General features: G+C 52.5%; 1 protein-coding gene and 1 pseudogene across 4 annotated transcripts; both read right to left on the reverse strand.

Annotated features, from left to right (window-relative positions):
• Positions 1 to 789: 789 nt before the first annotated feature.
• Positions 790 to 58,616, reverse strand: CERK (ceramide kinase). Of its 4 annotated transcripts, XM_054543814.2 has the most exons (14): positions 58,342 to 58,589; positions 38,220 to 38,333; positions 37,399 to 37,521; positions 29,419 to 29,544; positions 28,334 to 28,397; positions 24,112 to 24,257; positions 17,884 to 17,958; positions 15,571 to 15,723; positions 11,469 to 11,574; positions 9,680 to 9,756; positions 7,839 to 8,044; positions 6,324 to 6,532; positions 3,476 to 3,579; positions 790 to 3,012 (listed from the first exon to the last, which is right to left on the reverse strand). In XM_054543814.2, the coding sequence occupies exons 1-13, from the start codon at positions 58,481 to 58,483 to the stop codon at positions 3,507 to 3,509; spliced, it is 1,614 nt and encodes a 537-aa protein (XP_054399789.1). In that variant the 5' UTR covers positions 58,484 to 58,589; the 3' UTR covers positions 790 to 3,012; positions 3,476 to 3,506. The 4 variants fall into 4 exon arrangements, with proteins under 4 accessions (XP_054399789.1, XP_063579187.1, XP_063579188.1 ...); XM_063723117.1 differs by having other exon boundaries at positions 790 to 3,579; positions 58,342 to 58,616; XM_063723118.1 differs by lacking the exon at positions 37,399 to 37,521 and having other exon boundaries at positions 58,342 to 58,576.
• Positions 2,295 to 2,973, reverse strand: LOC103888991 (uncharacterized; annotated as a pseudogene).
• Positions 58,617 to 70,709: the final 12,093 nt, after the last annotated feature.

A 70,709-nucleotide genomic window follows, 5' to 3' on the forward strand; every position in this document is an offset into this window, starting at 1 on the left:
TTATAAAATAATTGAAAGACATGAATGAGGATCTACATAAATGGAAATAATGTCACGTTCATGGACTGGAAAAGTCAGTTTCACAATGCAAATGTCCTTTCAAAGGTCCTTAAATACAAATGCAAATGCCCTCTCAAACATGTGGAGTGGGCCGGGCGTGCTGGCTCACGCCTGTAATCCCAGCACTTTGGGAGGTTGAGGCTGGTGTATCACGAGGCCAGGAGATCGAGACCATCCTGGCTAACACGGTGAAACCCCGTCTCTAATAAATATACAAAAAATTAGCCGGGCGCGGTGGCGGGCACCTGTAGTATCAGCTACTCGGGAGGCTGAGGCAGGAGAATGGCATGAACCCGGGAGGTGAGCTTGCAGTGAGCCGAGATTGCGTCACTGCACTCCAGCCTGGGTGACAGAGCGAAACTCCGTCTCAAAATAAATAAATAAATAAAAATAAACATATGGAGTGAAAGAAGCAAGTTACAGAAAATAACACGTTTCCTTTGGATAAAGAGCAAGACGTGCAAAACTAAACTCGCTGTTGCAGACACAGCCATGGACAGAGGCAGAAAGAGATGCGCTTAGCGTGAAATGGTAGCGCCCTCCGAGGGGGAGCAGGGGGACCCCAGAGCAGGACACAGAAGGCTTTGGGGCGGCGTCCAGTTTCCTGGCATAGGTAATGGTGACACCTTGGTTCATTTTATTCTTGTTCTTTAAATTGTGTGTGTTTTCATGAAAAATATTCTGCTTTGAAAATAACAGGTATGTGTAAAGGAAAGAAAGCAAGCCAAGTCTGCCCAAGTAACTTTATTTGTGTCTTCTCAAACATTTCAGATCAAATAATGCCATTTTCTAATCTTGAAACCAGCAAGATTAGAAAGAGAATGAGGCCATCCTTTCACTCAGACTCTCCCAGTTACTCAAGATTGTATTCAGGAACAAAGTCAAGCCTGGCCTCACTTCTTAATTAGAATAAACTAGAATCAGGTCCATTGCATAACTGCTAATTGTTTTGCACCAGGGAGCCACAAAGGAAGCTAAAACTAACCTTTCTAAGTTATCCTAAGTTTTTACTATCTAACCAGCACTTCTGATTTTTTTTTTCCTTAAAACTCCAAAGTACAGGTGTTGTATGTCTGCTGCATCTGAAAGGCTGCCCCGGAAATCAGAGCCTATCAAGTGGGAATGTCTGGGCAGTCACCCCCATCTTGCACGCAGATAGCAAAGGGCTCCTGGTGGGTGTCAGACACACGGTACCGCAACAGCAGTCCCGAGGTCTGAGATTCTGAATGTCAGCAGGTGGCTGGCGAGTATTCACCAAAGCCACTCAGGAACCGGCCATGCGGAATGGCTGGGTTTCTTACTGAACAGGAAATGCTTCCTCTTTGGCCTGGACTGTTTTGCTAAAATTGTTAGTGGGTTGTGGGGCAGGCCAGTGTATGGGACTTTTTTTTTTTGAGGGGGGGATGGAGTCTCCCTCTGTTGCCCAGGCTGGAGTGCAGTGGCGCAATCTTGGCTCACCGCAACCTCCACTTCTTGGGTTCAAGCGATTCTCCTGCCTCAGCGTCCCTAGTAGCTGAGATTACAGGCATGCGCCAACAAGACTGGCTAAGTTTTGTATTTTTAGTAGAGACGAGGTTTCACCATGTTGGGCAGGCTGGTCTCAAACTCCTGACCTTAGGTGATCCACCTGCCTCGGCCTCCCAAAGTGCTGGGATTACAGGCGTGAGCCACCGTGCCCGGCCGGGAAACATTTACCAGGGACAATAAAGGCTCAGAAGAACCTTTTGGGGAAACTTTGTGAGGAGCACAATTCCAGAGGGCCCACAGCAGCCACAGCCTCCTGGCGTGACACCAGGCACACTGCCAGCTTCAGAGGCTGCTGGGCACAGGCAGGCACAGCCAGTCTGGAAGAGCAGCCCGTCTTAAATCTTTGGTTTCTTTCCAACCAGGAGCAAACATTGGTAGAAAGAGCCAGGGCATATTTACTCTTTACACCCAGAATTTTCATCCATTATTAAACCATTTGGCTTGCACAGTGCTCTCTGATAATGTGGTCCATAAAAACCACCATTAAAGCTGCCCTTTCACCTGATCTGGGTGGGGCTAAACGAGGAAATGAGAAGTTTCCTGTATGCTTCAAAATATAAATCAATGCCAGGAAATTCTGAAAATGGATGCTGCCTGTTAAATGTGAGATCACTAAGGGAGCTTCTGCAAAACCCACCCGGCAGCATGAGGAACGGTGTCTATAGTGTGCTCCAAACGGCCACGGCCCCGCTCCTTACAGATCAAAGTTCGAGCTGCATATTCTCATATTTCAAACAAAACTAAGTTACAGACATCATCTACATGGGCATGGATACACACTAAACAAGGACGTAGTACACAATTGAGGGGTGCCCCGGGGAGCGGGGCAGGAATGCCTTCCGGGAAGAATCCTCTGGTTGCCGGAGCCCTCACGCTTCAGAGGAAACCAGCGATCCATCGTGGCTTCGAGACAAAAGACAGACATCCGAGATGCAGTTTACACTATTCTGGCTTAAAAGGACAAGATGTTCAATAAATATAGAGAACTCAGTGTGAAGAAAAGACAAAGACAAATCTGGACCACGTGTACAGACTTCAGGGCCTGCATCAGAGGAATCCTGCCGGAGTCCAGGAACGGCCCCTCCTCCACGGATGGCCAGCTTCCTCCTGACTGTCCCCCAAGCCCGGCTGTGTTAAGCACTTCGCGTCGATATAAAGCATTGGTATTTGACATTTTAACAGTAACAAACTTGCCAGTGCTTTACACACTGCCAGCTTCCAGAGCTTATCATCTGTGCTCCCAGAACAGATGCCAAGGTCATGTTCCCAGCTGGATTGTCTTAGCCTCGCCGCCGTGATGAGGCAGGTGTGGAGGCCCCAGCAGCCTTCCCGGCGCTGTCGTGGAGGCCCCTCCCGCGGATCACCTGAAGCAGGGCCACGTTGCATTGCAGTTGCACAGTATTGTAAGGATGAAGCAGCGATGTCCTAACCGTAAACGAAGAGGAAGGTGAAATGAAGGCAAAGAGAATCAACCACTTCCCAAAACTTGGCCACAAACCGTTACAGAATAAGTCCTGCAAAGTGGATCAAAGTGACCCACTGCTACCTCAGGCCCAGATGGTGTGACCTGCGTGGAAATCATATAATGTCCCTAACATTATTGCAATAGAGCCACTAACGGGCCATTTTCTAAACTACACTGTTGACATTGTTAAAACCTAAGAGGCCAGTGCCCCCAAGTGAGCAGCTGCATCTGCTAAGAGTAAGCGGCATGGGCTGCAACCCGCAGATGCGTACAGAACTGAAAATGCCAAATATGTACACAAAATTGTTGACAAAAGGGTTTTCTTCTAAAATCAAGATTTAACTATCAAAAATAAATTTCTACATTTAAATGTATATATCAACATAATTGGTCTGTAATAATTATCTTAAATAGTTTTCACACTTTCCCAGTTCGAGAGCAAGATGCCGGCTTCTCAGCTGTGTGAGTCTGGCTTCGGATTCTCTTCAATTCCTCGTGCAAAGAGTCGAACCAGCTGGCAGTGGACTCTGCAGAGACAAGCGGCCACGTGTAAACCCCACGTGTCCCTCACTCAAAGCTGGCTCTGAGCCCCGCTCCTGGACAAGGGCTGCAGTGGGGGTCCACCCCCCATGGAACGGTCAGATGTCACCGTGGGCTGTAGGAGTCCAGCCCACAATGATGGGTCCTGGGCGTGGAATAATTCACTTAGACTCCCAGGATGCCGAGTTTGTAAAGGGGTTGCCAATGGCCAGGTGGGAAATCTGGGCATCAGTAGACCTGACTGGGACTCCAGCGCCCCCATGGAAAGCAGAGCGCCTGCTCCAGTGTGTGCCCACTCCACCCACTCCACCCACCTACCCACCTCCATTTTCTCAGCAGTACTGAGCGTGCAGGGCCTGCGAGGAGTCTGTGCGGGGCGACTCCATGTATGTAAGAGATGTGTGAGGAATGCTCAGATGAGAAAGACAGGTGGCCCAACGCCAGCAAGAGCCTTCGGGCTTGAGGAGCAAGTTGGGGGTCCCTGGAGGTCCCCTGCCCAGGGGCTCAGTGGCCACAGTGAGTCCCTGGGTGAGTGCCATCTTCCCACACAGGACAGCTCTGTTTATTTCATTTATTAATGATATCACAGCCTCCTCAGACGTATTTCAGTAACCTAAACCCCTTCATTAAGTGACAGGCTGGGGTAGGGCACGGTAACTCACGCCTGTAATCCCAGCACTTTGGGAGGTCCAGGCGGGCGGATCACCGGAGGTCAGGAGTTTGAGACCAGCCTGGCCAACATGGTGAAACCCCGTCTTTACTAAAAATATAAAAATTAGCCAGGTGTGGTGGCAGGCGCCTGCTACTTGGGAGGCTGAGGCAGGAGAATCGCTTGAACCTGGGAGGCAGAGGTTGCAGTGAGCCGAGACCTCGCCATTGCACTCCAGCCTGGGCAACAAGAGCAAAACTCTGTCTCAAAAAATAAAAAAATATAAATAAATAAGTGACAGGCTGTTTCCATGGAGCTGAGCTCACACACACACAAATTATATTTTTAAAAGTGGCGTGCTGCTCAAGGCATAGCCATATTTATCAAGATAGGACGTATTTCAAGAATGCCTGTCCTGATTTTCAAATTATTCTATTTCTTTAATAAATACATACACCAATATTAAAAATAATCCCACTTCTCAAACTTGTAAAATGAGTTGACAGAGGACAGTCCCTGTGCACGGCTGCCTGGGGTGGCGGGTGTTCCTGGGACCTTCTGACGGCCTCTTGCCATCACGGCCCTAACAGAAAGAAAGGGGACGCGCGGCCCTGGGCCTGGGGAGGGGCAGAGACCTCCTTCTCCCTTAGGCTTTTTCGGATGCGAATGGGAGAAGCTTTCTTAGAGCCGCAGCTGGCTGGCTGAGGAGTCACTGAAAGTGGGGAGCTGTCCACAGAGATGCGTGCATCCTCTTACGTGCTGTGACTTTAAAGCACCCAAGGGCCATCTGACACCCAGCTTTCGTTGCAGACAGGCGTGGGCCTGCTGACCAGCCTGCCATTGCTCTCACGCCAGCCACACTGTTACCGAGTGTCAAGCTGTAGTAGTCAAGTGTCAAGCTTCCTTGAAGTAGACCGAGCTCTTACCAACATCTGCCAAGAGTTCAGAATCCGCCTAGAGCTTTACAGTTCCCCAATCTCATGTAATTTGCATGCCCACACCTAATTCAATGGCCTTTTGAAAAAATCAGCTTGCTTGCTTGTTACTGTGTCTTTCCATGGAGGAACAATTTTCTTTGCACTCAAATTCCATCTGGTTATGTGATACATTACAGATTTCCAAATACAATGGGCCCCAGTGGGTGTGGGGAGGACACCACTTCCCACCCTCCACCCAGCCAGCCAGAGGAGGGGCGTGGCACCTGCCCCAGGGAGACCGAACATCCGTGTCTGGCCACACCTGCCTCCCCACGTCCCCTAGGCTGTGTGGCCTCCAGCACGGGGCGTCCCTCTGGGGCTCCTCCCCTCCTTCCCATCCTCGGGGTGCCCTTCCCAGCCCTGCTGCCTCCTGCCCCTCCCTGCACGGAGCACCTGCACTTGGTGATTGACCGTGGCCCTTGAGGCCAATGGTTCCCTGGTGGATTCAGTGGACAAAGGACTGCCCATAAAGGCAGTTTCCTTTGTTTGCCTTTTGAAATTTGAGACGGAGTCTCGCTCTTTCACCAAGGCTGGAGCACAGTGGCACGGTCTCGGCTCACTGCAACTTCTGCCTCCCGGGTTCAAGCGATTCTCCTGCCTCAGCCTCCGGGGTAGCTGGCATTACAGGCATGCACCATCACACCCGGCTACTTTTTTTTGTATTTTTAGTGGAGACGGGGTTTCACCATGTTGGCCAGGCTGGTCTTGAACTCCTGATCTCAAGTGATCTGCCCGCCTTGGCCTCCCACCTTTTGAATTATTTAGGAGAAGAGAGAGAGAATGCCAGGGCAAAGAGCCCAATGCCAGCCTGGAGCACAGGGTGTGGAAGAGGAAAAGAATGAAATGGAGGAGCTTCAAACACCCATGAAAATTATCTGCAAAACAAAATGCTGAGGACTCGGCACCCTGGCATCTTTCCAGAATGTGGGTAACGGCATCTCATTCGATATTTGACATAGGGAGAGAAAAGTGCATTTATAAAACATTCTTACGTTTTGTGCTTATAAAGCCCCAGGGAACCCCCCACCCTGGGTGGGGCAGCTTGTGACAGACACCTCAGGGCTCAAGGGGCTGATGCTGGTGGCTGGAGGATCCCTGCACGCACCTGACCTCGATGGCGGGGCTGTGCAGGACCTCCCCGTCGCAGTTCCAGGAGCTGTTGGAGACAGTGCAGCAGCAGGAGGGGTGGCTGCTGCAGATGTGCCCAAAGCGCTTCTTCCCCCCCTCCTTGAGGTCACTATCCTCCTCCTCCATGTGCTTCGACGTAAACTGGAATTTCTTGACGCGATAAACTTCAACAAAAGTGAAGTCAAACTACCAAGAAACAGTGAGAGGGACCATTCAGCTCTAAACGTCGTCGTCCGGGTGGAGCAGCAGAACACCCCAGGCCAACAGCGAGCTCTCTCAGGCCTTGATGCACACACGGCCCTTCTCGGAGGATGCAACTGCTTGTGCAGGTCCCTGGAGTTCCCTTTCCAGCTGAACTGACAGCTCAGAGACGAAGGGAAACCTGGCACCCACCTTCCCCGGCGCCCACCTTCCGCGGCACTTGTCAAAATGACTTCTAATGCTTTTAGAAACCACAGCTTATCTACAATGACGAACGCTTTTTACAGCATTCTGATAGATAATTAGCAGTGATTATTAGAATTTTGTATTCTCTTTTTAACAAGCACTACTTAAAAAGCCACATAAAAATAGCATTAGACTAGATCTTAAATAGAACTTAAGTAAAAAAAGAAATGTGACTAAATTTGGAGACTGTGACCAAAAGTTCCGCTTCCCGCAACATGACTAGACTCGGGTCTTCCTCTGTGTAGGCTACAGAAAGATGTGGTAGAAGGGCCCGAACAGAACCCATTTCTGGGAGCCTAAAGAGTCTATTTTCAGTGGCCTGCAAGGGCCACTTACATCTTTACTGTATCGCTTTGTTCTGTTTTTAAATAGGAAGAGAAACAACAGGTAAGAAGTTGTATTATAAAGATTCATACCTCTTAGTTTCTGTGCTCAAATATATGTGTGTGTATATGTATGTATATATATGTGTGTGTATATACACATATACACACATATATACATATATACACACATATATATACATATATACACATACACACACACACACACACATATATTTGAGATGGAGTCTCACTCTGTCACCCAGGCTGGAATGCAGTGGCGTGATCTCAGCTCACTGTAGCCTCCACCTCCTGGGTTCAAGCGATTCTCATGCTTCAGCCTCCCGAGTAGCTGGGATTACAGGCGTGCGCCACCACACCCGGCTCATTTTTGTATTTTTAGTAGAGATGAGGTTTCACCATGTTGCCCAGGCTGGTCTCAAACTCCTGACCTCAGGTGATCTGCCTGCCTCAGCCTCCCAAAGTGCTGGGATTACAGGCGTCAGCCACCACCGCACCTGGCCTCAAAAATTTATCATTTTAAATGAAATTTTACAAGGAGTAGTTGTAACCAGGAGTTTAAAGTTTGTGAAATTAAAAAAAAAAAAATTGCCCTTCCTTCCCTTGAATTAAATAATGAATTCCTACAACACATAAACCAGGGACTGCTGGAACATAAATTACTCGCCAATGGAGGTTCCATGCAAAAGCACCCCACTTACCTGGTCCTGCTGGTTGGTGTGCCTGATAAGAAATCTCAGAAAATTGAACCTGGAGCATTTCCGGATGAGGATGAGGTCAGAAGACCCATCTCCCAAGTGGGCAGCCGGGGAGAGACCCCTGGGGCTCCGGCGACAAGCACAGGACATGTTTGTGGCATTGATGGCCAGAAACTTCCCACAGACGACTTGCCACTCCTCCACGTCCTCTGAAGCAGAAAGAACCACGGAGATGTCACAGTTGCAATGGTGCCGGGCAGCGCCCTGCACTGGGATGGTGGGAGGCCATCTGGGCTCTCACCTGCTCATGCATTTAGCAGACGCTTCATGCAATCGACTCTTCAGCTCAACACCAAAAACATCCACCACGGAACTGTCCGCTCCCCGCAGGAAGTGGTACCCAAAGGATCACCTCCCGGAAGGCAGGACTGTTGTCCCTCTCCTCACTTGGTGACTTTTGGACAATTTACAACAAGGGTCAGCAAACCACGGCTGTGTATCAGATCCGGCCCACCGCCCGTCTGTGTGTGGCCTGAGAGCTAAGAATGCTTTTCACGTTTTTAAATCCTTCAAAAAGGTCTGGCACGGTGGCTCACGCCTGTAATCCCAGCACTTTGGGAGACTGAGGCGGGCAGGTCACCTGAGGTCAGGAGTTCGAGACCAGCCTGGCCAACATGGTGAAAACCCGTCTCTACTAAAAATACAAAAATTAGCCAGGCGTGGCGGCGCATGCCTATAATCCCAGCTACTCGGGAAGCTGAGGCAGGAGAACTGCTTGAACCCGGAAGGCGGAGGTTGCAGTGAGCTGAGATTACGCCATTGCACTCCAGACTGGGCAACAAGAGTAAAACTCTGTCTTAAAAAAACAAACCAGCCAGGTATGGTGGCAGGCGCCTGTAATCCCAGCTACTCAGGAGGCTAAGGAAGGAGAATCGCTTGAACCCAGAAGGTGGAGTTTGCAGTGAGCCGAGATCGCGCCACTGCAATCCAGCCTGGGTGATGGAACAAGACTCTGTCCCAATAAATAAATAAATATTGACTGGGCATGGTGGCTCACACCTGTGGTCCCAGCACTTTAGGAGGCTGAGGCAGTCAGATCACCCGAGGTCAGGAGTTCGAGACCAGCCTGGCCAACATGGTGAAACCCAATCTCTACTAAAAATACAAAGATTAGCCAGGCATGGTGGCACATGCCTGTAGTCCCGGCTACTAGGGAGGCTGAGGCAGGAGAACTGCTTGAACTCGGGAGGCGGAGGTTGCTGTGAGCTGATATTGTGCCCCTGCTGCACTCTAGCCTGGGCGACAAGAGTGAAACTCCATCCAAAAAAAAAAAAAAAAGAAGAGAAAGAGAAAAAAATCAAAAATCAAAAGAATAATATTTTGTGACATGTGGAAATTCTATGAAACTTAAATTTCAGTGTCCATAAATAAAGTTTCATCGGCAGATGGCCACACCCACTCACTGTACACTGCCTAGGCTGCCTCTGCTGGACAGAGACTGTGTGGTTGCCAGGGCCTGAGGTGGTCACCAGCAAGCCCTCAGTGGGACGTCTGCTGCCCCCATTCTAGAGCACCTGGGACAGGAGTCCAGACTCGGCACCACAACAACATTTCAGAAAGGGCAACGGGGCCTTTCACAAAACCTGCTGCTTCACACAGCCACACACGGCAAGTAACAGTGACTTGATGCTGCCTGGGGCTAAGGAGAAATGGATTCCTGGTGCCAGACAGGAAAAAGGAAAAGCAAAGGTGGGCAGGGAGAAGGGGCAGTGCCCTGAGAGAGGACAGAAACCAACACTCCAGCACACACAGTGACAACACCCAGCCTGTGTCTTAGGAATTACCCGCAGCTTCCAAACCATACAGCGCTTTCTTCTGCTCCTCCTCCAGCTGCTGCCTGCTTTGCCTGCAAACAAAGCATCTGAAAGACAAGAATATCATCACCTTTTAAATATGGAGCTGCAGGTGCAGTGCGTATGCTTGGCACATATAGATGTATTTACATTCTTTTCACATACGAAAAAGTTCCATTTCAAAGGCTTAACAAAATATTTTTTGGCATATTAATTAGAGGTTTCAGAATGAGACCTACTGTTAAAATGACACATTCAGAATGTCCTTCTCTAAAAGGTTTGGACATGAAGAGAAGCACAGCATGAGGACGCTGAGGTGCCACCTGGAGACGGTTTCTTCTGCCTGGCCCTGCAGCTAACATAGCCTGGCTGGGAGAAATGACCGAGGCACTGGTTCCCCCAGCGGACTCCTGGGGTGAGGACTCATTTACTTTCAGATGACAAATCACACAGGGCTTATCTGTTACAGTCAATAACAAGCAAATAACTCAGAACCATCAGCTTAGAACTTAAGTCATTCATCTAGCACATCTTTCTGATCTTGGGGGCTGCTGGATTCACACTGTCAAACAGGACGCTGTTTTTGCACTGGTGGAAATCGCTCATCAGCAGCCGAGCTCTTTAATGCACTGACGCAAACGGCATCTGCCTCTACGTATTCTGATTTTATGGTCTCAAATTCTTCACTTAAAAAAGGAAAGGAGCTAGAAGGAGGTTCTGAAGTCTGTGCGACTTAAAAGGAAAGGACGTGAGTGTCCTTCACAAAGGCGCAGCTGTCTCCACAGCCCTGTGTCCTCAGCCCCAGGCAGAGCAGACAGAGGATGACCATTCAGGCACCCTCCATGGTCCCTAGGGAGGTCATGCGGCCTGGGACAACTACGTTTAGATTTATTTAAGGTTCTATTTACACTGGTCAGATATTACTGAATACACTGTGTGGGGGTGAGGGCGGGGATACACCAGGTGAAAGGAGTCCCTGCTTGTTCATTCACGTAGCCACCATTGCAGAGCCTGCAGTGGCCAAACTGGGGTACCAAATGTAAGGGGAGAGCACAGCGTTTCCAGCTGTGTTGACTCCACTCAGCCTCCCCTCCCCGGTGGGGCACCTCTTTCCCTTTGCATCCCCTCTCCCTGGGCAGCTGCCCTGGCTCTGCCCCCCAACCCCTGGCACCAGCCCTTGTTGCCAGCCCGAGCCTTCTTGCTGAGGGTCCCTGCCTTCCTGTGGGATTGAGGGCGTGCCTGGCCTGGGCTCTGCTAACTTTAGAGTGGGCTCCTGCCTTGGAGCATGGGGCTAACATGGGTGAGGGTCTCAGCCAGGGGTGTGGACAGGAGGGTCACTGCTGAGAGCGCACACTCCAGCCAGCTCTACCAATGGTCCTGCCACCAGTGCCCTGCGCACGCACGGTCACTGATAAGGTGTCTGCCATCCTTTCCTGCCTGCATTTCTCCTCCATCAGGCCCCCGCAGGGGGTAAAGGGAACCCCGGCAGGGACAGACCCTGTGCTCAGCCCCTACTCCAACAGTGGGTGTGGGACCCTCCCCCAGAGTCCTCATCCCTGGCACAGGAGCGGCTGCCCGCGCAGGCCATGGGGACAGAGATGGGGACGGCAAGCCCCATGCACGCCTAGGCCATCGTGAGCATCACACGCATCGTGTCTCTGGGCACGCTACGTCCAGCACCTTCCACCACATTTGGAAAATACTTCTGCATTCACCTTCCTAACCGTCCTGCTTTATTTCCCGTCATTTGCAAAAGAAACACACAAAGCAATGCACTTACCCTGCCCGGCAGGGCTTCCTATCCCTTGGAGATCCCACCGTGTGTTGTGCAGGGAGGAAGGACACTGTCCCTTCATAGCAGTGGTGGGAGAGAAAGGTCTTTAAACCTGGGAACAGAGTGCAGTGAAGAAAAAACATCCACAAGGGTCATTGCTTGGTTAGGATGCTGTGCTGGGCAGCTTCAGAAACGTCGCTGAGAGCGCATCTGCCTAAACCATCTGCAGGAGGGAGAGGCCGGGCCTGCTTCAGGCAATGTCACCATTGAAGGCAGTGGCAGGGTCTCTGCCCTCCCTCAGGACAACAGCACGTCTAGTCGTAGTGCTGGCGCCTTCTGACACCCAGTGATGCTGGGACAGCCAGGGCTCTGGCCACTCTCGACGCCGGCAAAGTGGGGCCTTTGTCATCAGCCACCCCTCGTAACCTTGATGACGTGGCCTGTGGGCTCCAGTGGCTCAGGGTCATCCCCTCCACCCCTTCATGAGGGTCGGCGATGCCCCCGCCTGCCCCAGGGCTTGGCCCCCACTGGGATCAGCCACAGCCCCTGTGACGGCCTGAACAGCTCAGGACAGAGGCCAGGGCTGCTGCCACACAAAGTCTGGGGCCGCCCTCCAGGCAAACGTGTGTGCTGTCCATGGGGCTGCCTGCAGCCTGGCACCCGGGGCTGTCTGGGAAACACCACCCAGCAGGACAGCAGGGACTGGGCAGGAGGCAGGAGGGGGGCCCCAGGGTGCCGTGGGCCACACCAGGAGCCAGGCCATGTCCTGTGAGTCTCAGGGCGACATCACTCCTCCGTGTCTGATGCTGGGGCTGCTGCTGCCCTGTATGACATCTGGTGTGGCAGTGACGACCTGCAGGGCCATCACACACAACCTTACCCCCGACACACAGAGGCCTCACATCCTCGTCCGCAGATGGCAAGCCCGCAGCCAAGTGTGCACTGCCCAGGGGTGGGGGAAGCTGCCGGCAAGAGCAGTCTGGCTCCCAGGACATCTGTGTGCCTGAAAGTCAGCTCCCGACTGTCCCCAGCACAGCCCTGTCTGTGGGTCTTGCACCTGGCACGGGCCAGGCGCCTGGAATGCACTCAGTGAACGGGCCCTTCCAGGTGGCTGCAGCTCCGTCTCCCTGCATGGTGGCTCTGGCCTCTGTCCCTGCTCCTCCCACGGGGGTCCTACGAGGACGTCGTGTCCACGGCCCTGGGAGGAGGCCGACCCACTGGTCAGCAGCCTTCCAAGCCGGCTCCTCACTCAAGTGCAGGCGGCTGGGGGGCAGCTGCCTCATCTCCCAGATGAAGCCTCCAGGGTGGCACCTCACCGACTTCTGATGTCCCGGTTTCTGTCTGCCCCTAGATGGGCCCCCAGATGTCCTACCGGCACCTAAAACTCCATGTGTCTCAACAGAGTGTGTCATTTCCACACGCTCATTCCTCTTCCATACCCTCTGTGCTGCTCCAGAACAACCGGACGCTTTCTGCCCCACAGCCACAGAACCCAGACCCACTTTCCCGAGAGCATCTCAGGCCCCGGGGCCAGGATGGGCATCCAGAGACCCGGAGGGCGTCTCCTGCCTCGGGGCTGTCATCCTGGTGGAAGGGACAGAGCTGCAGCCACTGCCTGCGGTGATGGGCTGAGGGCAAAGGGAGGGCCAGGCATGCAGGGGGCTGCCCACCACCCCACCCCAGCAGGCAGGGACAGGGAGGGGGCGTCCCAGGGGCCTTGCTAGGCAGAGCCACACTGGGCTCAACAACGGGCAGTCGGGTGAATGGCACAACCCACACTGCTTCCTAAAATTCTCGTGGCTTCTCTAATTTTCTCGGTATTCCCTTTCTTAATAAGCCTTAGATAAATACCTAACTTTGCCATTTCTTAGGTTTTAATTTTCAAGCCACACTAGTTTTTAATTTCTTTAAATCTTTTTAAGCTTTGTAAAGTTTGCCAAATCACTATTTCTTTCCCTCATAAGGGTTAAGATTTTAGTATCAGGAATTACTCGATTTAATTTGATACAGATTTATCTGAAAGCAAACTGTAAAGAGGCGGGAAAGTCGACTGGGCAGCGAGAATGGCACACCTCACGGTCTACATATTTTCTTCTTTCTGTCTTTTCTGTTTTTTGAGACAGGATCTGGCTCTGTCGCCCCAGCTGCAGTGCAGTGGCCCGATCTCTGCTCACTGCAGCCTCCACCTTCTGTGCTCAAGGGCTCCTCCTGCCTCAGCATCCCGAGTAACTGGTGTGCCCGGCTAATTTTGTTTTTAATTTCTGTGGAGATGGGGTCTCCCTATGTCGCCCAGGCTGAAATTCTACTTTTCCTTTTTTTTGAGACAGAGTCTCGCTCTGTCGCCCAGGCTGAAGTGCAGTGGTACGATCTCGGCTCACTGCAGCCTCTGCCTCCCGGGTTCAAGCAATTCTCCTGCCTCAGCCCCCTGAGGAGCTAGGACTATAGGCGTGCACCACCATGCCTGGCTTATTTTGTATTTTTAGTAGAGACAGGGTTTCACCATGTTGGCCAGGCTGATCTTGAACTCCTGACCTCAGGTGATCCACCTGCCTCGACCTCCCAAAGTGCTGGGATTACAGGCATGAGCCACTGCCCCTGGCCAATTCTATGTATTTTTAAAGTTCTCCTTTTCCAGCATTTAAAAGCTGGTGACATCGCACCCACTGCCTGACGCGTGCAGACTGCAACTCTTGTGTCTGAGCTGGAACCAGCCTTCATTTCTGGTTTATTCTAAGCTCTGTGTTCGGGTAACAGGTCACCGCCGCCTGGCCTGAGGCCTCAGCAGCAGCCCCGGGAGCCTGGAGGACCTGCATGTTCCGAGGCCCACCCAGACCTGCCGTGTTGGATGTTCTGGGGGGTCCCCGCAGCCTGGGTTCTACCAAGCCCTCCAGAGGATGCTGGTGCCCACCACAGTCTGAGGACCACTGGGCTCAAGGAAGAGTGAGGCAGGATGCGGGCAACCTCTTTGTGCCTGTTTTCTCCGCTATAAAGTGGGGCAGGAGCACCTGCTGGGGTGAGAAGAGCACTGTGGAGAATGAAAGCTTTTGGGCTTCGGGGAGTGCGGCGTGGCATTCGCTCACACTCCTCCTCCTCTGTACCCACTGCGGTCGAGCCACGGGAAGGCACGATCTTGCCTGTTTTGTTCATGGACACGTCCCTGCCTCAAAAACCAGGCCCGGCATAGAGCAGGGGCTCAACAAATACGTGCTGAGTGTATCTCACTTGTATGGCTAGCTACGGTGTAACCCCAGCAAAACCACGCAACCTTGTTGAATGAAGTAAAGGATACTTGTGCCTGAAGTTACGGATGAGCTTCCACACAGATATCCCAGGCTGAATTTCTGCACAAAGTTCTTGCCGCTTTGACTAATAAGCTCAGAGTGATTATAAAACTATTGTTTTACAGGCCAGGCGTGGTTGCTCAAGGTTGTAATCCCAGCACTTTGGGAGGCAGAGGTGGGCAGATTGCTTGAGCTCGGGAGTTTGAGACCAGCCTGGGCAACAGGGCAAAACGCTTTCTCTACAAAAATATACAAAAAAAAAAAAAAAAAATTAGCTGGTCATGGTGGCATGTGCCTGAGTCCCAGCTACTCGGGAGGCTGAGGTGGGAGGATCACTCGAGCCCGGGAGGCCAAGCCTGTAGTGAACCATAATCGTGCCACTGCACTCCAGCCTGAGTGACACAGGAAGACTATGTCTCAAAAATATTTTTAAAAATATATTTAAAAAACTATTTTTTTTTCCAATTAATACTTCCTCTTGAACTGTTTGGGGTGGCCTCTGTCACCTGCCTACCAGATGTGAGAGGCTGGTGGCCTGGCGTCTCGGGGTTCCAGCACCTGGGGTTCTGGAGTGAACTGCGTCCATCATGGTATCTACTGTGGCTTACGCTTGGGTCCGGGGGCAGGATCTGGTTTAGAGCAATCCAGGTTCCAGTCCAGACCCTGCCACGTTCTGGCCATGGCACATTTCATGAGGCCCTTAGCTTCCCGTCTGTGAGCAGGTGGGGGCCCACCTCTGACGGCGCTCAGTGGATTCAGTCAGGTAACGTCTGTGAAGGCAGTCGGGGCACGACCAGCGGGGAGGAGTCTGCATTATTCTGAGTTACCTGAAAAGTCGTATCTGGCAAGACCCAACCACCGTTTCTTCTCACTGTCCTTGATGATGTCCCCGTAGAAGCCGTAGCCCAGCAGGGACACGGAGTAGCGGAGGAGTGTGCTGTTGTGGTGGACCGAGGACACATCCATGGCCAGCGAGTCCCCTGTGGGAGAGAATGGCCATGAGGGAAGGCAGCCCCCCTCCAGCCCCACCCCATCCACTCCATCCCCTTCAATAGCACTTTGCAAACGTGGGAGTTACTTTTGAAAAGTATGAAACAAACAGAACGCATTCAATGCAAGGATTCTCTCTCTTGGGGTGTTGAATGCCATATTTTTTATTCAAATGACTGAACTTCACTCAAATTTCTAAAACAGGCTTGGGGAGCTATCCGGTGGGGGATTAAACAAGAGCGTATCCGTGAGGCTCATGAAATGTCTTTAACTGAAAGGATGGTGGTTTTAGAATGAAGAAAAAGTACATGGCATTTTAAAATACAAAATCAAGCCGAGTGCAGTGGTTCACGCCTGTAATCCCAGCACCTGGGGAGGCCGAGGCGGGCAGATCATCTGAGGTCAGGAGTTTGAGACCAGGCTGGCCAGAATGGTGAAACCTTGTCTCTACTAAACATATAAAAATTAGCCAGGCATGGTGGCGTGTGCCTGAAATGCCAGCTAGTGGCGAGGCTGAGGCAGGAGAATCGCTTGAACCCGGGAGGCAGAGGTTGCGGTGAGCCGAGATCACACCACTGTACTCCAGCCTGGGCCAGAGTGAGACTCTGTTTCAAAAAAAATAAAATAGGCCAGGTGCGGGTGGCTCACGCCTGTAACCCCAGCACTTTGGGAGGCTGAGGTGGGTGGATCACCTGAGGTCAGGAGTTCGAGACCAGCTTGGCCAACATGGTGAAACCCTATCTCTACTAAAAATACAAAATGAGCTGGGCGTGGTGGCAGGCGCCTGTAATCCCAGCTACTTGGGAGGCTGAGGCAGGAGAATCGCTTGAACCCGGGAGGCGGAGGTTGCAGTGAGCCGAGATCGCACCACTGTACTCTAGCCTGGGCAACAAGAGAGAAACTCTGTTTCAAAATAAAATAAAGTAAAATAGAATAAAATAAAATGCAAAATCAGAAGTAGGCCGGGCACAGTGGCTCACGCCTATAATCCCAGCACTTTGGGAGGGCAAGGTGAGAGGATCACTTGAGCCCAGGAGTTTGAGACGCAGGGAGAACCTGTCTCTACAAAAAACACAAAAATTAGCCAGGTATAGTGGTGCACTTCTGCAATCCCAGCTACTTAGAAGACTGAGGCGGGAGGATCGCTTGAGTTCTGGAGGTCGAGGCTGCAGTGAGTCAAGATCATGCCACTGCACTCCAGCCTGGGTGACAGAGTGGGACCCTGTCTCAAAGAAAAAAATATCTTGACCGGGTGCTGTGGCTTACGCCTGTAATCCCAACACTTTGGAAGGCCAAGGCGGGTGGATCATCTGAGGTCAGGAGTTCGAGACCAGCCTGACCAATATGGTGAAACCCCATCCCTACTAAAAGTACAAAATGAACTGGACGTGGTGGTGCGAGCCTGTAATCCCAGCTACTCGAGAGGCTGACGCAGGAGAATCGCTTGAACCTGGGAGGTGGAAAGTTGCGGTGAGCCAAGATAGCGCCACTGCACTCCAGCCTGGGCGACAACTGGGAAACTCCGTCTCCAAAAAAAAAAAATCCTAAGCGGCTATTTTAAAATATACAATTTCTGTGACTTCAGGTGAGGCACGGTAACCCTGTCTACTGGGATGAGGAACAGGCGAAGGCACAAAAGATCTGTCCGGCCGGAGCCCACCGTGCTGAGTGCCATGGGCAGCCCCTTCTGCTCTTCCTGACTGGGGCTCTGCGTCCTTGACTGAAGCCTGGAGGCCTCACAAAGGCATCCGTTCCACAGCTGGCAGCCCAGGCACAGCTGCCCGCGACCACTGCCACAGGCACCAGGGCGGGACGCCGGTGGCTTCCGAGCCTGGGGCAGCAGCCTCTGGAGGAGGAACTGAGCAAGAGTCAGGTGAGCCGAGTACGGGCATCGCGCATGCGGTGGATTCCGTGGGAAAGAACTCGGCCCACACTGGGCGTGCCCCCGGGAAGGCCGTCCTGACAACATGGCCTCGGAGCTGCGTGCTGAGTGGGATCACAGCGCAGCGAGCAGAGCAGGGGACACAGCGTGACCCACGTCCAGGACAGGACGGCAGCGGCTGGAACCCGCGACGGGGACCAGAGCGGGACAGGCCTGGGGCGCAGGAGGCCCGGCTGCCACCGTGCGCATGCGCAGAGGAGGGGCTTACCAACCACGATGTGCAGCGCCGAGGTTTCTGCGTCGCTGGTGCCCACGGTGGAGTAACACACGCAGTCCGTTGACCCTGTAAAGGGAAAAAGAAGGTCCCGAATATCATCAGAATAACTGAGAATTGTAATCGCCTTCCAATTCAGTGAGTGGTACCTCATTCCTTTCTTTCCGTGGCCCTGGAGTCGACACTAAGGAATAAATAGAATTTACCTACAAAATGAACGTGGAAAATACTAGCGTTGATTCCTCAAGAATATCGAGATTGGGCCGGGCGGTGGCTCACGCCTGTAATCCCAACACTTTGAGAGGCTAAGGTGGGCGGATGACTTGAGGTCAGGAGTTCGAGACCAGCCTGGCCAACATGGTGAAACTCCGACTCTACTAAAAATACAAAAATTAGCCAGGCGTGGTGGCATGCACCTGTAATACCAGCTCCTCAGGAGGCTGAAGCAGGAGAATCGCTTGATCCCGGGAGGCGAAGGCTGCAGTGAGTCAAGATCGCACCACTATCCAGCCTGGGCGACAGACTGAGACTTCGTCTCAAAAAAAAAAAAAAGGAGCCAAAAAGTTAAAAAAAAAAAAATATATATATATATATATATATGTGAACATTTAAGATTATAGGCATAACTATTTTTTTTTTTTTTTTTCCGAGACGGAGTCTTGCTCTGTCGCCCAGGCTGGAGTGCACTGGCGTAATCTTGGCTCACTGCAACCTCCGTCTCCCAGGTTCAAGCAATTCTCCTGCCTCAGCCTCCCAAGGAGCTGGGATTACAGGCACGCGCTACCACGTCCCGGCTAACTTTTGTATTCTTAGTAGAGACAGGGTTTCACCATGATGGCCAGGCTGGTCTCTAACTCTTGACCTCGTGATCCGCCCACCTTGGCCTCCCAAAGTGCTGGGATTAGGCGTGAGCCACCACACCTGGCTCTCGTAAACTTTTGAAGCGGCTGGATGCGGCGAAGGTCACACACCGCCATTACTTGAGATCTTAATACCAGGACAGGCAGCTCAGGTCCCTGCTTCAGCCCGATGTTCCCCGTGAATGGGGCCGGCTGCGGCTTATGCATCTTTTTATCCTGCGCTTCACTGGCTCAGATGAAAGGGAAGCTGCAGCTGCCCCAGCTGATCGCACGGCCTTCCCTCTGAGGACCAAGCTCAAAAGAATGATTTGCATCCACAATGGCCACCCATGCCTGTGGGAGTGGCTGTGCTGGCTCTCACATTCCCCACACAACTGAATACGGGAGTTCCTCATCCACCCGGCCAGCACTGCCGCCACCCGAATGCTCCCATTCACGTGAGAAGGACCGGGCTCCAGGGAGGTTGCTCCCAGGACACGCGCATCATCTCCTTGAGCCTCTCTGTGCCTAAGTCATTAGCAGGCAATGCTGGCTGAAGTTACGAGCAGCAGATGCAGTTACAGGCTAACACCTGATGAACGACCGAATGAATGACGATCTCTTCTTCCTATCGATTTGCTAATGCATCTATATTAATACGTATATGGAAGAGACTTGGAAGGTAAAACATGCTAGATCAGGTCTCAAAGCAGCCGGAACCATGCCCTTCAGATGCGCCAGTGACATCTGTCCCGGAGGCAGCCATCCACGGGAGGCAGCTCAACACCCTCCAGATCCCAGGACCCCAACCCCCACCTGCCCCTCCTGCCCCCAGCCAGCAAGACAAGCAGTGACCTCTGTACCTTCTAGCGGCTGGAACCCTGGAGCATGAGTGAGTTCAGGTACCTGCTGCCACCACTGGCCGTGTGCATCCAGGCGGCCTCCCACAGGGTCTGTGGCTGTCAGGTCTCACTCACAACTCTTGTGCCCCCAGGCTGGTCCCCAGGTTGCCATGGTGACCATTACAGGGCCACCCTTGGGTGCCTCCCTCACCCTTACTCCTCCATTCAAGGCGATGCTGCGGAGCAGAGACTCCACACAGCCCCCCACCAGCTACACCCCGGAGTCTCAGACCCCATGCAGCGCCCCTACCGTCCAAGCCACCAGCGTTCTCACCGGGGCCCACACGCTCTTAGGACCAAACGCAGAGACCGATATCGGAGCAGAGTCAGACGTCACCCCCTGACCCCTCCAAGACCTCCTGCTGCATGGCAGAGTGGAACTCGGCATCTCCCTCGGGCCCTGCCCTGCCCCTCCACCCCCACCCCCAGCCACACTGGCTTCCTTGTCCCGAACACCCCCAGCTCCTCCCACCTGCTACCCTCTGCACCAGCTGACTCCTGGCCTAGGCCCCTCACTTGTCACCTCTCAGGAAGGCCTCCTGGACACCCATGGAAAGGGGCCACAAAGAGACCCTCTCCCCAAACCCTCCCCCTAGTGGCATTTGCTACAATGCGCACCCACCCTGGGAAAGGCTTTTATGCCCACATTTGGTGGGGTGCCTGCCGTCCTCTCCTGGGGCAGAGGCCACAGCCAAAGCCTAGAGGAGGGCAGGGCACACAGCGGTACCCCTACTCTGACCACGGGGCAGGGCACACAGCGGTACCCCCACTCTGACCACGGGGCAGGCCACACAGCGGTACCCCCACCCTGACCACGGGGCAGGGCACACAGCGGTACCTCCACCCTGACCATGGTGAAGTGCAGCCTGCATCCCCACAAGCACTCCTGAGCCGCACGTCTCAGCTCCTGAGGTCGTTGTGGATTTTAAGAGCTGAGGGTTTTAGGGCTTAGCGCTGCCACTGGCAAATGGTGACAAAAGACAGGTTTCTTGCAAACAGGGTAAGAACCATACAGCATAGATGAGAATGAAGAAAAACAGAATTCATGGAATCCAGAACGTACCACATACAAAGTTAAAAGACCAACACCTAATTTGGAAAAGAGTTGCAAGACACAAAAACCAATGAAGGGCAAATAACATATGAACAATGTTATGGTCAATTAGAAAGTGACAGGCCAGGCATGGTGGCTCACGCCTATAATCCCAGCACTTTGGGAGGCTGAGGTGGGCAGATCACGAGGTCAGGAGTTCAAGACCAGCCTGGCCAACATGGTGAAACCCTGTCTCTACTAAAAATACAAAAATTAGCCGGGCACGGTGGCAGGCGCCTGTAATCCCAGCTACTGGGGAGGCTAAGGCAAGAGAATTGCTTGAACCTGGGAGGTGGAGGTTGTAGTGAGCTGAGATCATGCCACTGCACTCCAGCCTGGGTGACAGAGCAAGACGCCATCTCAAAAAAAAAAAAAAAAAAAAAGTGACAATGCCCTCTTGCTTCCCCATGAGAACATGGACTAAGCAAGGGAAAGGAAGTTTACAAAAGCACACAATGCAAACAGCAAGAGGACCTGTGAAAAGCAGTGTGGCTTCATGCGTAATGAAAGAAATACAAATAAAGAGAGTAAATAAAGATAGTGAATAAGGCAGCATACTCAGCCTATCAGATGGGATAAAAGTTAAACCACAGACAAACCTCCAGGCTGCGTCAGGCTCGGGGAAACTCCCCCTCCCAGCCCCATGGGTGGCCTTTATGGGAGAATTAAGTGGGCCCAGAGACTCCACATCAAGGGACGTCCACAAGAAAATCACGACCTGGAGCCTCTGAGAGCCACACGTGCACAGGGGCCAGGGTCCTTCACGAGTGTGGAAGATGCGGAGAGAGTACGGAAAGAAGGATGGGAGTGAGGGGCCTGGGGTGAAGACGGCACGAGATGGAGCCTTGATCTCAGGCACTTGTGGCCTTAGGGAGACACAGTGCAAGGCCACCAACTTTGGTTGTCTGGGTCATTCAAAGAATCGGAACGGGCTGGGTGCAGTGGCTCATGCCTGTAATCCCAGCACCTTGGGAGGCCAAGGCAGGCAGATCACTTGAGGTCAGGAGTTTGAGACCACCCTGGCCAACATAGCAAAACCCTGTCTCTACTAAAAATACAAAATTAGCCAGGCATGGTGGTACACACCTGTAGTCTCAGCTGCTCAGGAGGCTGAGGCAGGAGAATCGCTTAAGCCCAGCAGGCAGAGGTTGCAGTGAGCTGAGATCGCACCACTGCACTCCAGCCTGGATGACAGAGTGAGACTCTGTTTCAAACAAACCAATCAACCAACCCAAAGAACTGGAACGCCTCTTGAACCAGCGCCAGCCAGCAAGACAAGTGGTGGGTGACTGGCCAGGCATGGTGGTGCATGCCTGTAATCCCAGCACTTTGGGAGGCAGAGGCTGGTGGATCACTTGAGTCCAGGAGTTTGAGACCAGCCTGGGCAACATGGTGAAACTCCATCTCTACAAAAATATGAAAAAAAAATTAGCTGAGTGTGGTGGTGCATGCCTGTGGTCCCAGCTACTTGGGAGGCTGAGGCAAGAGGATCACTTGAGCCTGGGGCAGTCTAGGCTGCAGTGAGCCACGATCATACCACTGCACTCCAAACTAGGTGACAAAGTGAGACCCAGTCTCAAACAAAAAGACAAGCCGTGATCTCTGCACCTTCAGGGGCCGGGATCCTGGAGCGCATGGGTGCTGAGGGTGCGTGAACATAGAGCTCGACCTTGCACAGCTGTGCTCAGTCATTCAACAGATATCTAAGAGGGCCTTTGGGTGCCAGGGCTGGGTGCCCCATCGAGGACACACGAGTGAAAGCCAAGCTCTCTGCCTGCGGGGAAGACAGACATCAGCCAAGGCCCAGGGGCCCTCCCGAGCCGTCCGCTCCCGGCCAGCTCTTCCGCTCTCCCCACTCCTAACTGCCTGGCAGGAACCGAGAGGTCGGCAGCACACAGGAAGCCTGAGAAGGATGTGAGGAAATCCAGCAGAGGCTCCCCCGAGATCCAGCGGGATGTTTCTGTAATGCTTTGGTTTAACTGAGAGACTTGTTATTGGAAGGGGTGCTGAGAGCTTTTTCTCTATTGAGCTATTTCTAAAGAACCATTTCTCCCCTTAGTGTCTCCCAGCCAGGAGCAGGGCTGTTCTCATCAGACAGGACTCTTCTCAGGTGAGCGATATTCTAAAACTCATCAGGCGATATTATGAAAAGTTCCTCTCTATAAATAACTGCATCACGCCTTCCCTAAAAGCCAAAGGGAAGGGATCCTAACCAGATGATCATCCTTTCCTATATACTTAAAACCATAACCATGGTCAACTTCTTGCTAACAATTATTAGTAATTCACGAGATATTATGCTAACACAAATCCCCCAAAAATGAGTCTTGATACTGAAAACACCCGCAATGTCACCATCCATGGGTAACACTTTGCCTCACACTGTTATTCACAAGCTCTGTCATTAAGAAGGAGTAATGGCTTAAGTTTAAAGGATGACTCCTTCAAGTAAACACTGGCCCGCAATGTCACCTGTCGGAGGCAGGTTAGAGTCGAGAGCAGCACCCACAGAGAAGGTGGCTCAGGTCCTGTCCCTCGTGAGGGCTGGCCTTTCCCTTGCTTTAAGGCAAGGTGGGCTCTAAACCTCCAACTCTCGCTCCCATCCAGTGACCTGTGATCTCACCCCCAGTGCCTCCTGTCTTCATCCATAAAATGGGGATGACTGTGGTGCTCACGTCCCACAGCCGTGACGAGAGTGAAAGTGTGCACCATGCCGCCACCCTTGGGGCCAGACACAGGGCCGGAGAGGACAGAGGCACCTCGTCCCCTGCCAGGTAATTCGCAAAGCCCGCAACACACCACGCTCAGGCCCTCACCTTGACTTAGCTTAACACCGCGATTTTTCAAAGAACAAGATGCTTCCTAGAAGGATGTTGAATGGACCAACCTGAACCAGCACTTCAGGACACAGCCCAGCTGCTCCTGGGCTCGGCCAGGTCCTGCCCTTGGTTCCGCCCCCACCTTTCCCACTCAGTCTCCTCCCAACTCCCCACCCCGATTCCTGCCCACACCCACCCCTAACTCCCGGTTCCTTCAGGTCCAGAAGCCACCTCTTCCAGAACTACCACCTGCACCCCTGCCAACCTACCCACCTGCTCCCGGGCACCGGGGGTTCCCCACTCCAGGACTGCACCCCCGGCGGTGGGGTTCTCCTGCCTTGCGTGAAGCAGCCTTTGGGGGAGTCGGGCAACTCTTCTTTCCACGAGTATCTATTTCATTGGGGTCATACTCTCAATGATACCCCCCAAGAGTGGCCCTAATGTTAGGAAATCAGTAAGAACTAAACTGAGTATAATTGGGTTATTAAGTGTCCGAGGTGGCTGCTTGTGCAGAACAATTCCTAAGGATGGGAACGAAGAAAACAGAGAATGCCAGGCCGGCTCCGTACCCGCGGGAATGATTCCGATCCGGAGGCTACTGGGGACCAGCACGGCCCGGGGGTGGTTCTGGTCGACCCCGGCGCTCCTCTGTGTCCTCCCAATCAGACCGTGCAGCACCTCGCTGAACATGCCGTCTCCGCCGACACTGACGATGCTGCGGGAGGAACACAGCTGGTCAGGGCTCCTGCAGGTGCGGCTCTCTGAGCGCAGCAGGCCTGAGGCTTCCAGCTTCAGGAAGGGCAGCCTGCGCACCTGGCCCTTGGCAGGCATCTGGAAGTGTGGCTCCTGAAATGTCCCTAAGTGATAAGGTCATGCCTCTGTGCCGGTTGTCCTAGACCACGTGTACAAATAATGAGATTTATGGCAAATACCGGCTTTCCTTCTGTGAGTCTGGAATTTGGGTTGCTAGGCAGAGAATGCCTGCATGCCTGTACCCCAACAAAAACACTACACTCTGGGTCTCAGGACTCAAGTTTGCGGGGCAGGAACAGTAGACCTGTGCTGCTGCATTTGTGGGAGCAGAGAGGGTGCACTCCAGGTGACCCGCACTGCGGGAGAGGCACAGCAATCTGCGCGGGGACGTTTCTTCTTTGCTGAGCTGGCTGTGCAGCCTTGCTCTGTCCCGTCAGAAATCTCAGCCGAGAGCACGACTCTAGCTCAGGCAGCAAATCATCAGCCGCGTGGGTGGTCTTGAGGACCCAAGGCAAAAGCAAAGGGGATGGAATAAATGCTGGACAAAATGGGTCATGAGACAATCTAAGGAGAGGAGATGGAGAAAGGGGACAGTGGCTGAAGGGAGAAAGGACGGGTTGGTTTCAGGGTGTGCTGGCCTATGCCGTGGGTGACCCACAGGGAACCAACACTGAGGCGGCAGAATGAGAGCTGCAGGCATGGAGACAGACATGTCACTGCAGGCATGGAGACAGACATGTCACTGCAGGCATGGAGACAGACATGTCACTGCAGGCATGGAGATAGACATGTCACTGCAGCCCAGAGGGAAGGCAGAGGACAGGGCTCAGGTTTCCTGGACATCTCCATAGCCTACGGCAGCCCAAGAGCTCTCATCACCCGGGAAGAGAGGGTTGCAGGTGGAAGGTCCGCCCGTGGAGGAGCGGCGTGAGTCGACTAGGGGGTGCAGTCTGAGGGGCCTCCCTCAAGCATGACAGCATCAAGGTACCTGCCCATTCCCCACTGGGTCTGGCTGTGCAGGCGCGGCCAGTCTTCAGGGCTGGGATCTCTGCCCACCACCCACCGCGCAGGCCACCTGCTTCGGGCCTGGCTCCCGTGGGAAGGCTCTTTGCCCTTCCCCGTAGCCTACACCTTGCGCTGGGGCCGCCTTCCCAGTGGGGCTGTGGTTTCAAGGATAGGGCATCCTTGAATGTGCAGTGTAGCACCTGTGCGTCAGACAGACGGATCACTCAGACAGACAGCTCAGCCGCAGGAAGAGCAGCCCTCACTGGCCAGACCTCCCAGCCACCTGCAGGGCATGTCCCTGGGTTTGGGGAGAAGGCGTGCCCTCAGGAGGCGAGGCTGATCCCTTGGCTAGGGTGGGTGCAATAAGGTACCAGCCCCATTCCTGCTGAAAAGTGAAGATGATTGTCTTCCTGCCAAGCTGCTGTCAGGTGGAATTGGTGGGGAGAAGTACACGGAGGAGCTGCTGTCGGGTGGAGTTGGTGGGGAGAAGTACGTGGAGGAGCTGCTGTCGGGTGGAATTGGTGGGGAGAAGTACATGGAGGAGCTGCTGTCGGGTGGAATTGGTGGGGAGAAGTACATGGAGGAGCTGCTGTCGGGTGGAGTTGGTGGGGAGAAGTACATGGAGGAGCTGCTGTCGGGTGGAATTGGTGGGGAGAAGTACATGGAGGAGCTGCTGTCGGGTGGAATTGGTGGGGAGAAGTACGTGGAGGAGCTGCTGTCAGGTGGAACTGGTGGGGAGAAGTACATGGAGGAGCTGCTGTCCGGTGGAGTTGGTGGGGAGAAGTACATGGAGGAGCTGCCATCGGGTGGAATTGGTGGGGAGAAGTACGTGGAGGAGCTGCTGTCGGGTGGAATTGGTGGGGAGAAGTACATGGAGGAGCTGCTGTCGGGTGGAATTGGTGGGGAGAAGTACGTGGAGGAGCTGCTGTCGGGTGGAGTTGGTGGGGAGAAGTACATGGAGGAGCTGCTGTCGGGTGGAATTGGTGGGGAGAAGTACGTGGAGGAGCTGCTGTCGGGTGGAATTGGTGGGGAGAAGTACGTGGAGGAGCTGCTGTCGGGTGGAGTTGGTGGGGAGAAGTACGTGGAGGAGCTGCTGTTGGGTGGAACTGGTGGGGAGAAGTACATGGAGGAGCTGCTGTCGGGTGGAATTGGTGCGGAGAAGTACATGGAGGAGCTGCTGTCGGGTGGAACTGGTGGGGAGAAGTACATGGAGGAGCTGCTGTCGGGTGGAAGTGGTGGGGAGAAGTACATGGAGGAGCTGCTGCCGGATGGATTTGGGGAGACGTGCGTGGAGGAGCTGCTGTCGGGTGGAGTGGGTGGGGGAAGGTGCGTGGAGGAGCTGCCATCGGGTGGAGTTGGGGAGACGTGCGTGGAGGAGCCCCCTGCTTCCTGGAGCCCATGAACAGAACACTCCCGCATTAGGAGGGGAGCAAAGGGGTCTCCCTGTCAGCACCTGGGGGCAGGGACTCCTTTTATTTCCCTTTCTAACCTTAGCACTAGGAGAGTGCTGGGACCTGGCGGACACTCAATAATGTCTGTGGAATGAATAATGATTTCAATAAATATTCGCTGCAATTTATAACACATTGCTCATAGATTCCAGATGGAACAGAGAGAAGAAAACAAAAAGCCAACCAATTACAAGGCAATTAACTACAGGGGAATAGCTGAACTCAAGATGAAGAGTGAAATTTTAAGCATAAAGAACAGCATAGAAAGAGCTGGACAGACTTGAGTACATGAATTTGAAAACTTCTACTGGGAAGAATTAATGCCATAAGCAAAATTAAAAGACAATTTCAAAACTAGCAAAAATATTTGCAAAAATATGAATATAAATATGAATTGCCTATTATTTGTTGGATAAAAGAACAAATGACTGAAATTATGGCCAACAAAAGAAAATGGGCCAAAGACATAAAAATCAATTCCAAGAAGCCAGCTAGCCAATAAACATATTTCTTAAAACATTAGAGACTTTCACATGTGAAATTAGCAGAGAAATTTTATACTGATAATACCAAACATGTTGAGAAAGACAGTAAATAATATACTATAAGAAAGAATGTAAACTGGCCTGGCGCGGTGGCTCACGCCTGTAATCCCAGCACTTTGGGAGGCTGAGGTGGGTTGCGTGGATCACCTGAGGTCAGGAGTTCGAGACCAGCCTGGCCAACATGGCGAAATCCTGTCTCTACTAAAAACACAAAAATTAGCTGGGTGTGGTGGCGGGCGCCTATAATCCCAACTACTCGGGAGGTTGAGGCAGGAGAATCATTTGAACTTGGGAGGCGGAAGCTGCAGTGAGCCGAGGTCACGCCATTGCACTCCAGCCTGGGCAACAAGAGCGAAACTCCGCCTCAAAAAAGAAAAAAAAAAAAAAAAAGAATGTAAGTTAATAGAATCTCTTTCGAAAGCAATATGGCTGTACACGGCAGAGATTTTAAAATGTTAATCTCCTATGACTAATTTCATTTCTAGGAATTTACCTTAAAAAATGTAGATGTATGCAGAGAGATTTATGTACAACAATGCTATCCTATTCTAAGAGCAAAAATTGGAAAGAGCCTGAACATCTACAAGTGAGAGGCTAAATAAATATGGCATGCCCACATAATGGACCCTGATATGGGCATTAAAAATAGTACTTCTGGGAAATCTCTGGGAATTTTGAGGAAAAGAAGAATCCCAAACTGTAAAAACAACAGCATCTATACTTTCTTGATAATGTGCTTGGTTGATTTGCTTCTCTGTCTACACAGCGCCGCATAAGCACGTCTTCTGAAAGACCGAAAGGAAACAGAACCAGCAAACAACCATTCTCGCCCAGCCCAGCCAGAGAGGAGCGTGTGACTCTGCACTTTTCTGCCTTTTCTTTCTTGCCTTCCTGTAAGAAGCATGTTTACTTTCACAATTGGTCGTGGGTGGAGGCGGGGGGCGGATTTAGGAAAGGGAGCTCTCAAAACTATGAGAGGTGGGTAGAACTTTTTCATTAACAATGGACTTGATGGCGATGAAAGACAGCTTACTCACCCGTCGTATTTGTCTATGTTAATCTCATACAGAGTCTCCTTGGCCTGATTAGCATGTTCAGTAACTGTGGGGGAGAATTACATCACACAGTTTATATTCACATCTGTGAGTCCTCATGTAAAAGGCAAATCATCCATTCTTTTAAAATGAGTTCCCGTAACACCTTCAGGCGGATTTCCTAGATAAAATTCCTTCTTCAATTCTACATCGCTCTTACGGGACGGGATCAAGCTGACCTCAGGGAACGTGAACGTGAACCTCTCTCGGGCCACAGTCTGCGCGATGACATGCAGCGTTCCTGGCATTTAATTGCCAGCAAATAATAATTTCTTTGAAAGAGATTACATGTGTTTTATGATTTTTCCTTATTATACAAGTTACTTCCAAAATTGCACACTATACCCAAGTGTAGTAAGAAAATGTTAGTGCAGTCTCTATACCTGATGCAAAGTTCTACTGAAACTCCCCCCACCCCACAACAGGCCCCGGTGTGTGATGTGAGATTATTTCTAAGACTTATTAATCCTTTGTGTCTCCTCTTTTGAGAATTCTGTCCAGAATCGTTGCCCTTTTATCTTCCTAGTGATTTTCTTGATTGCTTTCTATGCTGAGACTTGGCTGGAAAATACTAAGTTATTTATTTTGTATTCTTCCCATTCTGGTATGTAAAACAAAGTTCTATTTCGTTTAAAATAATCTTACAGGATAAAAATCTTGGGCCGGGCACAGTGGCTCAGGCCTCTAATCCCAGCACTTTGGGAGGCTGAGGTGGGTTAACATTGCTTGGGCCCAGGTGTTTGAAACCAGCCTGAGCAATATGGCGAAACCCTGCCTGTACAAAACATACAAAAATTAGCCAGGCACGGTGGCACATGGTGTGGTGCCAGCTCCTTGGGAGGCTGAGGCAGGAGGATCATCTGAGCCAAGGAGGCTGAGGTTACAGTGAGCCACGACTGCACCACTGCACTCCAGCCTGGGCAACAGAGTGAGACGCCATCTAGAAAAAGCAGAAACTTCTCTAGTGACTATACTTGAATCATTCTCAAACTTACTTCTACATAGTTAACATAGAATTTGTACCTTACCGATGATGTCAGTGGTGATGGAGGCTAAGGTGAACAGTGGTGCCACTTTTCTTTCATATATCCGCTTGCCTTGTCCTTTTCCTCCAAACGGGTTGATAAATACCAGTAAATGCTTTGGTCTGGAAGCTGCAAGACAACAACATGTAAATAACAACGAAAATAACAAAATCAAAATGAAGAGCTCTGTTACTGGACAAAATCAAACCATGAGGGTTTTAGAATTCTGCTCAGTATTATCTGATGGAAAGTATTTTTAAATCTTAAAGAACAATGACAAAGAGCTTCCTGATCTATGAAAAGAGAAAATCAATAGGTTGTCCAACTGGGCAAAGGCTATACACGCATGTCGGACATCATGAAAGTCCCACGAACTCAGAATTCCGACTGAGAAGGGCTCTCTCTGCTCTGAAGGGTGCTGTCGAGTGCACATGCTGGGGGCAGCAGCCTCGTTCTTCTGCAGGTGAAGGAGGCGAGTGTGCAGACAGCAGGCAGAAGGAAGCAGACATAGGGAAGAGTCTTAGGAGAAGCGGACCAGCGGGCATGGAAAGAAGAAGCCACACAGGGAGATGCTCGCAGAGATGGAAAGACAGAAGCCAGTGACCTCATTTCCATCTCTCCAGGGGCCCCGCAAAACTCCCATGCCTGGATTTCCTCAGTCACCCCCATTTTCTTTTCTTTTCTTTTTTTTTTTTTTGAGACGGAGTCTCGCTCTGTCACCCAGGCTGGAGTGCAGAGGTGCGATCTCTGCTCACTGCAAGCTCCGCCTCCCGGGTTCACACCATCCTCCTGCCTCAGCCTCCCGAGTAGCTGGGACTACAGGCACATGCCACCACGCCCGGCTAATTTTTTGTATTTTTAGTAGAGATGGGATTTCACCGTGTTAGCCAGAGTCACCCCCATTTTCTTATAACAACTTCCACATTTCTGTTTTGGTGGGTTCATGTAACTCTGCTACTTAAAAGAACACATTTAACTAACAAATCAATAAAAGTAAGAAGACAGTATCTGCCCAAGAAAACTGAAAACCTAAGTCCATACAAAAACCCAGACACAGGACCAGGCGCAGTGGCTCATGCCTGTAATCCCAGCACTTTGGGAGGCCGAGGTGGGCGGATCATGAGGTCAGGAGATCGGGATCATCCTGGCTAACACAGTGAAATCCCATCTCTACTAAAAAAAATACAAAAAAATTAGCCGGGCGTGGTGGCAGGCGCCTGTAGTCCCAGCTACTCGGGAGGCTGACGCAGGAGAATGGCGTGAACCCAAGACATGGAGCTGGCAGTGAGCCAAGATCGCGCCACTGCACTCCAGCCTGGGTGACAGGGCGAGACTTCGTCTCAAAAAAAAAACAAAACAAACCCAGACACAAATGTTCATCACAGCATTTTTCACAACAGCCAAGCGGTGGGAACAGCCTAAACACCCATCACCCGAAGAAGAGATTGAGACGCAGTCCACACATCAATGGAGCATCCTTCAGTCATGAAATAAGCAAACTACCAGGGCGCGACCAACATGAATCAATGTGAAAACAGTACTCAGAGAGACTGAAGCCTTCCACCCAGGAGCACACGTCACACAGTCCCACGCACGTGAAGTTCAAGAGCAGGCAAAACAACCACAACTACAACTACAAGACAACTATAACTACAACCACAACTACAAGACAACACCAGCCTGGGGGTTCCCTGTCTGACTGGGAAACATCATGGGAAAACTTCTGAGGTGACAGAAGCCTTGATGTGTTTGAGTGACAAAGGCATGTGTGTTTCAGAAGTCATTGACTGAAACTTAGGATTCTGGCCAGGCATCGTGGCTCACACCTGCAATCCCAACACTTTGGGAGGCCAAGGTAGGAGGGTCATATAAGCACAGGAGTTCAAGACCAGCCGGGACAATATAGTGAGACTCTGTCTCGACAAACAATAAAAAAAAATCAGGCCAGGCTCAGTGGCTCACGCCTGTTAATCCCAGCACTTTGGGAGGCCGAGGTGGGCAGATCACTTGAGGTCAGGTGTTCAAAACCAGCCTGGGCAACATGGTGAAACCCTGTCTCTACTAACAATACAAAAATTAGCTGGGAATGGTGGCAAGCGCCTGTAATTCCAGCTGCTCAGCAGGCTGAGGCAGGAGAATCACTTGAACCCAGGAAGTGGAGGTTGCAGCGAGCCAAGATCGCGCCATTGCACTCCAGCCTGGGTGACAGAGTAAGACTCCATGTCAAAAAAAAAACAACAGCAAACAAATTAGCTGAGTGTGGTGGTGTGTCCTTGTAGTCCCAGCTACTCTGGAGGCTGCCGTGAGAGAATCACTTACGGCTGGGAGGTCGAGGCTGCAGTGAGCTATGGTCGTGCCACTGCACTCCAGCCTGGGCTACAGAGTGAAACATCACTCCAGATTCTACCAATATTACAAAGAAAATGAAAGAATTTACTAGTAAGTTCATGCCAATAAACTCACGAATTTGGATGAAATGGTTAAACTTCTCAAAAAGCAAAATTTGTCAGAGATACCAGAAGAAATAGAAAATCTGAATAGTCTGACAGCTAATAAAGACACCAAAGCTATTAATGAAAACTTCTCACAAAGAAAACGCCAAGCCCAGATGATTTCACAACTGAATTCCTCCAAACATTTAAGGAAAAAATAGCCTCAAGATTATAGGAACTCTTCCAGAGAACAGAAAAAAACAAACACGTATGAACTCTTTGTATGACACACCACTGTGACCTCGGGAACAAAACCAGACAAGGATGTTATCAGAAAGGGGCTCACATTCAGATATCCCTCCCCTGAACCTATGTGCTAGTGATACATAAATCCAGTGACACATAAAGAGTACTACATCACAACCAAGAGAGGTTTGTTTACTCCAGGACTGCAACAACAAGAAATTAATGTAACTCAACACATTAATTGAAAAAAAAAGAAAGTCATACAATCATCTCAATAGATGCAGAAAAGGCATTTATCAAATTAAATACCCATTCTCCACTTAAAAAAACCAAAAAGTAGGATTAAAAGGAAATTCTGTCTTAATCTTATTTTTAAATCTGTTAAAAACCTAAGAAACATCATTCTTAATAGTGAAACACTAAAACCTTTCCCCTGAGATCAGGACTGAGACAAGGATGCTGCTAGCACCCCTGTGTTGGTCCAAGCCAGGGCAAAAACATAAGGAAAAGAAATAAAAGAGAGAAGAATTAAAATGGAAGAAACAGAACTGTTATTATGCACAGCTGACATGATCGTGTTTGACAAAAATCTAAAATAATCATCAAACTATTAGCATCCATAAGTGACGTTTGCAAGGTCATTGAATGCAATGTGAAATACACAATTCTATCACATTTCTATACACAAACAATAAAAAAAAAAACAAACAGTGCTGTAGGGAAAACGAGACTTTCCCATAAATGCCACAGGGTCAAGCAGATGTTTATATTTAATGAAAATACTAGGTTGGGCACAGTGGTTCCTGCCTATAGTCCCAGCTACTTGGGAGGCTGAGGCAGGAGGATTGTTTGAGCCCTGTAGCTCAAGGCCACAGTGAGCTATGATTGCACAGCTGCACTGCAGCCTGGGTGACAGAGCAAGACCCTGTCTTAAAAAAATGAATACATAAAAAGAAAGAGGAAAATGAACCTTGACTGCTCACCTCACACTGTACACAAAGATGAATTCCAAATGGACTACATAGATCTAAATGTGAAGCGGAAAACAATAGAGCTTGGAGAATAAAACGTCTTTGTGACTTTGGAGTAGACAAAGATATCTTCAATAGGCCACAAGCTTACCAGAAAGTTTTTTAAAATCATAAAAATAGGCCGAGCATAGTAATGTCAATGCTTTGAGAGGCTGAGGTGGGAGGATTCCTTGAGCCTAGGAGTTTGAGACCAGCCTGGGCAACATAGCAAGACCCTAGCTCTATGAAAAAATTTTCAAAAAATCAGCCAGGCATGGTGATATGTGCCTGTAGTCTCAGCTACCTGCGAGGCTGAGGCAGAAGCATTGCTTGAGCTCAGGAGTTCAAAGCTGCAGTGAACCGTGATTGTGCCACTACACTCCGGCCTGGGTGACAGAACAAGACCTCATCTCCCTTTTTTTTTTTTTTTAAGATGGAGTTTTGCTCTTTCGCCCAGGCTGGAGTGAAGTGGCGCGATCTTGGCTTATTGCAACCTCCGCCCCCAGGGTTCAAGTGATTCTCCTGCCTCAGCCTCTTGAGTAGCTGGGATGACAGGCGTGTGCCACCACACCTGGCTAAGTTTTGTATTTTTAGTAGAGATGGGGTTTCACCATGTTGGCCAGGCTGGTCCTGAACTCTTGACCTCAGGTGATCCACCTGCCTCGGCCTCCCAAAGTGCTAGGATTATAGGCGTGAGCCACCATGCCTGGCCAAGACCCCATCTCTTAAAAAAAAAAAAAATACGAGATTGAAAAGGCAAGTTACAGAATGGGTAATTCTTATGAATTACATAAATTTATGTAATTAATAAATTCAATAAAAGATTCAGATCCACTATATGTAAACAGTTTCTACACATCATTAAGAAAAAGATACAACCAGCTGGGCATGGTGGCTCATGCCTGTAATCCCAGCAGTTTGGGAGGCTGAGGCAGGTAGATCACTTGAGGCCAGGAATTCAAGACCAGCCTGGCCAATATGGCAAAACCCCGTCTCTACTAAAAAATACAAAAAAACTAGCCAGGCGTGGTGGCACACGCCTGTAGTCCCAGCTACTCAGGAGGCTGAGGATTGATTGAACCCAGGAGGCCGAGGTTGCAGTGAGCCAGGATCGCGCAACTGCCCTCCAGCCTGGGCAACAGAGCAAGAGTCTGTCTCAAAAAAAAAAAAAGAAAGAAAGAAAGAAAAAGATAAAAACCAAACGGAAAAATGGACAAAAGACTTGAACAGAACCTCACAAAAGGCGATATCCGAATGGCCCATGAAGATACGAATGTGTTTCTCAACCTCATTAACCATTAGGGAGTGCAAACTACAACCACAATGCAAGACTATTGACACTCACCACCACAGCTAAGACGTAAAGGTGTGGCTAAGATGTGGGGCAACCAGAACTCCCGCACCCTGAGGGTGGAATGCAGGCTGGCAGCGTCTTCTGAAGTCAACACATGCAACAAACACCTACAACCCAGCAACTCCATTCCCAGGTATGTACCCAGGAGAAATGCAGACGGGTGCAAAAGACATGCTCTAGAATGTTCCCAATGATACTGTTCACGACAGCCCACATCAGGAAGCTGTCCAAATGCCTGGCCACTGTACCGTGGGTAAATAAATGGCCGTAAGATTCACATCACGGAATACCATACAGCCTAGAGAGTGAACAAACGGCAGCCCCACGGGACAGCGTGGAAAATTTATGTAAGACTGCTAACATCCGCCACCACGGTGGAAAACAGCGTGGAAAACTTCACAAGTGTCATGTAGAACCGAGAGCCAGGCACAAAAGGGTTCATTCTGTATGATCTGATTTCTATCAAGTACAACAGTGAACCTAGTTGTTTAGAAGTCGCGGCAGTGGTTCCCCTTTGGGGAGTCATGACCACAGGGGCACGGTGGGGGACCCTGGGGCTGGCAATATTCTGCTCCTTTATCTGGGTGCTGGTTACACAAGTGTGCTCAGCGTGAAAATTCACCCAGTGCACACTCAGAATGAGGTCCTCTGTGTCTGCGATATGACAATCAAACACTAAAACAGCCTGTAATTCCAGCACTTTGGGAGGCTGAGGTAGGCGGATCACTTGAGGTCAGGAGTTCGAGACCAGTCTGACCAACACGGCGAAACTCTGTCTCTACAACAAATACAAAAATTAGCCAGGTGTGGTAGTGGGTGCCTATAATCTCAGCTACTTAGGAGGCTGAGGCAGGAGAATCGCTTGAACCCAGGAGGAGTTTGCAGTGAGCCGAGATTGCACCACTGCACTCCAGCCTGGATGACGGAGTGAGACCGTCTCAAAACAAAAACAAAACAAAGAAAAAACCCACTAAAACAGATAACAGGGTTAGAAGTTAAAATTGCAGAGTAGCTGAAACAATAGAATCATATACAATTTTTAGATACAAGTAGACTATATCAAATGCACAATTATAAAGATGAAAATGAACCCACATTCTCCAGTGGGCAGGGTTCAGAGGACTTTCTCTTGGGGTCTGCACCTATAGGATCAGGTCTAGAATCCAATCACCCGAAGTCTCATGAAAACAGGTGTGATGGGAGGAAAGGGAAGGAGAAAGCAGGACAGACAGAAAGGGGGAGTTGAGAGACAAACAGAGGAGGGGAAGGCGGGAGAAACGGACACGCTTTTCTGAACAGCCTAGTGTGGAATGACACGCACAGGAACAGGGCTTATGGTGGTTTGAGATGTGAGGACGGTCAGGATGAGCTTGTCACAACAGCAGGTGGCGGAGGCCAAGTCCCCCAGGATTAAACCGGGAAGTGTGGAAGCACAGGCCCTCCCGCCCCTGTTGTAATCAAGAGGAGGGCTCCTTCAAGCGACGATGCTGCTCCAAAGCGGATATACGCGAATGCCTCCTTTTAATAAACTGAAATTCACTTCCTTGATGTAGATGCCAAATTCATTCAAAAATATATAAAACTAACCTAAACACGTGCCATTTCTATTCTATGGGTGAAGCCTATGCTGAGTTGTCAAGACTGTGTATTGGCTGGGCTCAGTGGCTCACACCTGTAATCCTAGCACTTTGGGAGGCTGAGGTGGGAAGATGGCTTGAGCACAGGAGTTTGAGATCAGCCTGAGCAATACGGCAAAACCCTGTCTCTACAAAAAAATTAGCCAGGCGTGGTGGCACGCACCTGTAGTCCCAGCTACTCAGGAGACTGAGGTGGGAGGATCACTTGAGCCCGGAAGGTGGAGATTGCAGTGAGCTAAGATCATGCCACTGCACTCCAGCCTGGGTGACAGAGCGAGACCCTGTCTCAAAAAAAACTGCCTATTAAGGTTATAAACAAACAACATGAAATAGTGTTATGAATACAAAATGAATGAACACCTACTACTTTGTGTGTGTGTGTGTATGTGTGTGTACCATATGTTCCTTTTTTTAAACTTTTAAGTTCACGAGTACACGTGCAGGTTTGTTATATAGGTAAAGTGCGTGTCATGGGGGTTTGGTGTACAGCTTATGTCTCTATCCATCCTAACACTTTTTAAGGGTGACAAAGTCTTATTACTCAGCATGCAATAACTAACCCACCAGGCTCCAGGCTCCTACTACATTTCAGATGTGGACACATCCCTGGCTGGGTGTGGTGGCTCATGCCTGCAATCTCAGCACTCTGGGAGGCCAAGGTGGGCAGATCACCCGAGGTCAGGAGTCTAAGACCAGCCTGGCCAACTTGGTGAAACCCCGTCTGTACTAAAAATACAAAAATTAGCCAGGCGTGGTGGTGCGTGCCTGTAGTCCCAGCTACTCGGGAGGCTGAGGCAGAAGAATCACTTGAACCCAGGAGGTGGTGGTTGCAGTGAGCTGGGATCGCGCCACTGAACTCTAGCCTGAGCAACAGAGCAAGACTCCATCTCGAAAAAGGAAAGAAAAGAAAAAAAAAAAGGCATGGATGCATCCCGGACAGATATGAGGTGTATTCCTCCATGTGCCCAGTTTTTTTCTCACATTCACCTCGAATGTAAAAGCTATTACCATCCCCGCTTCCAGAAAGAGAAACTGAGGCTCAGAAGGGTAAGTGACCCACCCCCAGGCCTCCTGGCTGGTGAGCAGGGGGCTGGACTCCATGCCAGGGTCCAGGCTGTGGAGCCCATGCCCTCTGCATTCACTGGGCTGGTCTGCTAATGAGAAATTAAGTCAGCCTGACTCATCATGTCCACCTGGGGTATGGCCAGCTGCATGAAACGGGGAGACACGTTAGGAAGATCACCCAATCAGGCATGCGCATGCCACCACGGCCTTTCTGTCTCTCAGTCCAGACACACACGTACTCAGCTTCTCCAGCATCTCCCGCAGGGTCTGCAGCCACAAATGACACAGCTGCTCCTCTGGGCACCAGAAAGTCACCTGCGCCCACTTCCAGCGGTGCCGCCGTGCTCTCTTTACACAGTGAACTGCACGGAAGCAAGCATGCTCATTAGTGCAAAGTTTGCAGGGTCACTGACAAAACCTCAGGCGAATATGCACCAAATGCAGCTAGCTAATTGTAGGTTCCTAACCAAAATTTCCCAGGGGTTCTCCTCCCTTCTAATTAGTTAGTAACTTTCAAGGTATATTAGAAAAACACATCCTATCTTTCAAACCTTTTAAGTCATGTAAGGGAAAAGGGCTGGGTGTGATGACTCACGCCTGTGTAATCCAGCAATTTGGGAGGCTGAGGCGGGCAGATCACCTGAGGTCAGGAGTTCAAGACCAGCCTGGCCAACATGGTGAAACCCCATCTTTACTTAAAATACAAAAAATTAGCCGGGTGTGGTGGCGAGTGCCTATAATCCCAGCTACTCAGGAGGCTGAGGCAGGAGAATCACTTGGACCCGGGAAGCAGAGGTTGCACTGAGCCGAGACAGCGCTACTGCACTTCAGCTTGGGCAACAAGGGCGAAACTTCATCTCAAAAAAAATAAATAAATAAAAATAAGGGAAAAAAATGACCGTTAACTAAAACATTAACTAAAGGTAGCATTTGGGGGAAAAAAATAGGAAGATTTCATAAAGATAAACCAGCTTGTTAAACAAGTAACAAAAAAGTTCCCTCTCGTGTAATCTATGTAGAATTAATGAAGATTGTGGGAGAAGACATTTAGGCTTATCACCTGTAAAAGCGTAAGGCTTTTCCATTTTCTGCCATTTTCCACTGCTGTGATGTTTCCCGTGAACGTCTGTTTCCTCAACGGCGATGATCTCAGATACAGGCACAGAGCAGGCATCTGTAAAAACACCACGTCCTTCTGTCAAAGAATTCATCAGAATCCACACAGGTAAAATCAGTCCAACTCCAAGAAGCTGAGAATATTCTGCTTTAATATTCTCATTAGAAATTCAGGCTGGGTGTGGTGATGTGCACCTGTAATCCCAGCACTTTGGGAGACTGAGGAGGGAGGATCGCTTGACCTCTGGAGTTGCAGTGAGCTATGATGGTGACACTGCACTCCAGCCCTGGCAACAGCATGAGACCCCATCTCCAAAAAATAAAAAATAAATAAATAAAAAATATATATATATACATATAAATTTTTGAGATGGAGTCTCGCGCTGTCACCCAGGCTGGAGTGCAGTGGCGCAATCTCGGCTCACTGCAAGCTCTGCCTCCCGGGTTCACACCATACTCCTGCCTCAGCCTCCCGAGCAGCTTTTTTAATCCCCCCTCCCCAAAAAAGTAAGGTTATAGGTCGCTTTTAAACTCAGAAATAAATAACTGTGGGCAGCTCAATGTTACCAGACAGCGGGATGTTTTATTCAGCCGAGTCACCAAATGGAGGCTGCGATTTTTCACACAATTTGCTCAGCCATTCAAGCAGCAAATGCTGACCGTTCCAGGCCAGCTACCATGTTAAATTTGGGGAAACATGCTCAAAACACGGCCTCTGTCTGCATGACAGTGTCTGGTTCGGAAATCCAAGTGGGAGGGAGACACGTGACAGGACCTGGGACAGCAAGTGAGGCAGAGCCCAAGTGTGGCGCAACTGGAGTGCGGGGGGAGGAGAGAGGAGAGACTTCCAGGGGCCCAGGGGATGACAGCGCCGGGCATGCTCCACCCTGGGAACCAGCGAGGACCCATTCCACCCGAGCCACCTGGGGCGTGTTCATCGGCCGGGCAGCTGTAATTACAGGCCTGCACATCAAAGAAAGTTCTGGGCTGGCAGCAGAGCCGTGGGAGTGACGGGTAACTGAAGACCAAGGCCTGAAAGAACTTGCCCAGGAGAGCATGGGATTGAAGACAGCAAAGCCAAGTTTGGGCGAGCTGGCTTCCAAAAGCTTATTCTGGAATTACTGTTAGGCATGTATGATATATTCTTACACTGAAGAACATTATAATTTGTGGTTAGCTTCCTAGGTTGGCTATAAAACCTGCAATATAGCCAAAATACTGTATTTTTGCCATAGCTAAATGCGAAAAAATTGCTATAACATTTGTAGTAATTTTGCATCATTTTTAAAGTTGTTGCCCATGGAAATCAAGTTCTAGGAACCTGGGAGGGTAGTGTCTGAACTGGGCCTTTGACCACTGTAGAAACCTTTGAAAGGCCAGTAGCGGGGCCTCCTGATTCCCTCTGAAGTGAAGCCAGCCCCAGGGGAGCAGACTTGCTGGGGTGGGGGTGGGTTACAGAGGATGAAGTCTGGCTGGAGGGCGGAGGTCTCAGGAGGTGTCTGTGTGCATCCTGCTCCTGGGTATCGGATGTGGGGTCCAGAGTGACTCTCAGGGTCCCCACCCTCTGATGTGCCCCACCTGGGCCTCCCATCTTTTTTTTTTTTTTTTGAGATGGAGTTTTGCTCCTGCTGCCCAGGCTGGAGGGCAATGGCTCAATCTCGGCTCACCGCAACCTCCACCACCCGGTTCAAGCAGTTCTCCCTCCTCAGCCTCCCAAGTAGCTGAGATTACAGGTGTCCACCACCACGCCCAGCTAATTTTTGTATTTTTAGTAGAGATGGGTTTTCACCATGTTAGCCAGGCTGGTCTGGAACTCTTGACCTCAGATGATCCGCCCACCTCAGCCTCCCAAAGTGCTGGGATTACAGGCGTGAACTACCACACCAGGCCCTGGCTTCCTATCTTGCCCTTCAGGCTCTGACTCTAGAACACAATTTCCACCCACTTCTTATTCTTGCCCTCCCTTAGAACCCTGAACCCCGATGCTCCAGGCCCCTCTCCGCTCCGCTGGTCGGTGTCCACACAGGACAGCCACGTGGGATCTCAGGGCATCCCAGACACCTGCACCTGGACCAGCTTCCCTGTTGGCACATGGAGGCTACCAGCCTTCAGACGCGGCTCTTCTCATCTGGCACGGCTTGCCTCCTTAACCACCCCCTATTTCTTGAGGTGCTGGCCTTGCCCTCTGGGTCCTGCAAGGAAGTGACCATGGCACTCAAACCCTGTGAGTGCACCTGATGCCATGGCGTCCTCGTCCTATGAGACAGAGTTAATGCCAGGCCTCTGCAGCTCCGGGACCCAGCACGGGCTAGGCTGGGGGCAGGGTTCAATGACACAGACAGTGAGTCAGGAATCCACCACCTATGGATATGACAATGAACATCGCGATCTTCCTAGACCACTGAGCGCAGGCTTCGGGACCTCCTAATGCCTGCAGATAACCACAACCATGGCTGTCTGATAAGAAGTGGCGACAGGCAGTGAGAACAAGCCACGGTCCGAGAGTCAGCGGTCAGGTCAGTTCCCCAACATCTGATTGACTGGTTTAGGAAACTGCACAGCAGATAGCACAGTAAGTTACGAATGACTCCAGGACAGTCACCTGAGTCTACAGGTTACTAACTTTCAGCCTTGCACATTCAGTCCCACAGACTCCAAGAGCCCAGGAAGGGACTCGCCATGCTGACGAGATGGAGTCTCCTCATTTTTTTTGTTTTTGAGATGGAGTTTTGCTCTTGTTGCCCAGGCCGGAGTGCAATGGCTCAATCTCGGCTCACTGCAACCTCCACCTCCCGGTTCAAGCGATTCTCCCTCCTCAGCCTCCCAAGTAGCTGAGATTACAGGTCCCCACCACCAGGTCCAGCTAATTTTTGTATTTTTAGTAGAGACAGGGTTTTGCCATGTTAGCCAGGCTGCAGGCCACGCCATGCCAGGGGTGCCAGCACAAGGCCAGGTGGTCCATGTGCGTCCTGCCGGAAGGAGTGACACAGGTGCTGGGGCAGGGAGGTGGTGGGGACAGCCTCACTGTCAGGGTCAGGGTTCAGAGGATTCCCCGTGGGTGGAGGAAGGCGACATAGGGGCAGGAGCCGGGGAGAGGCAGAGGCTGCTGGGAGGGAAAGGGCGAGCGGCTGCGAGAGGGTGGCCACTCTGGATGGAGGGACGAGGATCCCACTTGGGTATGACTCTGAATAGCTACAAGTGTTCCGGACAGGGCAAGAGACTGAACAGGACCAAGGACGCCCTGGGGTGAATCCAGGCACCTTCTGCCACACTGGACCTGCAGCAAGGTGTACCTGCTCCTCTGGCGAGAGAAAAAGACAAAGATGCCAGCAGGGGTCATTAGTTTACACATGTTCCTTTTACACACAGATTAATAAATGGAATTATTGTCTCTAAAAAGGGACAGAAAAGTTAATAGAGGAACAAAATTCAATATTGTCTGCACAGCTTTATTGAGGAACGTCAAGAATAAGAACACAGGGCAGACAGAGTGGCTCACGCCTGTAATCCCAGCACTTTGGGAGGCCGAGGCAGGCAGATCACTTGAGGTCACGAGTTCGAGACCAGCCTGGCCAACATGGTGAAACCCTGTCTCTACTAAAAATACAAAAGTTAGCCAGGTGTGGTGGTGTGTGCCTGTACTCCCAGCTACTCGGGAGGCTGAGGCACAAGAGTTGCTTGAACCCAGGAGGCAGAGGTTGCAGTGAGCCGAGATCACACCAGTGCACTCCAGCCTGGGCAACAAAGTGAGACTCAGTCTGAGGAAAACAAAAAAAAAGAAGAAGAAGAAGAAGAATAATATAGCTGACCTCTGAACAACATGGGCTTAACCTTCAAGGGTCCACTGATGTGGGGAGTTTTCTTCTTTTTTTTTTTTGTTTTTGAGACGGAGTCTTGCTCTTGTCACCCAGGCGTGGTGTGATCTTGGCTCACTGCAACCTCCGCCTCCCAGGTTCAAGTGATTCTCCTGCCTCAGCCTCCTGAGTAGCTGGGATTATAGGCGCCTGCCACCGCACCTGGCTAACTTTTGTACTTTTAGTACAGACGGGGTTTCACCATGTTGGCCGGGATAGTCTCAAACTCCTGACCTCAGGTGATCCGCCCGCCTCAGCCTCCCACAGTGCTGGGATTACAGGCATGAGCCACCGTGCCCCGCCAGATTTTTCAATAAAAGTGGCACTGAGCTCACCTGCCTCTCTTGCCTCCCCTTCCACCTCCTCCGTCTTCTCCACCTCCACCACCCCTAAGACAGCACGACTGATCCCTCCTCTCCTCTTCCTCCTCAGCCCACTCAACATGAAGACCACGAGGATGGAGACCTTTGTAATGATCCACTTCCACTTACCGGATAGTAAACACATTTTCTCTTCCTTATGGTTTTCTTAACCACATTTTCCTTTCTCTAGCTTTATTGTAATACAGCATATAATTCAGGCCACATAGGAAATATGTGTTCATCAGCTATTTACATTATCGCAAGGCGTCCAGTCAACAGTAGGCTGTTAGTAGTTAAGTGCTGGGGGAGTCAAAAGTTTTCAACTGCATGGGGCCGGGGCGCTGACCCCCACGTTGTTTGGGGGTCAACTTGCACTGGGTGCGGCTCAGGACAGGGGCTTCCTTGCTGACTCAGGAGACCTGGAGTGGTGCGGCCATGGTGGGAACACATTCCCCAGGTGGTGATGAGTGGCTGGACTTGGCGTGGCTTTGGCCTGTATCTGGCTGCAGTCTTACTGTGGGTAAGCCGCTAAGCCTGGAGCATGGCTGTAAAGGGGGTGGAACGATGAACCCCATAGGGGATTTAGAAACTGGAATAAGATAAAGGGTGAAAAAGTTTCAAGCACAAAAATGTCCGATAAATGATGGCTTCCTTTCTTGTCAAAAATGCTGGGCTCAGCAGGGCGGGGTGGCTCACACCTGTAATCCCCGCACTTTGGGAGGCTAAGGTGGGCAGATCACGAGGTCAGGAGATCGAAACCATCCTGACTAACACGGTGAAACCCCGTCTCTACTAAAAATATACAAAATATTAGCTGGGTGTGGTGGCGGGCACCTGTAGTCCCAGCTACTCAGGAGGCTGAGGCAGGACAATGGCGTGAACCAGGGAGGCAGGGCTTGCAGTGAGCTGAGATTGCGCCACTGCACTCCAGCCTGGGCGACAGAGAGCAAGACTCCATTTCAAAAAAAAAAAAAAAAGAAGGCTGGGCTCGAGACGGAGGCTCTGCCTCCTTCAGGCCATTGTCCTTGTGTTAAGCTGAGGACTCCATAGTGAAAGGACTCCACAGTGAGACGCCTCCAGCCTAGCAGCACTCACCCCTTCTCCCACTCTCCTCACCTCCACGTGTCACGGGCATTACGCCCTAGTCTTCGATACTCTCATTTCTAATTAGGAGACAAAGAACCGGGCCAAGAATCTGAGCAAACTGAGAGCAGCTCCCTGCGGGGGCTCAGGAAACGCTTGCCGGCATCCAACGGTTGGAGAGCTGGCGCCTGCTCATCTGAGGGCAGGTCATGTGGACGGCAGTGGGGCCCCCGAGGGCTGGCACACAGAAGAATGCGGACGGTCCTCTAGAAGCAGAAGGAACTGCCCTCTGAGGGTGAGTCTCAATTTGCCGGCTCCAAGCAGCATCCCCGCATAGCACGTGGTGTGTGGACATGCCACAGCAGCCACGGGAGAAAACACACCTGACCCGGGTGGACAGATGCTGTGGGAACATCTTGCAAAGGGCGGAAGGTGGGAATTTGGGGGCACTTTCATATTCTTTTGCTGACAGAGATAAATTCTCCTGCCCGTGAGACACCACAGTGACTCATATGGACATGGAGTGAGCTCTCCAATAAAGGTAATGATCAAATGGCCATCACATTCCAGAAAAATCAAATGCCATGTCAGCGAGTGAGGCTGGCCTCCTGGTTCTCGTGCGGCTCACGCGTTTGCTGGCTCCCTCTCTGCAGACCACTGCAGCATTTGCCACAGTCTGGGTAATGCCTGCTAGGGGCAGCTGAGAGCACGCTGACTTCCAGCTGCTTCTTTTTCCATTCTGTTCTCTGTGTTTTTTAGTGCTTGTTGTGATCCACTAAAATTAAATGTATTTCATGCTTGTGACTCACAGAGGAAAACAGTGCCTGCTGTCAATCAGCTTTGACACTAGAAGTTCCTGGATTAAACTGAGCCACGCGCAGTGGCCTCCCATCCAGCAGGAGGGCCCACGGGTTTCCCGTGTGTCACGAGAGCACTGAGTGTCTGCCAGTGACATGGGTGCACATGTGTGGGCAAGCTCATGGCAGGGCAGGGCCAAGGTGGCGGAACACGCCGCTCCAGACCTCAAGCAGCCGTTGGGAGGCCCCAGATGTCTTTCGCCTCTTGGGCATATGCAAAGAGAACAAGAGCAAGTTCACAGCCAAGAGCACAGCTGTCCCTGGGACTCTCCCTAATGCAAGCTGCCATGTAAGAACCGGCAGAGGGAATGGGGTGAGAGAGCAGGCCGCTGCCCAGTGCGCCCACTGGAGCAGTGCCAAGTACAGTGTGGAAATCTGTGGATCACACCCACACACACTGCAGGGGATGCTGAGGCTCAGAAGCGGCACGGGCCACACTGACCTCCATATGCCCGGCCCGCTCAGAGTCCGAGCAGTAAGGGTCACCCCAGAGGAAGAACACCCAAGAGATCCGAGTGGCTGGGAGTCCTGATTCCCCCTGCAATTACATGCAATGCAAACGCATTTCCCTGGCAACCCGCCGCTCAATAAACATGAGCTGTGTGAACATCTGATGTTCACTAAAAATTAAAGGTGAGTGCTTGCCTATGCCAAGGAAGACCAAAAACCAGCCCTGCCCACCACTGTCTGGGAGAGTCCAGAAATCTCACGTGCAGGAAACTCAGACAGTGGCCAAACTGTCCCCTGCCCCTCCCCGCCCACCACGTCCGCCCTGACACAGCCCTTGATGGGTCTGATACACAGATGGAAGGAGGGGGAAGCCAGAACCCACATGACACCCACAGGTCAGCCCTGAGCTGCGACTTATCCAGACACGATTGCACGTCCCCAGCCCTTGTCTCCGCTGCAGCTGCTGCTGTCATACAGGGATGTGACCAAGTTTGGATTTTTATGGCAAATCTTCTGATTGTAAAACATTAGTTACAATTTTAAAAGGAAAAGAAAAACTCACCATGCAAATCAAACAAAGAAAAAAAATCTGTGGCCAAATTTAGCCCAAAGACCTCTGCTCTGCAACCCAGTGAGGCTGAGCTGTGGTTTTTCTGACCACACGGATGATGAAGAAAATCTCACAGCAAGCCCCCAAAGTTCATGATGCTGGGATAAGGTACCTGCATAACTTACTGCTATTTCATGCATAAAATATGACCTTTGACCCTTGTCAGCACACCATTAGTAGCCACCAATGTCTCCTCTTCTTCTTCTTTTTTTTTTTTTTTTTTTTGAGACAGGTCTCGCTGTGTCACCCAGGCTGGAGTACAGGGGTGCAATCTCAGCTCACTGCAGCCTCGACCTCCCAGGCTCATGCAATCCTCCCACCTCAGCTTCCCAAGTAGTTGGGACCACAGGTGTGTGCCACCATGCCCAGCTATTTCTTTCTTTTTTTGAGAGATGGGGTCTCTCTGTGTTGCCCTCAGAGACCTGGTTGGTCTCTCTAACTCCTGGGCTCAAGCGGTCCACCTGCTCAGCCTCCCAAAGCGTTGGGATTACCGGCGTGAGCCACTGTGCCCAGTCTTCTTAGTTCCAGGGACACATCTCAAGTAAACAGTGTCCATTCCCTGTGGAACCCACCCCAGAAATCCTTCCTCATCCTAACGTCCCGATACCAGCCTGAAGGTGCTGTGGTCTGCGTGCCCCACTCTCAGGCAGGGGCCTGGTCAGCACCCCACAGGACCACCCGGTGACCACCCAAGGTCCAAGGGCTTCTGAACATCCTGCACATGCCCCAACACCCCCCTGGCCCTGCCACCCCCCCCGGCCCTGCCACCCCCACGGCTCCTTAGCATGGATGCTCCCTTAGCATGCACAAGAGGCCTGGACCTGAGGATGCCAAATCATTCCTCTCAGGAAACAGGGCTGTGGCATGTGGACGGGCATGTCACCCGCACAGCCCACGTGGCAGCCAACACACAGGACTGTGCTTTTCCTGTTCAGGAGGTTCTGAAAGGCAGGGTGGAATTACACACCTGCACAGCCCCTGTGTGTGGGTTGAGGAAATGAATCAGGCTAATTCTAGACCTGCTTAGACGACACCCACAGAACTGAAGTCCATACCAGCTGGCATCTCAACACAGAACACCCGCCGTCCCCACTCCATGCTCGCTGTCAGGTCGCGGGAAACCTGCATCAGCCTCCCGTCCTAGGGACGAGACGGGGTGTCCGAGGGCTCCAGGGACCATACGGTGCCTCAGGGAACTTTGTCATGGGAACTGGACTGATTTTGCTCCAGGAACCCTGCTCTTCCCCCCGTGCACCCTGCTATGAAAGGCCACGGGGGCTACTTAAACAAATTCCAGAGTCCCTGCCTTTGAAGAGGGAGCTCACCCCAGATTCTGGAGCAGCCTCGCTCTGAGTCCCCACTCCCCCACCTGTGAGCTGAGCTCTAAGTCCCACATCTCCACCTCCGAGAAGATAACAAGGGGCGTGTCTGAGAGGGCTGTGAGGATCCCATTGGGTGTGAAGCCCGTAGCACTGTAGGGCACAGCACACGCTGGCCTAAATGGAAAGCAGCATTCAGACATCTAGTTCTGGCCAGAATGAACCAAGTCCTACTGCCTGTGTCTCCCAGCCGCTATGACTGATATCTCTGGACAAGATACAAGAAACAGGCACTGAACCGGGGACACCAGAGATCCACAGCAGCAGGCCCACTGGCTGGAGAGACCGGCGTGCAGAGTCAGCAGCTGGGAGCTGGGTTTATCTCCAGCTCTGGCCTCGGGGACATCTGAGCTATGGGGAAGCAGGGCGGGTGCAGGCCCCCGTCCCAGAGAAGCCAGGGTGTGCTGAGGGCAGAGGGGCGCTCAGGGCAGAGGGGCGCTCAGAGCAGAGGGGGCTGGAGCAGGAATACTTGGCTCTGAGAATGACCAGATGAGTCCAGCCTCACTCCTGAGGGGCCAAAACAGGGCAGCCAGGGCCTCGGAAGCCGGACAGCCAGGGCCCACCTCCCTCGCCATGTGAGACAGACCTGCCATCTGTACCCAGCCAGGCTGAGCACCTGCTTTTGAAAAAGAAAAACTGGCTGGGTCTGGTGTCTCATGCCTGTAATTCCAGCACTTTGGGAGGCTGAAGCGGGAGGACTGCTTGCGTCCGGAAGATTGAGACCAGCCTGGACAACATAGTGAGGCCCTATCTCTACAAAATAAATTTTAAAAATTAGTGAGAATGATGGTACATGCCCGTAGTTCCAGCTACTTGAGAGGCTGAGGTAAGAGGACGGCTTGTGCTCAAGAAGCTGCAGTGAGCCAAAACTGAGCCACTGCACTCCAGCCTGGGAAACAGTGAGACTGTAAATTAATTAATTAATTAATTTAACTAAATAGAAAAATTGTCCAAATGACTTTATTTTTTATTAATTTTTTTTAAGAGACAGGGTCTTGCTCTGTCACTCAGGATGGAGTACAGTGGTACAATCATGGAACACCGTAACCTCGAATTCCTGGCGTCAAATGCTTCTCCTGCCCCGGCCTCCTGAGTAGCTGGGACTACAGGCATGCACAACACCCAGCCTCCAAAAAACATGAACAGGACTTGGCCTTACAAAATAATGTTTCAAATATCCAGGAAACAACCCACAATAAATCAGCCCACCAAGAACCAGGAAATGTTAACGTTCTCAAGGGAATAATCAAAAGACGTCAAACCTGAGATGACCCAGATGTTGATGTTATCAGACAAAGACTTCAAAGTAGTCTTTGGCCGGGCACGGTGGCTCACGCCTGTAATCCCAGCACTTTGGGAGGCTGAGGCAGGTGGATCACGAGGGCAGGAGATCGAGACCATTCTGGCTAACACGGTGAAACCCTGTCCCTACTAAAAATACAAAAAATTAGCCAGGCGCGGTGGCGGGCGCCTGTAGTCCCAGCTACTCAGGAGGCTGAGGCAGGAGAATGGCGTGAACCCGGGAGGCGGAGCTTGCAGTGAGCCAAGATTGCACCACTGCACTCCAGCCTGGGTGACAGAGCGAGACTCTGTCTCAAAACAAACAAACAAAAAACAAAGCAGCTGTTATAACCATGCTCACTGAGACACACTTGAACATCCTTAAAGTTTTCAGGAAAGAAGCTGGGAGTGGTGGCTCATGCCTGTAATCCTAGCACTTTGGGAGGCCGAGGCGGGCAGATTGCCTGAGCTCAGAAGTTCAAGACCAGCCTGGGTAACATGGCAAACCCCTGTCTCTACTTAAAAAAAAAAAAAAAAAAAAAAATTAGCCAGGCGTGGTGGCGGGTGCCTGTAATCCCAGCTACTCAGGAGGCTGAGGCACGAGAACTGCTTGAACCCAGGAGGCGGAGGTTGCAGTGAGTCGAGACCATGCCATTACACTCCAGTCTGGGTAACAGAGTGAGACTCTATCTCAAAAAAGAAAAGAAGTTTTCAGGAAAGAAATGGAAACTATTGGAATCAAAAGGAAAATTTTAAAACTGGAAAGTACAGTATCTGAAATTTAAAAATCACCAGATAGGCTTAGTAGCAGAATGAATCAGATAGAGGAATAGTGAAGTTGAAAATAGGTCAGCAGAAAGAATCTATTCTAAAGAGCAGAGAGAAAGAAATTGTTTTAATGCACAAGAACCTTCTGCTTCTGGGAGGATGGATTAGCTGTGCTTTTCCTACTCCTTCTATTAAGTGAAGCCCTGGACGTCACACATGAAACAAACATGAGAAGACCTGATGGGCGGAGAAAAGGCAGCTGTTCAGGGCCTGGGATCTGAGAAAGACACACGGCAGCCCCCCGGGGGTTTCCTTTGCCTCGTCTATCTTGGATTTGGAACTGGAGCAGCCTGAAACCTGGAAATGCCAACAGGTACAAACACAGAGCCCCAGTGAAAGCCAACTCAGTCTAGCCAGGGAAGGGGCAGCCTTGCAAAACAGAAAACTTTGCGACAATAACAACCTATCCCAGAAAAAAACGGGCCCAGCCCTCCAACCAAGCCCACGTGGCCAACTAGCAGCTTAGACTTCCACCCTTGAGAGGCTGTGAGCAGGCACCCCACAACCTCTGCCAGGGCCATACAGGGGAGGCCACGCGGGAAGCTGGAACCCCCATCAGCACCAGCTGGTAAAAAGCCTCATGCCCACCAGGCATCGGTGGACACAAAGGGGCAGCCCAGCCTGGGCCCCTACCCTGCACTGGCGAGGTGCCCCTTCCTCCTTGCTGGAGTGGAGTAAGAGGAGGCCTGGCGGGGAGTCAGGGCTTTCACCCCACGTGCTGTTAGGGGAGTGCATGTGGGGAGCGGCAAGGAAGCACCTCCACCCCCAGCCAAGGTGGCCTTAGCAGAGGCCTGGCGGGAACTGTACCCCTCCCCAACCCGGCAATAACAAGCAGCCTCTGACTCTGCTGCCAACAAGGCTGAGGGGAACCTGGGCTTCCACCCCCACCTGGCAGTACCAGCTCCCTTCCCTGCTGGAGCAGTGCCAGAGAAACCAGCTAAACAGAAGGTGTAAACGCTGCCCAGTCTTAGAACATACTACAAAACGATCAGTGCTAGGTGAGTCTGGGAAGGAGGGCTGGGCTTTGGTGAGGCTGAGGATGGAGGAAAACATGTCGGGCAGGGAGGGCAGACGGCACCTGGGGAGGCACAGGGCATGCGGGAGATCATGACGGCTGGGCTGGGCTGGTGAGCACGTGTGCCCCGGGAGCAGGTGGGGGCAGGGCCAGATCGGGGGGAGGTCAGGAATGCAAGCCAGGCCACAGGCACGCATGGGCGAGCAGTGCCTGGAGAACTTTCTAGCAGGGCAGCGTGTCTAAACATCAATGGGGCACACAGGCCGGCTGTCAGGACGGGCCAACGGCACTGGAGAGGGGATTAGTGACCCTCAGGGTGCTCTCCAAACTTCCAATCCCCATCACCCAGGGTTCAGCCACCAGGGTGTTCCCTAAAGAAATTCAACAGGCAGCAGGAGGGGTCGGGAGGGGAAGACCGGGGCCAGCTGGAGGCAGAAGTCATCTGACCCAGTCTGTGGCAAAAAGGGGACCAAGGTCAGCGAGAAAGGAGAGAAGAGGTGTGGGATCCGGACAGCCGAATCGAGAACCCAGCAGAAGTGTGGGATGCGATACAGCCGAATCGAGAACCCAGCAGAGGTGTGGGATCTGGCAGAGCTGAATCGAGAACCCAGCAGAGGTGTGGGATCCGGGACAGCTGAATCGAGAACCCAGCAGAGGTGTGGGATCCGGGACAGCCGAATCGAGAACCCAGCAGAGGTGTGGGATCCGATACAGCCGAATCGAGAACCCAGCAGAGGTGTGGGATCCGGGACAGCCGAATCGAGAACCCAGCAGAGGTGTGGGATCCGGGACAGCCGAATCGAGAACCCAGCAGAGGTGTGGGATCCGATACAGCCGAATCGAGAACCCAGCAGAGGTGTGGGATGCGATACAGCCGAATCGAGAACCCAGCAGAGGTGTGGGATCTGGCAGAGCTGAATCGAGAACCCAGCAGAGGTGTGGGATCCGGGACAGCTGAATCGAGAACCCAGCAGAGGTGTGGGATCCGATACAGCCGAATCGAGAACCCAGCAGAGGTGTGGGATCCGATACAGCCGAATCGAGAACCCAGCAGAGGTGTGGGATCCGGGACAGCCGAATCGAGAACCCAGCAGAGGTGTGGGATCCGGGACAGCTGAATCGAGAACCCAGCAGAGGTGTGGGATCCGGGACAGCTGAATCGAGAACCCAGCAGAGGTGTGGGATCCGGGACAGCCGAATCGAGAACCCAGCAGAGGTGTGGGATCCGATACAGCCGAATCGAGAACCCAGCAGAGGTGTGGGATCCGGGACAGCCGAATCGAGAACCCAGCAGAGGTGTGGGATCCGGGACAGCCGAATCGAGAACCCAGCAGAGGTGTGGGATCCGGGACAGCTGAATCGAGAACCCAGCAGAGGTGTGGGATCCGGGACAGCTGAATCGAGAACCCAGCAGAGGTGTGGGATCCGGGACAGCCGAATCGAGAACCCAGCAGAGGTGTGGGATCCGATACAGCCGAATCGAGAACCCAGCAGAGGTGTGGGATCCGGGACAGCCGAATCGAGAACCCAGCAGAGGTGTGGGATCCGGGACAGCCGAATCGAGAACCCAGCAGAGGTGTGGGATCCGATACAGCCGAATCGAGAACCCAGCAGAGGTGTGGGATCCGGGACAGCTGAAGAATCAAGAACCCAGCAGGCGGTGAGGGTGGGCCACTGGCCTAGGAGAGAGGCCGAGTAGCTGGAGCTTGTGTGCAGGTGACAGGCTGGCTGCCTCCAGGACAGAGGACAACTCGTGCCCGGAAGTCCACGCTGGGCTGATCGCTGAAGCCATTAAGTTGAGATGTATCCTGGACCAGCTACAGGTTCCTGAGATAACCCTCAAAAGGCAGGACTCAGCTGCATTTCTCATAGAAAACGCTGCTATGCAAAAATCTAGACTGTTAGAGAACAAAATAAATTGGGTGGGGGAACGGGAAGTAAAACACATTAGGAGTTTCTTAAACACACAGAAAGTGTATCTTCTCGAGTATGAAAGTTTCTTAAATACTGGTGGTTTAATTTCTCTGGGATAGATAATCAAAAATGGAATTGCTGGGTCAAAGGATATAACTTTTTTTTTTTTTTACAGTTTGAAAACACTGCCAGATTACTTTCCAAAAACAGCCTAGCAGTTCCCACTCCCATCCACTGGGTCTGCCAGCCCAGAAGCGTCCTGAAACTTCCTCAGCACAGAGCTGTGCTTTCGCCCTTCCCTATCCATTGCTGGGTGAGAGCAGCATCTCATCATTGCCTTGGGTCAGTATCTACTCAGACGCTCAGCATCCACTTCCGAATGTTTTCTTCTGTGAATCGCCTACTTATATCCATTGCCATTTGTCTAATGGATTGTCTGCCTTTTTCCTATCAATTTTCATGTAAGTTTAAAATGTTTAAAAAATGTTAACCTGGCCGGGCGCGGTGGCTCACGCCTGTAATCCCAGCACTTCAGGAGGTCAAGGAGGGAGGATCACGAGGTCAGGAGATTGAGACCATCCTGGCTAACACAGTGAAACCCCGTCTCTATCAAAAATACAAAAAATTAGCCAGGCGCGGTGGTGGGTGCCTGTAGTCCCAGCTACTCGGGAGGCTGAGGCAGGTGAATGGCATGAACCCGGGAGGCACAGCTTGCAGTGAGTCGAGATCGCGCCACTGCATTCCAGCCTGGGCGACAGAGTGAGACTCTGTCTCAAAAAAAAAAAAAAAAAAAAAATTGTAACCCTTTTTCTATCCTGTTTGTTGCAAATATCACCCCCATCATTTTTTATTTTTATTTTATTATTATTATTATTATTTGAGATGGAGTCTCACTGTGTTGCCCAGGCTGGAGTGCAGTGGTGCAATCTCAGCTCACTGCAACCTCCGCCTCCCAGGTTCAAGAGATTCTCGTGCCTCAGCCTCCCAAGTGGCTGGGATTATAGGCACACGCCAACATGCCTGGCTAATTTTTGTATTTTTAGTAGAGACAGGGTTTCACCATGTTGGGCAGGCTGGTCATGAACTCCTGACATCAAGTGATCCACCCTCCTCGGCCTCCCAAAGTGCTGGGATTACAGGTGTGAGCCACCGCACCCGGCCCTCATCATTTTTTTAAATTTATGGTATCTTACAAAAGAAATTTTAAAATTATTTAGTCAAATAATCTAGCTTTTTCTTTATTCTTTCTGGATTCCATCTCAGTTAGGAGAGCCTTTTCCCATTCCAATATTATAAACTGTCCTCTATTTTCTTGTAAGAATTTACAGCCAGGTGTGGTGGCTAACGCCTGTAATCCCAGCACTTTGGGAGGCCGAGGCGGGCGGATCATCTGAGGTCAGGAGTTCGAGATTAGCCTGGCCAACATGGTGAAACCCTGTCACTACTAAAAATACAAAAATTAGCTGGTGGCAGGTGCCCGTAATCCCAGCTACTCAGGAGGCTAAGGCAGGAGAACCACTTGAACCCGGGAGGTGGAGGTTGCAGTGAGACGAGATCTTGCCACTTCACTCCAGCCTGGGAAACAGAGGAAGACTCCAAAAATATAATAAAATATGTTATATATATATGTGTATATATATATATATATATATACATTTTCCTATAATTCAGCTTTCTACTCTTAAATATGCACCCAAGAGGAGCAAAAGCACAGCCCCTAAAGGGTCAGGGTGTCTTTATCCACATAGTCAAGGTGAATGGACTGGAAACTGTCCAGAAGCCCATCAGCAGGTGAACGGATACACTAGTGCACCCACACAATGCAATATGACTCAGTAACCAGAAAGAAGGAACCGCTGACATGATGAATCTTAAAAAAAACAAAATGAGATAAAGCGGCCGGGCACAAAGAAGTGCACATGGCATGATTCCATTTACATGAAACTCTATTAGCATCGCGCCCGCCCCTGGTGAGAAAACAGCCCAGGGCCCAGGAGAAGGTTCTGGGCTGCTGCTATCCAGGTGATGTTTACACAGGTGCGCACAATTATCAAAATTTAACCAACTATGTGCCTTAAAATGTCTGAGTTTTATTGCACACAATTATCAAAATTTAACCAACTATGTGCCTTAAAATGTCTGAGTTTTATTGCATGCAATTTAGACCTTGATAAAGTCGATTTTTAAAAATCATGTCTTAGGAGAGGAATTAGTAGCGTGGAAAACACTGCAGTATATTTTCTCAGCTTTTCTTTCATGCATATTTACATATACACAAATACCAAATATTAATCACATCTAAGTCAAAGAGTGACTTTTTGTGTATGCTTTTCTGTGTTTTCTAGATATTATTAAATCAACATGACTTACTTTTGTAAGCAGGAAAAACATTTTTTTTAAGTATCTGTGGCATGCCCATGTTTTGCCAGGCACTTTGCAGGGTGTGCTGAGGACACGCTTTATAAATACAGCACTGACCTGCCCAACGAGTTCACCACCAGCCTGGGACATCCCAAGTGGGGTTGGTGGAAGGAAGGGGAGGATCCTTCCACAAAGGTAGAGCCTGGGCAGTAGCCCCCTCACCCCCAACACACACACACACACACACACACACACACACACACACACACACTCTTCCCATTCCCAACTCTAAAGGAATAAATGCAGGGTTTATCTAAGTGTGTTTTGCAACAGTCAGGGGAAATAACCCAGATATCAACGCAGTGTTTCCAGTTCAACGAGCATGACCCACTTCGAGTTCCTGTTTTCGTCCTGCCCTACTTCCCACCAGGCTGGCGGCCCAGGGCACTTGCTGTTGCAGCTTCCTCAGGTGCAGACCTCACCCAGGCCCAGGAAGCTGCAGCGATCCAAATTGCTAGTCCTTGTCTTTGCTCTTGTACAGTCAGTCACTGTCCCAGCATGATAACCCACTGAGGAAAGTGCACGTGCCTAGGTTCAAAGCCAGCTCCCTCTGTACATCACTGCCTCTGGGCCCAGTCAATTCCCACTCCTACTGTCCACATCTGAAATAGGGGTGATGCTACGGAGAAAACAAAGGAGTCGGAATAACTAAGCGGCCACCCCAGCAGGGCACACACAGTGGCCTTGGCTTTGTCTTTAGCCCATCAGTCACCTGGAGCTCCAGGGCTGCTCCTGCCTCATCTCACAGGTCCTCCTAGGGCCAGTTTTTGCACAATTCTCCACCTCTCATCATTCCTCAACCTAATCAATCCCAGTGTGCCCAGATACATCTGGGGGAGTGGAGAGGGCTGGGCAATGCCACCTTGCTGACCAAATTAAATGTCCTGTGAGCTGGTTCACATTCTCCTGCCCTACTATGGCCCTACTGACCTCAAGCATAGAAGAATCAAACCTGGGCCTGATTCCTTTTGGGGACTGTAAAGTTATGAGAAAAAAACTAGAGACAGCGTGGCTGTGTTTCTGAACTCATTCACAACTTAGCGTTTCCCAACTTGTTGATGTTTTCCCATTGTGTGGGAGAGCACTCCTGGGTGGAGAGGGCAGGCTGCTTCCTGGAGGAAGCCCACCAGCCAGGGCCACCAGCCAGGGCCACCAGCCAGGGCCCCACCATCCATGGCCCCACAAACCAGGGCCCTCCCTCTCCAAGAGGGACCAAGCTCCCGGCAGGCCAGTCAGGCAGCTCAGGATGAACCTGCACAAAAGCACCTTGGCTTAGCAAGAGTGAAGCAATAAGCATGCCAAGAGGCAAACCCCAGCAGGCTGGACAAAAGCAGATGCCACACCACACCAAGCCCTGACCCGGGCGACCAGAAACCATAATGGGAGCCGGCTGGGGACGCCAAGGCAGAAAGCAGTGATGACTGACCTCCCACACAGATGCCCTGTAAGGTGGGGTCTGGCGTCTCTGCGGCCGCTGGAGCCCGAGGGAGGCCTTACAGCCCAGTGGCTACAAGCACAGCAGCTAATTGGGCCAGTCACTTCCAGTCCCTGCAGATCGGCCCCTGCATCCCCAGGACGGGAGCAGCTGCCCCTCAGGAACCCATCCGGTTTGAAGCCCAGTGGCCCGCACTTAGGAAGCGCTTGGGGGAGGCAGTCATCTTCCTGAAGCCTAGGGATTTACAACAAAGTACAAACCCTTCGGGCCCAGGCCAGGCATCTGTTCTCCTTGTGTGTGGGCCCTGGTGGGTGATATTTGGGGTGTGACATTTCTACCAAAGGGGACATGAGGAATACCTTAGGAAAGTCAAGTCTCAGATGCCCAGCCACAGATAGGTAACCCCAGGGCTGGAAACCAAGTGTTGGTCATGGGTCTGAGACCACCCCTCCACCTTGGCCCCACCTAACGTTCAACTCTGTCCCCACCAGCACCCAACCCACAGATCCTCACAGCTCAGCACCAGAAAGCGCCCGGAAGAACTCCTGACCTCAACTGCCCACAGGGTCTAAAGGTGTCATCCCAGGCTCCGAATATCCACCAGAGAATCTTGGCCTCCACCACACCCACCCCAATCTGCCCACAGGGTCTAAAGGTGTCATTCCGGCTCCGCACATCCACCATGAATCCTGGCCTCTGCCACACCCACCCCAATAATTAAAAAGAAAAAAGACTGGGCACGGTGGCTCACACCTGTAATCCCAGCACTTTGAGAGGCCGAGGTGGGCGGATCACCTGAGGTCAGGAATTCAAGACCAGCCTGGCCAACATGGTGAAACCCCATCTCTACTAAAAATACAAAAATTAGCCGGGTGTGGTAGCGGGCTTCTGTAATCCCAGCTACTCCGAGGCTGAGGCAGGGAGAATTGCTTAAACCCAGGAGGGGGAGGTGCAGTGCGCCAAGATCGTGGCATTGAACTCCAGCCTGGGCAACAGAGCAACATTCCGACTCAAAAAAAAAAACAAACAAAAACAAACAAAAAACAAAAACAAACCCTCTGTCCTCCTGCGGGGCTTTCTCTTCTAGTAAACAGCAGCTCCAACAGACCTCCTTCCCGTGCTCAGTCCCTCCACATCCAACCCCGCCCACCTCCATCTCCCATCTGGACAGGGCCAAAGCCTCTGCATCACAGCACCCATCCCTCCTCTGGGTCCTCCACGCAGAGGCCACGAGATCCCCGGAAAATGCTAAGTTGGATAAGGCCCTCCAGGGGCTCCCACTCCACTCACTCAGGTCCCCATCTCAGCCTGTAAGGCTGCAGGAGACCTGGGCCCCAATCTCCCTACCCCATCTCCCTTCACTCCTGCCACACTGGCCTCCTGCTGGTCTCAGGGCCTTATACTCGCTGCTCTTCCTGCCTGGATGGATCTGTCCCTGGAATGCAGAGCCCTCGGTCTCTCCAGGTCTCTGGTAAAAGCCACCGTGTAAGTGAGGGCTGCTGAGACCACCAGGTACCAGACAGTGACCTGCCCCCACCTGCACAACCCTGCCCCCTACCCTGCGGGCTCTGTCCTCAGTGCCCAGCTCCATCAGACACTTGTCTCTGTGTGCCCTGTCTCTCTCTCTAAGGGAAAAAGCTCTGCTGCAGCAGCGACTGTGTCACACATGTTGGCCCCCGTCCCCAGCAGGCACACAATAAAAACTTGCCAAAGAGGGCATGAATGAAATGGAACACACCGCTACCACCCAGCCTGGGTCTCCCGTGCCGCCAACACCTCCCCCTTCTCACTGTCCAGACCTGAGCTGCTGCAATCCTCCCACTGCCCCAGAGTGTGGAAGGGCACCTCTTTATAAGCCTCTGCCAACCTCTCTGCCACCAGACAGCTCTGCCCTAGAGCCTTGAGGTGGCTGTCCCTCCCCGGCACCGCGGCCCTCCAGGGTGGGCTGTGCGTCCTCCATGTTTACCAAAGTCACTCTTCTCCTCATCCGGAGGGCCTCTGCGGGGCAAGTGGCCAACCCGTGGCACCGAAACCAATTCCCCCATCCCGAGCAGGGAGCACACCCCACAGAAAGTCAGGGGCCCCTTCTTTAACTTCTTAACAGGAAGTCCTCACCCTGCAAGGGCGCCTCTCAGGTTTCGAATCCCTGCTAAAGAAAAGCATCTGTTCTTGGATTAAACTGTAATGCGCGTGGTGGGGAGCGCCTGGCACCCCCCCTTAGGATCCATCCACAGTCCGTCTTGTCCAGAGGTGCCCTGCGGACAGACCGCACCGGGGGCCACGACCCCGCGCCCGCGCCCCGGGTCCCACCTCCCCGCGGGGATGGGGCGCCGGCCTCCCCTCCACTGCGCGGCGCTTTGTCCTCCGGTTCCCGGAGCAGACGGCGGCGCCCAGCCCGGCCCCTGGCCCCGGCCTCCCTCCCGCCTGCCCCGACCCCTCCCTGGCGCCTGCGCTCCCAGGGCCCCCCGCCTTACCACGGCCGCTCGCTCCCTGCACCCGGTCCCCCCAGCCGGGTCCCCCACGCCGCCCCCGCTCCCTGGCCAGGTCCGGCTGAACCCGGGCGGCGGCGACACTCACCCGCGCCGGGGGTGCCGGCTCCGGGCCCCGGGCTTCGCCACCAGCGCAGCAGAGCCCGCGCGGGCTCCAGGCTCACGGCGCAGCGCTGCTGCTTTACCCACAGCACTGAGTGCAGCGGCTCCGCCGCCCCCGTCGCCCCCATCTCCGCCGGCGGGCTCGTCCGCCAGGCTGGGGGCGCGCGGACGCCGAGGTGCGCCGGACCGTTAGCGGCCCCTGCAGTGGCCCGGGCGGCGGGCTGCGGGAGGCGGGCTGCGGGAGGCGGCGCTGCGTCACCCCGTACGCGGGCGGCGGGGACCGCGGAGGGGACGGGCGGGGCGGGGGCGAGGAGGAGGAGTGGGTAGAGGAGGGGCCGGGAGCCGGGGAGAGGCGGGGGGGACCCGAGAAGGGGAGAAGAGGGCGGAGGAGGGGGCCGGGATGGGGCTGGCCGCGGCCAGGGCGCTGGGGCCGGGAGACGGCTGCCTTTCTCTCCTCTCCTCTCCGGCGGGTGCCGGGTGCTGAATCTGGCGTTCCCGCGACCGGTCGGGACTCAGTGGCGCCTTCCGCGCGGCCCTCCGTTCAGGCGGGGTCCGGGCGGCGCGGAAATGCAGTCCTGGCGATCGGGCGCGGGCGGGGGGCGGGGGGCGGGCCTGGATGGGGGCGCCACGGGCGGCGTGACCTTGGGCGGCGGGTGCCCTCTACGATCCTGAAGCCACAGAGCAGACAGCTGAGGCCTGAAGCCACAGAGCAGACAGCTGAGCACGCGCCCCTGAGCTGGCCCTAGGAACCGGAGCCTGGGCCCCAGACTTGGAGAGACATGGCCCCTGTGGCCCCAATTCACCGCCTCCCCAGGAAGGCCTCCCTGACCCCCCAGCTGAAGGAATCACCAGCCTGCAGGGACTCCAGCCCTGCTTCAGAGCACGCCCTGCCCCTTCATGCAAGCTCCAGTCTCTGCGCCCGCAGTGCCTAACACAGCCCCATAGGAAGCAGCCACAACCTGGTTCAGAGGGCACATCCCTCCCTGATTTATCAGTGAAGACTGTGCTCACAGAGGTTAAGTCACTTGCTCAAGAGCACAAGGCTCCAGTGTGGCAGAGCCTAGGCTCACACTGACGCTGTCTGGATGTGACACTGAGGTCTGAAGTCTGCCCCTCCCCTCGGCTCCCCTGCCCTGCCCTGCTGCTGCAGACAGAGGTGGGGTGGGCCAGGTCCACGTGGCCTTGCTGTTGTGCCTGGCACCAGGTGGCCGCATGTACAGGTCTTACCCCACCAGCTCCTTGTGACTGTCTATAGGGCGGGAACCAGCCATGAATCATTCCTCCCTGGGAGCCCAGCCCCTGTTCAGGCCATGCAGTGAAGGCCCCAGGACAGTCCTGCAGCCACTGTGGGCCCAGTCAGAGTCCTAGCAGGCAGTACCTGATAGTGGCACACAGTGGGGTGTGCAGCAGCAAGGCCTGCCCAGCCTCCTCCCTCCCACAGCTGCCGCTCTGAGGCCTGGGAAATGTGGATCTGAAACCTACTTGCAAAGAAAAGCTCATGCCAGTGGCAGGAGGGTGCTGCTGTGTGTGAAGAGGGTTGGCAGGCAAGGGTGGCATGGGCAGGGGCCCGGGAGCACCAGCGTCCCTGCTGGGGACCTCTTCCCTGGGCCTCCCTGTGCTCAGGCTCCCCCTGCCCCTCCCGGCGTATTCACGTTGCTGTCCTCTGGCTGCACGCCTCGGCTTAAAATCCTGCAGCCAGAGTGGGGGGCCCAGAGAGGACTCAGAACTGCTTAGGCCCCCGAAGGAGCTCCATTGGGGGAGACAGCAACATCAGTTACAAAACACACAGGAGATTCAATGAGGCTGTTAGGGTAGGCCCTCATCCAACGCATCCTTACAAGAAGAGGAAATGTTGACCGGGTTCTGTGGCTCACACCTGTAATCCCAGTACTTTGGGAGGCTGAAGCGAGTGGATCACCTGAAGTCAGGCGTTGGAGACCATCCTGGTCAACATGGTGAAACCCTGTCTCTACTAAAAATACAAAAATTAGCTGGGTGTGGTGGTGCGCTCCTGAATCCCAGCTACTCCGGAAGCTGAGGCAGGAAAATTGCTTGAACCCAGGAGGCGGAGGTTGCGGTGAGCTGAGATTGCGCCATTGCACTCCAGCCTGGGTGATGAGAGCGAAACTCCGTCTCAAAAAAAAAGAAGAGGAAATGTGGACACACACAGACCCCCGAGGCGTGTGTACACAGGGGTGTCCATGGGAAGGGGCAACAAAAGAGAGTGACCTCCAGGAGGCCAACCCTGTGGGCTTGGACCTTGACCTCAGACTTCCAGCCTCTGCGGACTGTTCATGGGAGACGACAGATTGCTGTTGTTGAAGCCACCCAGTCCGTGATATTTTGTTATGGTAGCTGGAGCAGACCCAGGGGACCTGTAGTCCTAGGATGGGCTGGGGAGGGGCCTGGCCACTGCAGGGCCCCATGCTCATGCTCAGGGAGAGAGGGTGATGTCACGAAGCCCGGTTTCCAGAAGATGCACGTCCTGCAGTTGAGTTGCATGGGAGAGGGGTTGGGTGGGGGTCAGGCCCTGTGTGGGGCCAGGGCCGTGACTCTGGGGACAGCACTGGAGGGATGGGAGGAAAGAGCACCTCCACCCCAGAGCAGCCGTCAGGTCCCTGCTGTGTGTCAGACCCAGGGGGCCCTTCAGGAGCTGGCTGCGAAGGCCACAGGAGCTTTGAAAATGTAGACGAGGCCAGCCCTGGCTGCCTGAGGACCTCCCGGTACCTCACCCATCTCTTCCCTGGCAGGCACACCTTTCCCACCTTAGGCCCTGCCCAAAATGCCCTTCCCACACATCTGCCTGGGAGGCCCCCCACTCACCTTCTCCTTCAACCCACATCTTGTTTCTTCATGCCACAGAGTCCCCTGGCAGCTCACTGCATGGCACTCCACCCCCAGCTGCCACAGGGCCTCACTTCTCCTTGTGGCACTTCAGAACAATTAATGCCTCAACCTGTTGCTAGCCTGCTGTGTACATGGCTGGTTTCAGCTCTGCACAGGGCCCTGAGCTGCCAGGTAGGCCAGAGAGCATGGGCTCAGCCCCAGCAGCCTGGAGTTCTGGTCCTAATTAGTCAGGCCCTGACCTGCCACCTGACCCTGTCTCGTGTCCAGTCTGCAGGCTTGGGCTGCTGCCTGGTGGCCTGATGGCCCTAGGGCCTGCTAAGCCAGATATCCTGCCCAGCGGCGGCCAGCACTCATTCCCCTGGGCAGCCAGGTTGTCCCACCCATGGGCCACCTGGCTCCTGAGGTTCTGTCTAAGCTGGTCCAACCCCATACCCACAAGTGTCCCAACCACTGGGTCATCCATACCATGGGCCCCGGCCCCTCCTGTCCACGGAGCCCTGGCCACCAGCAGGAGCCTGGCACCAGCAGCCCCGTCTAGCATGGTCCCCTCCATGGCCTCTGATCTATTCTTCCCTTCTCTTCCTGGGCCCCTGGCCTTGTTTGCTGTGCCAGTCCTTTCAGCTTATCTCCCGAGACTCCCTGTCTCGTGAAGTCAGCACCACCATCTGACATCAAAAACTCCAATGCTGGGTTGGGGTGGGAGGATCCCGGCACCAGCTGTACATGGGCTGCCAGGAATGCCATCCTCTGCCCTCCACCCTCAGCCCTCCACCCTCAAGGAGAAGCCTCCCACGCTCCTCTTCAAGGCTGACTGCCTTAAAAAGGAGAATCCGAGGCTTCTCCTTAAGGGTCTGGAAGAAATGTCTTGGGCCCCAAGAGGCCCAGATATTTGGAGAGTAAGCTGATCATTACAAAACACACATCCCTACGTTCCCACGTGATCCAGACAATAGCCCCGGAAATGGGTATTATTTACCCCTTTTTACAGGCGTGAAAACTAAGACCCACAAAACTAACCTGGCCTGCTCCGGTTGTACAGAAAGGTAATTAGATGGTTTGCGGGGGCACTCCAGGCTCGCCTGCCCCAGGCTTTGGGTTCTCCCTGCCATAGGAGAGTCTGAAATGTGGGAACCGTGGATGACACAAGCTCCAGGCTTCAGCCTCAGCGGGCACTGCTCCCTGGGCACTAGGGCGGGCCAGTCTGTTCCACCCTCCAGGACGTGCAGTACTGTCCTGCCTCAGCTTCTCTTACAGGAAGACAGTGCTGCCCTGCTCATCCTCAACCTGCCCATCTAGGGAAGACAGACTTAGAGCCTGGGCTGAAGTGGAGGATGGCCCTCAGGGGGCAGTGGAACCAAGCTAAAAGGCTAGGGAGGTGAGGCTAGCCTGGGATAGTTCCAAAGGCAGCCAGGGATCAGGACTGTTCACACCCCTGGAGGGCCAGAGGGCCATCACACCCAGGGGGAGGCCTCCAAAGGCTGGGCTTGGTTTTGGCCTAAACCCTGCAGGTTCCCGCCCGGGTGACCTGCCTCTGTTGGGCACCAATAGGATGTCTGTCACTCTGCTTAGCATTAGCACATTTCACCCTCAAGGTGATACTACCCTACTACAGATAAGGAAACTGAGTCCCAAAGAGGCTAGAGGAGCAGGCCAGGGTTATCCAGCGGGCCAGGGGCAGAACTGGGAATGAACCCAGGACTGCCAGACTCTGAAGCCCTCCCTCTTCACTGCCTTGCACCCTGTTGGCCATGTTCGGGGTTTCCACTCCAAACCGAAAATGCCCTGAGAGCAAGCCAGCTTACCAGCACCCAGGGGAGGGTGTGTACCTGCCTCTTCTGGTGTCTTCAATAAGGTGTCCATTTCTCACTGATGCAATGTGGCCTTGACTCATCCGGGTACTGGAGGCACAGCAATGTCCAGCCCTGGGAGTTTGGGGGAAGAGTTACCCCAAGAGGCCCCCATCCTGGTGACATGTGTGACCCCGCACGGGGCCCAGCTGAATGGCTTTTGAACACTCTGGTGGGGTGGAGTGAGATGACTGGGCAGACGGGACCTGGAGCCCAGGCTGTGAGGACACAGCCAGAGGCCATGAGTGCTCAGGAGTGCCATAAACTGTGATTTCGAGACTAAGGCCAGGCTAAATAGCTTGCTGGGTGTGTCTTGTTTGCCTTTTTATATTTGAGGCCTATAAAAAAATAGTGAGAAAATAGCAAGATGCCCAGGAGACAGGTGATCTGATTCAGCCAGGGGGTGGGAGGTGGAGGCACCAGTCACTCCCCCTAGCCAGGGACTGGAGGCAGGCAGGTCTGGGGACAAGAGGATGAGGGATGGGGCCACATTTGGAGCCTGGCGCACTGAGAGTAAAAGAAGAAAACCTGCTCCAACAAACCCATGAAATTGAAAATAACACCACCTGGAGGCGTGTGCAGAGGGTATGGCCCGGGCGCGGTGGCTCACACCTGTAATCCCAGCAGTTTGGGAGACCAAGGCAGGTGGATCATGAGGTCAGGAGATCGAGACCATTCTGGCTAACACGGTGAAACCCGTCTCTACTAAAAATACAAAAAATTAGCCAGGTGTGGTGGCGGGCGCCTGTAGTCCCAGCTACTCGGGAGGCTGAGGCAGGAGAATGGCGTGAACCCAGGAGGCGGAGCTTACAGTGAGCCAAGATTGCGCCACTGCACTCCAGCCTGTGAAACAGAGTGAGACTCCGTCTCAAAAAAAAAAAAAAAAAAGAGTGGGTATAGTGGGTATGATGGCCTGACGTGGTGGCTCATGCCCGTAATCCCAGCACTTTACTAGGCCCTAGGTGGGTGGATCACCTGAGGTCAGGAGTTCAAAACCAGCCTGGCCAACATGGTGAAACCCCATTTCTACTAAAAGTACAAAAAAATTAGCAGGGTGTGGTGGCGGCTCATGCCTATAATACCAGCACTTTGGGAGGCTGAGGCGGGTGGATCACCTGAGGTCAAGAGTTCAAGACCAGCCTGACCAACATGGTGAAACCCTGTCTCTACTAAAAATACAAAAAATTAGCCAGGCATGGTGGTGGGTGCCTGTAATCCCAGCTACTCGGGAAGCTGAGGCAGGAGCCTCGCTTGAACCCAGGAGATGGAGGTTGCAGTGAGCCAAGATTGTGCCATCGCACTCCAGCCTGGGCGACAAGAGCAAAACTCCATCTCCAAAAAAAAAAAAAAAAAAAAAAGGCAACAATAGGGGCATATGTCATATGTTGTCAGGACCTTCTGAGGCCGTGTCATGAGCATGTCCATAAACAAAAAATTTTTTATTTATTTTTTGAAACAAAGTCTTGCTCTGTCGCCCAGGCTAGAGTGCAGTAGCACAATCTCAGCTCACTGCAACCTCTGCCTCCTGGGCTCAAATGATTCTCCTGTCTCAGCCTCCCGAGTAGCTGGGATTACAGGCACCCACCACCATGCCCAGCTAATTTTTTGTATTTTTAGTAGAGATGGGGTTTTGCCATGTTGGCCAGGCTAGTTTCGAACTCCTGACCTCAGGTGATCCGCCTGCCTCAGCCTCCCAAAGCGCTGGGATTACAGGCGTGCGCCACCGCGTCCGGCCAAAAAATTTTTTTAAAGGTAATGATAGATATATCGTCATACAGATTGATGAATACATAACAGCATTGTGTATATTCACAGGCCCCGAACAGCAAAGACACAAAACCATAAAGGAATGGACATGAATGCAACCGTGCATGGGAGGGCTTGGCAGATGCATTGGGATCCCAGCACAGCCAGGGCAGAGGCCAGGAACCACACCTTAGTGCACAGAGGCCCAAGGCTCAAAGTCCAGGGTGCTGTGCTCACCCAGGATGCAGGAGTAGGCAGTCACCACATGGGATCCACGGCCCCAGGTCAGTGGTAAGGCAGGGGAGAGTCTCGTGAAGGGAGGGACCAAGGTAACGGGGTCAGAGAAAGTTGCTGACCAGTGGTGGCCAGGCCAGGCCACATATCCAAGGCCTGTCATCCAGGCTTTGTTCTGTTAATAACAGCTATATTGAAATATGGCCGGGCGCGGTGGCTCACGCTTGTAATCCCAGCACTTTGGGAGGTTGAGGCAGGAGGATCTCTTGAGGTCAAGAGTTCAAGACCAGCCTGGCCAACATAGCAAAACCCTGTCTCTACTAAAAATACAAAAATTAGCCGGGCGTGGTGGCCCGTGCCTGTAATCCCAGCTACTTGGGAGGCGGAGGCATGAGAATTGCTTGAACCCGGGAGGCGGAGGTTCCAGTGAGCCAAGATCGCGCCATTGCACTCCAGCCTGGGTGACAGAGTGAGATTGCATCTCAAAATAAATAAATAAATAAAATAAAATAAAAATAAGTAAATATAATTCACATACAATTCACTCATTTAAAATGTACAGGTCGCTGCTAATGAGTATATTTACAAAGTAATACAACCATCACTAAAATCAATTTTAAAACATTTCCATTACCCATAAAGAAACCCTATACCCATTAGCCCTCACTCTCCACACCTCCCTTCCACCTGCCTCGGCCATTAATCTACCTTCTATCTCTGTGGATGTTTTTACAGTTCATCCATGTTGTACATATATTCTTTTATTTTATTTTATTTTATTTATTTATTTATTTTTAGAGGGAGTCTCGCTCTGTCGCCCAGGCTGGAGTGCAGTGGTGTGATCTTGGCTCACTGCAAGGTTCGCCTCCCAGGTTCACGCCATTCTCCTGCCTCTGCCTCCTGAGTAGCTGGGACTACAGGCGCCCGCCACCACGCCCGGCTAGTTTTTTTTTTGTATTTTTAGTAGAGAAGGGGTTTCACTGTGTTAGCCAGGATGGTCTCGATCTCCTGACCTCATGATCCACCTGCCTCGGCTTCCCAAAGTGCTGGGATTACAGGTGTGAGCCACCGCGCCAGGCCACGTATATTTTTATATATGTACACCTGAGGTCAGGAGTTCGAGACCAGCCTGGCCAACATGGTGAAACCCTGTCTCTACTAAAAATACAAAAATTAGCCAGGTGTGGTAGTGGGCACCTGTAATCCCAGCTACTCAGGAAGCTGAAGCAGGAGAATTGCTTGAACTCAGGAGGTGGAGGTTGCAGTGAGCCAAACTCGCGCCACTGCACTCCAGCCTGGGCGTCAGAGCAAGACTCCGTCTCAAAATAAAATAAAATAAAAAACTGGTGAAAATGGTAAATTTTATGTTCTGTGTACTTTACCGAAATGAAAGATTAATTTTTAGGGTGACTGCCCACGCAGGAGGTTAGGGGGTATCCCAGATGGGCCATGACTGCAGGGGTGGAAACAGATGGATTTGGATCAAGGTGGTCAAAAAGCAGAAACGATGGGATGCAGTGATTGACAGGATGTAGGGTGAGAGGAAACAGTCTAGAATGACCCCCAGTACTCTCCCTTGTCTGGGGGGATGGGTGCCTGTCATTCGGGTGGGAACACGAGCAAGGAGCATCCCACGGTGTCTGTGGGGTTTTGTGGTGGGGTCTGGAGGTCATTCCTTGGTGAATAGATGGGAGTGGATCTGCTTGAAGCAAGGAGGGGAGGGGACCAGGACCAGGGAGCCCCATGTCCTTGATTATCAGGGACAATCCTAGTCTCTATCTACTGTGCTATCTTCATTGCTGCTGGTGCTTCTGTTCACTTGCTGGAGTAGCCCTGCTGTGGGATTAGTAATCTGGTCATCCACCAACACTCAAAGGCAGGGCAGCGAACAGGTGACCTCATTTAGACCCTGAGCAGAAACAGAACAGCTTCAAGTGGAGCCCATGAAGGAAACGGAGATGGCCCAGCCAGAGAGGCAGGAGGCAAGCAGGGCTCACAGCACCCCAGGGAAGGCGGAGAGAGGGAGGCATGGTCCTGTGGAGCCCCAGCTCCACCTGCACTCACTGGGAGCCTTCGCCTCACCTGTTGGAGCCTCAGTTTTCTCTCACCTGTGAAACGAGGATAATGATCACAGAACAGAGTGGCTGAGGACTCAAGATTCAAGTCCAAACTGCGAGGAAGGGCGGTGAGATCTTGGGCCAGGGTTTCCTAGGACGGCACTGTGGACATTTGGAGCCGCATCACTCTTGGTGGCAGGGACCGTCCTGTGTACTGCAGGATGTGCAGCGGCAACTCTGGCCTTCACCCAGAGACAACCCAAAGTGTCCCCTAGACATTGCCAAATCCCCCATGAGAACCTCCCCCTTCCAGAAATCACTCGATTTCTATGTGCTTTGGTTTCTTCCTCTGTAAGTGCAGATACTAAAACCAACCTCATGGGATGTTATGAGGGTTAAATAGTACCGTAAATGCAAAGCGCTTGGCATAATAAGGGCTCATTAAATGTTAGTTCATAAAATCAGAGCGAGCAGCCCTGGCTGACTGTTGAGCCCAGCGTCTGGGGTACTGTCGGCGCTCACTCGGTGGCAGCTGTGGTCATGTTTCTGAGGCTGGTCTGTGCCCAGCGATCAAGAGACCAAAGTGGGGGAGAAAGCCTCAGGGGCTACCTCTGGAGGGACTTCTGTCCCCAGGCAGCAGCCAGAGGCACTTGGAGGGCTGTACTCCCCACTCAGGGCCTTGCTGATGCTAAGGGGCAGAGGGGATCCCTGCTGGACTCTCCAGCCCCTGTGCTGCACGCTTCCTTCCTATCCCGGCAGGACCAAGCCGCTGGGTCTGAGTTTTGGGGCTCTGGGAAGTGGGCTCCTGTGACTGCCATGCACTCCCCACAGGGGGAGACACACCCAGACATCCCTGGGCTGTCCTCTGGTGACCAAATCCCCCTGGTTTGCTGGACTTTCCTAGTTTAGCGCTTCAAGTCCCACGTCCCGGGAAACCTTTCACTTTTAGGAGGTGGATAGCTCAAGTTGTCCCGATTCCAGGTTGTACAGCCTACCCCAGGGATGGGCTAGGCCAGCTGCACCCTGGACCCTGAGCTCTCCTTGCTGGGTTCATCTCAGGTGGCACTGGGAGGTGACCTCATTTAGACCCTGAGCAGAAATAGAACAGCAGCGCTAAACAGCAGCGCCAATTAGCAGCTGCTCGGGAGCCAAGGGCATGTGGATCTGCTCCAGCCTCTCCGCAGAGGGATGTTTGTGGGATACGGAAAATTCCATGTGCAATCTTCTTCCATGGAGAGGAGGGGTTGTGAGGATGCCCCCTCCCTTGGGGATGCACCCAGTTTTGCTTCTTGCTTGTCCACGCGTCAAGGGTGAGAGCATTTGGGGCTGGGAGGCACAGACCCTCAGAGATGCTGATTCATTGGATTTGAGGCAGGATGGTGTGAGAATCCACACTTTTCGCACCCTCCTCAGGGGATCTGGATGCAGGTGGTCCTTTTGATGCACAGTGAGATACAGTAGGGACCTGCCTTGCTCTGACCCAGGGTCAGGGGCCCAGGCCCTGAATCCACTTTGCACCTGGGCCTGGGTGGTCACCTGCTCACTGGCCACAGCCCCCAGAGGACAGCTGAGAGATAGATGCCCAGATGGAGCCTAGCACAGAGCCAGTACGACGTCGCTGCTGCTGAGAGCCGGTGTCTACCTCTGTCCACTCAAACTCTGGCCTCTTGTATACGTGGGCACCTGGTGCCAGGAGAGAACCCTGGCAGGGAGCTGAGGGACCTCTGTGGTCAGGCTGCTTCACTGGCCAACCAGGGACCTTGTGCCATTCCCATCCCCTTGCTGCCCCCAGCTTGCCCTGAAAGCAGACATGGCGGTGGTAGGAAGCCAGGTGTCTCTCAGTGTCTGTCCTGGTGACGATGGGACCTAGAACGTGCCTCCCCACCTAAATCCCTCCCACATTCAAAGGGAAGCCTGGGTCTCAGCGATCAGGGCCCAAGCAGCTGGGCTTCGCCGCCGGTGACTGCTTAGGGGGTAGGAAGTGGGGTGGCATTTCTTGGGACTGCCCCTCTAACCTGCCCCTGTAGCTCCTGCAACAGCCTCCCAAGAACCAGGGCTGAGAGGAGAGCCTCCCAGAGGCCACTGCTTCGCTTGTGCCTTCACCCCGCTCCCTCCCCAAGGTGGCTGCTCTCTCGCCCCAGCATCGCCTCTGTCCTCTCTCCTTCCTCCCCACCGGGGGCTGCTTACCGTCAAGAGTGGAGGGGTGACAGAAACAGCATTGGCTGGGGAGTCAGGGGAGCTGGGGCTGAGTCTAGCTCTGTCTTAAATATATTGCTAGTTTCTAGGCCTCAGTTTACTCACCTACAAAATGGGAGTATTGGAGGCAGGAATCTAAGGTGCCCACCTGCTCTGATACTCCAAGGCTCCTTGGGCACATCCTGAGTCCGCCGTTTCCCACAGACACAGCCGACTGCCTGCTGCTTTCTCTGTACATTTTGTGACTTCCCTGGGAGCAGCATGTAGGAAGGGCCAAGTTTTGAGGTACACAGAGCTTGCTTTGTCTCACGAAGGAAAAAAAGTTCCATGCTTTCATCTTCCTCTTCCAGTAAAGAAACAGCCCGAAGTGGCCTGTCTGCAAGTCACAGGGTTAACTCAGATCCACAGGAAGATGTTTACTAGATGCTCCTTGGCCAGGCTGCCGCCATCCACTCGGGGGTAAACAGTCTCCGAATCAGGGCTGGCTGGCGGCTGACAGCCAGGGCAGGAAGTCTGCAGGGCAAGCTGCAGGATGTCACCCGAAGGAAACACTTTGTGTTGTGGGTTGCGGTGGAAAAGTGGAATGAGGCTTAGGGGTTGTGAAAACAGATTCCTCAAGCCTTCACGGAGGACCTCTGTGCTGGAGGTCTCACCCAACAGGTCTTGTAGGCTGGTCTCAGAGAAGTTCCTAGAGCTGCGCGTGGAGCCACCCGGCCTTCTCCCCCATTTAACACCGATCCCAGACATTCGTGGGATGCTTGCATCTCCCTAAAGCACTTTCCCATGAGTCGTCTCATCTGGTCTTTAGAAGAACCCTCCTAGGCCTGCGGGACGGTGCTGATTACCTCATTTCACAGATGGGAAGGTGACACTCAGAGAGGGGGCGGGGATGTGTCCAGGTCACATGGAATTGGGGCCACCTGACCCTTGGCCAGCTCTTTGGCTGCATGTGGCATTTCCAGATTTCCAGTGGGTGATATGAGGCTTGTGACTCAGAGGGGTGCCCCAGAGATGAAGGGAGAGGAGGCGGGGGGCAGCTCTGGGGAAACTGCCTCGCAGGGGATGAAGGGAGAGGAGGCGTGGGGCAGCTCTGGGGAAACTGCCTCGCAGGGGATGAAGGGAGAGGAGGCGTGGGGCAGCTCTGGGGAAACTGCCTCGCAGGGGTGCCCAGGAGATGAAGGGAGAAGAGGCGTGGGGCAGCTCTGGGGAAACTGACTCTCAGGATGTGCGTCAGGGGCTTTCCCAGGCGTCCAGTGGCATCCAGCATAGTATGGGGCTAGGGTCATGGGGGCAGGGCGTCAGGAGGCTGGCACTCCTGCCGTGGGTGGATGGCATGAGGAAAGGAGGCTTCAGGCATCTTCCTGCGTGGGAGAAACAACGCCTAGTCCCTTAACAAGTCCCTGAATCCTTCGGCTGCTAGCACTCCC

The sequence above is a fragment of the Pongo abelii genome, chromosome 23 (genome assembly GCF_028885655.2).
Source record: "Pongo abelii isolate AG06213 chromosome 23, NHGRI_mPonAbe1-v2.0_pri, whole genome shotgun sequence".
In the NCBI taxonomy this organism is placed as follows: Eukaryota; Metazoa; Chordata; class Mammalia; order Primates; family Hominidae; genus Pongo; species Pongo abelii.

Excerpts from the sequence above, each read along its gene's own strand:
- CERK (XM_063723117.1), bottom strand. The coding sequence starts at position 58,483 with ATGGGGGCGACGGGGGCGGCGGAGCCGCTGCACTCAGTGCTGTGGGTA. Across the intron at positions 37,522-38,219 it reads AAAGCCTTACGCTTTTACAG|TTCACTGTGTAAAGAGAGCA; the intron begins GTGATAAGCCTA and ends GCTTCCGTGCAG. Across the intron at positions 24,258-28,333 it reads AACATAGACAAATACGACGG|CATCGTCAGTGTCGGCGGAG; the intron begins GTGAGTAAGCTG and ends TTCCTCCCGCAG.